This window comes from Pogona vitticeps, chromosome 4 (genome assembly GCF_051106095.1).
Source record: "Pogona vitticeps strain Pit_001003342236 chromosome 4, PviZW2.1, whole genome shotgun sequence".
Lineage (NCBI taxonomy): Eukaryota > Metazoa > Chordata > Lepidosauria > Squamata > Agamidae > Pogona > Pogona vitticeps.
The window spans coordinates 46,312,309-46,384,397 of record NC_135786.1 but is presented as its reverse complement, the minus strand read 5'-3'; the positions used below and the strand labels follow the sequence as shown (position 1 = coordinate 46,384,397).

Below are 72,089 nucleotides of genomic sequence, written 5' to 3'. Positions count from 1 at the left end.
AACTGATCTATCAAGTGAGATGTCCAATGCAAAACCAACTCTGTCTGTCCAGAAGGAGACCACCACCATACATGACCAAACCATACATCAAACACCACCCATTTCATCCTCTCAGCACCTATCTGTTCACACATCACTTTCTGACTTTGTGCGAAACACAACATGTAGGATGGAGTTGTTGTTTCAGCATGCATCTAAGGTCTGGAGAGGCAAGAAGCACTGAGGCCAAAATGGTTTTTCACAGCCTGTCTCATACCGTGTGCTGCAACTCTCCACATCTCCTGTATCAGACCCAGATCAGATTTGATTGCCACCTATGTTTATATAGGGCTGCTGCAGACCTGGATAATCTAGATATCTTAATAAGAATCTCCAGCAGCTAGAGGGTCTCAGAAACTCTCAGAACAAAAAGATCAAGAATAGGCACCTGGAGATGTTTCACCTGGAGTAACTGCTATCTTGTGCTGGAGGGCAAGTCATATATTTGCTGCACATTCTTAAAGGCCTTATTGACTCGGAAGGATGGTAGTTGAAATGCAGTGACATATCTAAAGAGTCACAGGCTCTTCATAAATCAGGTGCAATAATCTGATGCTGTGCAGGAATGCTATTGAGAAGAATGCATCATTTCATTAAATGAGAGAACAACATAATCACATGAAAACCTGTGAATCAAGACCACTCTGCAATTAAACTGTATCGTCTTATAAGAACATAGTGGTAAACTCCGAAGTGGAGGAGCTTGTAACTATTGTTCCTGTAGCAACAGAACCAGAGTCCAAAAATGCAGGCAGCTATGTTGATCCATAGGACCAAATAGTCCTGTTAGTTTCATCTCTGCCAGGAGGAGGTCTTTTGTCAAGCCAATGGGTTTTAATTGACATAAGAGTAAAGTACCCCCAAATACACATGTTCTCAAGCAGTCTTTACTTTTTTAAAAATTAAAAATGAGCTGTAGTTGCACCCCCACTAGCACATTATAGGTGACATCATTATCTTTAAAACTTTACTTCAAACGTCTAAGGAGAGACAAAAGGATCTTTGATACATAATGAGCCCATCTTGTGGAAACGCTGGCAATCAGCTTGTTATTTTCATATGTGAATTCCAGCCAGATTCGATGTTCACACCATCAGAGGGTGGAGTATTTGTAGCCTGCCAGGAATCACAGTACATTAATGTGTTTCAGACTGGAAATAGTTATTAGCAGGCCCTCACAAACATTCAGTTACTGCCAGCTGGGGAAATCCTAACAATCTTCAGTCCTGTCAATAGGAAGGAGCTTTAAGAATTTCCAAAGAACATAGATCTTTAAAAAAAGAGATGTTTGGGTAGGTCCTTTTATTTTGTACTCAACCTAAAACCCTATGTAAATATTGACAATTTATTCCCAAATATTGCCAAATCTAGAGACACTGTCAACTGAATTATCCCAGATATTTCTTTCTAGTACTACAACATTCTAAAGTGGTATTTGATATATTCTGGTTTCTCTTGAGATTGTATACATCTTTCCCAAAGTGGTGTTTGATCAGAGCTTGGAAAAGTTATTTTTTTAGCTACAATTCCCCAGAATCCTCCAGCTAGCACTTGTCATGATGGCTAGGGAATTGTACATACAATTATGTAAAGTAACTTTCTCAAGCTCTGTGCATGATTAACTTGGTGAAGTTTTGGAACAATTAGTAGAAATCTAATCTAGCTGATGTTATCTGGCCAATTCCTGCTGTAGCTAGACAAATAATACTCAATAGATCAATACATCAAGTATGATCAAGTCCAATTACTTTATTTTTTACTCAAGTTATTTGATGAATTTTCACTAAAATAAAGAATAGCATTATTCCGTTTAAAATAAGTTATTGAAACTAACATTCTAAAGACAGCTGATTTACTAACTAGTAGCATGTGATTTATCTGTAAGCCATAGAAACACTTTAGATAGCTGAAACAGGTTGCAGAATATGTTTTTGTCTAGAACTAGTAATCAAGACTGAAAAAAACAGACTTCTATCCCTTGCTATGGAAACCACCAACCAAGGAGGGAAATGGCTGCTCTTGTGGGTTACCAGGTCATCAGCATCCTATTCCCTAAAATTCAGGGCCAAAATCTGAGACTGGGAGATTGGCCCTTGAGATGCCACAAGGTGGGAACCTTGTGATATCATATAGAAAGATCGACAAGTGTTTGGAGGGGTCTATCCTTCTGGGTGAGCTGACTGCAGAAATGGACATGACGAGAGCCTATGTAAAAGGGCACAGAGATTTAAAAAAAAGCTAGAGAGCTCAGATATCATAAGATGGACGTCCAGGCTCTAAAGTCACCTCACACTCGAAAATCTCATCTAGTCCTTCTGCTGTGCTGCTTGCCCCAAGATCTGTCCCCCTGCCAGGAGATCCAGAACAGCAGAGCAATACCTTCAGACTTCAGTCAGTGACCTGGGTCCTAGCAAGCTTACTACACATGTGTATTTGCTCAGCATTGTGAGAAGCTGAATCCTCCAATTAAAATATACTATCAAATGATTGTTTCTCGCAGTACATCCGATATAAGGAGCTCCCTCACAATGAGTCACACAATATTAGCTCATCTAGGCAAATACTAACTCCAGTGATTAGCAGGAATTTGTCAAAACACAGCCAGCCCTACCATGAGTCAACTTGAGGCTGTTGTCTCTGGCAGCAGGTTTTAGGTGTTATGAAAGGGCAGCAAATTGGTGCTCATTTAATTTGCCATTGTGTTTTTATTGCTAGAGATGGGGAACAGGGCTTGTGGGACTTTCCACCTCACATGCCAAAATAACTTGGCTGGCTTAGCAACTATGCACCTTAACTTGACACCTTAAATTGCTGGATTAAAACAATTCCTGGCTTTTCCGTTCTTTCCAAATGTAGGGAGAAACAGAAAGCATAACATTATTCATTTAAATGAGGCCCTGGGCTTTTGTACTTTAGAAGAGGGGTGCCTATAAATCCAAACAAGATAAAGAACAGCATTGCATCTGTTACTTTCTCATAGCAGTAGGTGAATGGTTGTAGAGACTGAACAGAGTTAAATTGTTATCAGCATAATGACTTTTAAGAGCAAGAGATTAAAGAGGAATTTTTGCAAGGAAGAAATGCATGGAGGTTGATAAGGAAGGAGTAATTACGCCTTCAGTGTTGCTCAAACTGAGCCTGACTGTGTTTACACACTAGGGAAAAACTTCCTGCAGCTCCGAGCACAGCCTTTCCGGGACTGAGTTCTCCCATGTTCTGCACCTCTCTTGGCACCATGCACTATCATTTCCTTTGGCTTCAGACACTTTGATAACAGCTTTTGTTTTCTTTCCCTGCTTACAAATCAAGAGATAGATTTCCCTGGATTATAGCTCCAAGCGCCTCATGTTATGAATGTGGCTTTCTTTTGTGCATCATTCAGTATTGTTTCCCTGTTCACAGTGGGGTAGCAAACAGGTGGATGTGCAGCAAAGGAAAGCTGGTGCGGGAAGAATAAGGCCAGAATGTGCCCAGTTCCCTGTCATGGATGAGTATTCCAGAGATGCATAATATGCAAAATAAATAAATAAATAAATAAAAATCCTGCAGTTTTGCAAGGATTCCCCTTCATTCCTGTCATGGAGTGAAGGCAGGAGAGAGCTCTATATACACATTTGCAGGAAAGATGTAAGCTCTTAGCAGGACAGGGTTGAGTTAAAGCAAAGGGAAGGAAGGTGCTGGTAAGTAAACCTAGCCTTCTACTAGCATCATTTAATTGAGAACTATGGGATCTATGGCCCTCTATACTATGGACCTCCCATTCCCATTTGCTTCTTTCATTTTGGCCAATGTGAGCAACAATAAGACTGGTAGTTTATCAGTCTCTGGATGCTTTCCCACTCTTAAACTCTGAAAAATAACATCTTTCAAAGTTTAAAGAACCAGTGTGACTTTAGGTGTGTAAAAGTGTAAACCTTTTCTTCAACCTGCCCATGCCCTTCAAGCTCGCTTTCCCTACACTAGGACCTCCATTCAAAATGGTTACTTCTTGGCTTGAGGAACAAGCAAGGAGACCAAGGGGCAGCTGACACATTGGCTATCTTCAGAACTAGTAGCTGTGTGCATACTTGGCTTCAAAAGTGTCACTCCCGCCCCAGGGAGTCCTACTGCAGGCCTTTTGTCCAAGGTGAGCACTTCATGGATGAACCAGAGGATTGCAACTCTTGAGTTCACAAATGGTTCCATTGAGACATGATTACTATTTGAAACTGAGGAGCTCAGCTGTTGTAGTATTGTACGCATTTCTGATTCATATGTTAGATTTACCATTAAATCTTGTCTTATATGTACTGAGGTTTTGAGAAAGACTGCTTGGTTAAGAAGCTTCATAGTAGCAAGGAAGACTGAGACTTTGACCATGGTTTTTCTGTAATTTGTAGCTGACCTATCTGCATGTCTATCCTCTGCTACAAAACTGAATGCCTACTGCTCTTTGAGCCAGTGTGGTGGAGTGGATGAAATGTTGCAAGACCCAGATTCAAATCCCTGACTGGCCATGGAAATTCACTTTGGCAGTGGATCTCTCTCAAAAGACTTTTAGGGTTGCTGTAAGTTAGAAGCTATTTGATAGCACATGACAGCATGACATCTTTTATCAACCGTGTTCATTTGCTGCTTTGTTTGTCCAGATGGATCTGTTACCTTATATGCTCACACCCAATAGGCACACGGTGTTGCATTTTATTCATACTGACTCCAGCATCCTTGCTCACCCAAACTGGAAGTCTAGTTGCTTTAGGTGAGTCCCTACGGCCACCCACTGCCTACACCCAGAGCTGCTTGCTACCAGAGCAGTGTCACTTTCTATTTTTGGCCACCTCAGGCCTGTTCCCACCTCCCCATTCCAGGCATTTTTGAAGTACTTGCCCCAAAAGTAGCACGGTTTGAATAGCATCATGGAGCAGTAAAGACCCTCCTGAGAAAACAACTGTTCTCCCTCTTCCTCAGCATTACGTGCTTCTGCCATAGTCATTCCTAGCATCACTGCCCTCCTTCTGTGATTTTGAAATTGGGCGTGGCGGTGGATGGCCCTGTACAGTGCCTGTGTGGCTCATCTCTCCTCTTCACATCAAGCTATGGGAAAGTTCACACCACCCCTGGGTGAAGCCAAAGTAATCCAAAACAGCATTGCTAACATCCTTTGCAAGGCTCATCTATTTCCTAGGGAAGCCAGGAAAAGACTTTTCTTAATATTGGACAATGATGTAGCTGTCTCCCCAGGTGCCTGGGTTCCTTTCGACAGTGCAGTTTCTCTTCAAGGAACCCAACTACTGTCTCTGCACATGTGCCTGACCCCCAGCTGATCATCTTGACCAGCCAGGAGATGGGAACATACGCAGAGGCAGCAACTGGCTTTCTTGCACACAGCTCAGGCACTGCCTCTGCTGAGAGCCAGGTGCCGGCACAGAGGCAGCAGCCAGCTTCCCTGCAAGGATCCTGGGCACTGCTTCTGTGCATGGCAGCTGGGGAGGCGAAGGCAGTGGCAGGACCAGGTGGGGAGGAGATGGGAGCAGTGGGAAAGAGGCGAGCAGGCATCCGTTTTGCCAAAGCAAAAAGCACCAAAAGGGAAAAAAAAGTTCAGCACTGTTTTGCTTCAGTAAAAAAGGATCTGTGAACTGGATTGTGAACTGGACCATGAACCAGCCCAATTTATCAGTTTTTCTGTTTTGTGATTCAGTTCATGCCCATCTCTACAGGCAGACTCTGCAGTTTCTCTGTATACGTAGTTGCTTCTTGCTGACACACACAGGAGAGAAATTTCACCATGATCATGGGATGGCATTTTTATTTAAATTGGTTCTTCAAAAACAACAACAAAAACCCTCTGGTTTATGAATGTGGGTTTACTGTGTTTCCGTGATTCAAAACACCAGGAAACTGCCTGATGTTGCTACACAGTATTGTGCTCCCATTGCCAGCAGGAAAAAGGATGCCAAACTTTAGATAGCAAAGGGCAGCCTAAATGTTGACAAGGCAAATGTCAGCCGTCAAGATGGCATGTGCTCACTACCATTCACAAAGAGAGACCAAGCAAGGGAAAATCTCAGAACCTGACTCTTTTTTTCCCCATCTGTTGACCACTTCTCATTCTAACGCAAAACAATAGTCTGGGCTGTTTTTCAAGAGTTTAAAAGTTATAATTTGTTTTCTGGGCTGCTCCCATTTTTCGAAATGCCTTGTAGAATGTTGAATGGCTCTGTTGCACCCTTGTGCAGCAATAATTAGCTGAATTGCACTTTGATTCTAGATTAATTTACCTGGATTTCAGTCATGTTTATTTCCATTGTCAATTCTAGCAGAACATATCTGCTCCCTAGTCCTTGCTTCTGTGGAGTTCTGTATCATCACTAAGACTCATCCTTGTGAAAATGCAATGACATACCTGTAGCCTCAGGTTTTGGCTCTAAAATCTCAGTTGGATAGCAGCTTCTGAACTGGCAACCATAAAAAAGGCACTCCTAAGTAATTGTGTAAATGTTAATGGTGTATTACAGACATACACGTATTAGTCTGAAATATATCTTCAAGGGACACATTGAAGAAGCATAATTGTAGAACTATGCTTCTTCAGTGCCATACTACCTTTTTTTTGGTGCTTGGTAACAAATCTAAGTTTACCAATATTAATCTACTGAATAAGTTTTCATTTCCTCCCCCCATCTTAGCTTTTGGATATCAATATTCAGATAAAGCTCCACATTTTTGCTATATCATGATATGGGAGGCAGAAAATATGATCAGATTCTAGGAGCACTACCATGCAATAGTGGCCTGTCGTGTGTTCTTGTTATATGCTCTAGTTCAAAGATTCCCGAACAGTGATATCATACTATATACAGCTAAGAGCATCTATGGTCTAACAAATTTCTTGAGAGTAAAAGCATTCTTTTCTTTATTTGTATCAGAGTGTGACAGGGTGAGCAAGCCAGGTAGCCAGCTTGCTCATGGTGAGCCCGAGGGCCCCTTTAAGATGGCTGAGAGAGCTCAGCCAGGGGAAAAAGCTAAAGCACAGGAAAGAGGGAGAGAGGACAGCTGGGGAAGGTGCAGCAGCCTAATGAGGAACACCTGCCTGAGGCAGCCAGGAGTCAGCTGAAAAGGAGGGAAGACAGGCCTGTGGGAGGCTGCTGGTCAACAGAAGAAGAGGAAGCAAAAGGGATCTGGGTTGATGCCCAGGAGGAACTGCTACAGCCCAAGAAAGTTGGGAGGACTATGTGATGTTCCTCCACTCAAAGGATCACTGATGACTGACGGGAGATCCTCCCTCCAGTTGTCATCTTGGACAGGCAAGGACCAGGGGAAGGGCTGGACAGCCAGCATCCATATGAAGGACAATACAAACCCTCTTTGAGCTGGGCAAAGTCTCATGTTGAGGGACCTCAACTGTGGGGACCCTCAGTAAAGATAACTGAGGATCCCATTGAGGGTGTGTGTGTCAAGTACTGGTGTATGCTCCTCAACCTGCATCTTTTAAGGCCACAGAGATTCTGCAAAGCTGTAGTACAACTGGAAGTAAAGTGCCGATGCGTATGTTTAAACCCTGAACTTGAGCACATGGAGTTTGTGCCAGGAAACCCAGCTCTTGCTAGCTCTGCAGCACCAGAGGCTGGCTGCACCCACACAGCATTGCACAATTTTAAATTATGGATGTATATAAAATATAGATGAAATTAAAAAATAAATTCAAATGTTAAGATAATTTGACTCTTTTTGACCAGAAGCAGACTACTTCCATAGCATTATCCTGTCCATTTGTTAGATTTTCTTTTGTACACACGGTAAGTCATAAATTGTTTGCATGTAAGTGCTGCCACTAACCTAGCAGTTTGAAAGCATGTAAATGCGAGTAAATAAATAGGTACCAACTTGGTGGGAAGGTAACAGCGTTCCGTGTCTAGTCGCTCTGGCCACGTGATCATGGAAACTGTTGTCATGAATGCTTCCGAAGACCTGGAACCCGAAGTTTTAACTGTGGCTGAAGAGAATGTGGAGAGATCAGAAATACCTGAACTGCCTCCAGATTCTCCTTCCACAGCAGACAGGCTTCGGGGCAGGCTTCGGGAAAGACTTAGGACCAGAAGATCAGAGGATCACTCAAAGACTGTCCACAGAAACCTATGTGCATCTAGTCCTGAGTATTAACAGGATAGAAAGCTTTCCAGCAGCTCAAGGAGCTGTTTTACTATAAAACAGCTCCCAGTGAAGCCAGAAATTCTGTGGAAGCAAGGAGTCAAAACCTTGGCTTGCATCCACATTTCTTGTATTGTGTTCCTGACACTGAACTCTGGACTGTGCCCTTGAACTATGCCGGTATTGGACTTCGGACTCTGACTCTGGACTACGCTGTGTATCGGACTCTGGACTTTGACACTGGACTTCCTTCTGTGAGTTGATTTATGGACATTGGCTTTGCATTCTTGGTATTCTTGACCCTGGACTGGTTTATTGGACTTCGGCTGTTGTAACCCCCGGGAACGTGACAACTGTCTACGGACAAACACTGGCTCTATGGCTTGGAAACCGGGATGAGCACCTCGCCCTGGAGTTGGACATGACCCAACTAAATGTCCAGGGGAACCTTAACCTTTAAGTGCTGCTTTGACCAAATTTCTCCATAATCACAGAAAATTTGTGCTGTATTCAAGTAGCCTACTTTATTTGATTATTCTTTGATCTTCCTTCTTCACTTGGAAGTTTATTTAATGACTCCCAGATGGTCTGGTTAGAGTCTTATCATGGTGGGAAACACTCTTCAGCGTTCATCCATTCGTCAAGGTGCATTGTTTTTGTTCTCCATAGATTTAGCCTAGTCTCCTCTAGTTTAATATTTGGAGTTTGAGATGTGCACAGAAAACATTTCCTTGTTTTTAGCCATCGCCCAGGGCAGTGGTTTCCAACCTCGAGTAACCCAGGTATTCTTGGACTGCAGTTCCAAAAAGCGTTTACAACCAGCTGTGCTGACTGGGGTTTCTGGGAATTGCAGTCTAAGTGGCAATCACTGGTCTGGGGGTTGATGTTCATGAAGTGGATGAGTCTGGTGCTGTATTACCTTATTTTTTCTCCAGAAGAGCTAAAAGTGAATTAAATCCCTTCCAGACCATATTCAAATAGGAAATTATGACAAACTTACTTCAGGATAAAGTTGGAGGCACCATCCATGCTAACACTAACATAATTATCTGTCCACTGGGTCTCACTAAGCCTGAAATAAAACCTCTGCATTTCCTGCTAAACTAATTATTATTATTATTATTTATTGTATTTATACCCCGCCTATCTAGTCATTTCGACCACTCTAGGCGGCTTACAACATAAAACATAACAAGTTCAAGAAAAATTTATAACAATTAATTAATTAAATGATTTTGCAATGGGAAAAATACAAAATAAATTAAATAAAGAGAAAAAAAGGAAAGAGGACAGGAATTAACTGGAAGGGAAGGCCTGCCTATACATCCACATTTTTAGTTGGTTTCTTAAAAGTACCCAGCGAGGGTGAAGCGCGAATCTCTGGAGGTAGGTTATTCCAGAGGTGAGGAGCCACCGCCGAGAAGGCCTGGTTTCTAGTTCTTTCCTTCCAGGCCTCCCTCGGCGTCAGGCTCCTCAGCCTCACCTCCTGGCTCGCGCGGGTGACACGGGTAGAGCTAGTTGGGAGTAAGCGTTCCACCAAGTATCGAGGTCCTAAACCGTTTAGGGCTTTATATGTAAGCATTAACACTTTGAAGTCAATGTGGAAACGGATGGGCAGCCAGTGCAGCATGGCCAGAGTAGGAGAGATATGTTGATATTTTCTCATTCCAGTAAGGAGTCTGGCCGCCGCATTCTGCACCACTTGAAGTTTCCGCATCAGCTTCAAAAGAAGCCCCACGTAGAGCGTGTTACAATAATCTAATCTAGAAATTATGAGCGCATGTACTAAGGTAGTGAGCGCCCCCGTGTCTAGGTAAGGTCACAGCCAGGCAATCCGCCAAAGGTGGAAAAAGGCGGTGCGGACTACCAACACCACTTGCGTTTCCATGATGAGCATCGGGTCCAGGTGTACCCCCAGGCTGCAGACCCCACTCTTTGCGGCCAGGGCCACCCCCCCAAACATGAGGGAGTTTCCCAAGCCACTATCCACAGGGTCACCCACCCTCAGACCTTCGTCTTGTCCGGGTTCAGCTTCAGCCCGTTCTCCTGCATCCATTTCTGTACAGCCCCCAGGCAGTGCTGGAGGGACAGGACGGCATCACCTGCAGTTGGTGAAAAGGAAATGTAGAGCTGGGTGTCATCAGCATATTGATGACACGATGCTCCACATCCCCTGATGACCCCTCCCAGCGGCCTCATATAGATGTTGAACAGCATTGGGGAGATGACCGCTCCCTAATCTTGTTGCTATAGACATAGCTTTAGTTTTTTAAACTGAATTTTAGCTTAATCCTAACAATTACACTATGTATCCAAAAACAATAAGATCACAATTAAGTGGGCATTATATATGACTTTCAAAAGGAATGGAAAGAATCATATAATCACAGAACTGTAGAATTTGCCAGTACCTGAAGAGTCATTGAGTCCAACTCTTTGATGAAGCAGCAAATCTGTAATTAAATAATCTCTGACAGAAGACTATCCAGCCTCTGCTTAACCCCCACCACCCCGCCTTATAAAGAAGAGTTCAGCACCTTCTGAAGGAGTCTATTCCAGATTCAATTAGCTCTCACAGTGAGGAGGTTCTTCCTAATTATTTGTCAATTAATTACAATTTTTCAATCACATTTTTTTTCAGTCAAAAGGACTTTAGGGTTGTTACCTATCGAGCTGGAAAAAATATGTTTCCTTGATCTCCCATGACAACCCTTCAAATATTTAAAGATGGCTGTCACATCATACTTCAGTTTTCTGTTTTCCAAAATAAACATATGTAGCGTTCACCCCTATTATGTTAAGTAGTTATGAATATTCATGTTTCAAGCTAATGTTGCAGAGAGGCGGAGCCGAGAGATATGTAATAAAAGCGGCGGAGTCAGAGAGTCAGTCAGAGTCAGAGTGAGAGAGTGGAGAAGGGGATAGAGTGTGGTATTTGGGAGATCTGAGGTATGATTAGAGTGAAAAGTGAATAAGAACTGTAATGACAAATAGAAGGTTGAGATTGATAATAGAAATTACCTATGATTAATATTCAGATATCTGTAATCAGTAAAAACATTTTATTTAAAAGACAGTGAAGTTTGGACCTGCATCTTCATCCTTCCATAATTAATGTTGATATAGTGATCACCTGGTGGCAGCGGGTGGAAAGGAGTAGTAGTTTGCCTTTGTGTGCTCTGTGTTTGGAGGGTCAGGCAAGGGGCACGAGGGCGAATGCCACAACATACTCATCTCCTTTTCCTGATATTACTAGGGGTCTGGACCATTTACCATGCTGGTTGTCCTCTTCGGGACACATCTCAGCTTGCTGATATTCATCTTATACTGTGGTGCCCAGAAAACACAGTATTTCAGGTGGGTTCTGAGCAAATCAGCTTAGAATGATGCTATTACTTTGCTTGATCAGGACATGCTATTTCTGTTGATGCAGATTAGTACTGCAGCCCCTTTTTTACTGCTGCAACCTGCTGTGAACACGTGTGTAGCTTGTGCTCTACTAAGAACCCTAAATCCTACTTCCAAGCTAGGTGTCACCCATCCTATGTTTTCATGCCTATGTGTAAAACTTTATATTTTTCCCTGCTGAAACAATCTGCTTCTGTTGCCTTGCATCCTGATTCAGTCTGTTGTGATAATAGCACCTCCTCCATCCCAAGTTTGTTGTCATCAGCCCATTTGATGAACATCCCTTCTACACTGTCATCTAAGTGATTTATAAAGATGTTGAACAACAACAGGCCTAAGACCAAATCCTGTGGCATTTCACTTGTCACTTTTCTGCAGGATGACAGAGAGTCATTGAACAGCAGTTTGAGTATGGCCCATTAGTCTGCTACAAGCCCACCTAACTGTAGTGTCACCTAGCCCACATTTTACCAACTTGGCAACAAGAATAGACTTTTTCAAAAGCCTTGATGAAATCAAGATGTATTATATCTACAGCCTTATCATCTAGGAACCTTACATAAGAATATAAGAAGAGCCCTGCTGGATCAGGCCAAGGGCCCATCTAGTCCAGCTTCTTGGATCTCACAGTGGCCCCATCAGATGCCTCTGGGAGCACACGAGACAACTAGATACCTGTCTCCTGGTACCACTCCCCTGCCTTTGGCATTTTGGGGTACCTTCCTTTTAAGCCTGGAGATTATACATCCCAATCATGGCTTGTAGCCTGCAACAGACTTTTCCTACAGAAATCTGTCCAATCCCCTTTTAAAGGCATTGAGGCCAGATGCCATCACCACATTCTGTGGCAAGGAGTTCCACAGACTAACAACACGCTGGTAAGGAAATATTTTCTTTTGTCTGTCTCACTCTCCCAACCCTCAATTTGAGTGGATGGCCCCTGGTTCTGGTATTGCATGAGAAGGGAAAAAAAGGTTCCCTTATCCACTTTATCCACCCCCGGCATAACCTTGCAACTCAATCAATAAGAGAGATAAGATTAGCCTGCTGTCATTTGTTTTTAAGAAACCTATGGTGGATCTTAATATTCACAATACTGTTTTCTATTCCCACAGACCAATGATTTAATCCAGTGGTTCTTAACCTTTGTTACTCAGATGCTTTTGAACTGCAACTCCCAGAAACCCCAGTCAGCACAGCTGGTGGTGAAGGCTTCTGGGAGTTGCAGTCCAAAACTCCTGAGTAACCCAAGGTTAAGAACCAGTGATTTAATCCTTTCCTGGTATTAATGTCAAGGTGATTGGTCTGCAGTTGCCAGAATTCTTTTTTATTATCTTTTTGAAGATAAAGATGACAGTCTTTGAAAACCTCATGTGCTCTCCGAGAATTCTCAAAGATGATAGACCAAGGCTCTGAGATGACATTTGCAAATTCCTTAATTACCCTTGAATTCAGCTTATCTAGTTCAGAAGACCTGAAATCATTTAAATTTGCTAGGTGTTCTCATATCATCTCTTTGGTCAGCAGCTGTCTTACTGCCTCCTTTATTCCACTTGTACTAGTTCAACCAGTGTTTTCCTTTTGGGAGAAAATACAGAATGAGAGACATGGAGGAATTTAGGTGGGCGTCTGAGTAAAATATTTTCTCTTTTTTGTATCTATGGTCAGGATATTCTCCTACAGGAAAACACAAAGGGGAAACTCATCAATGAAATGAGTACAATTTCCTTCTTTCTATAAAGTAGCAGCTTTGTTTCTAAATAGATTTTAAAATGAATTGAAACTATTTTAATTTTCTGTACCACATTTTGAGATAGTGCCCACCTCTCACTAGATGCTTTCCTTCATAAGACGCCCAGATCAGTTTCTGACTCATTCTGTTTTCCACAGTCTGGTACTTCACCTTTGTTGAGGAAAATGAGGCTATTTCATTCATATTAAAAATCTAGTTTTGTTTTTAATAAAATATGCATATATCAGTGTAAAAGGGCAAGGACCATATTGACCAGTGAAAAAGAAGAAAGGCCATTCATTCATAGTCAATAAACCCTAAGCTGGTATTGAACATGGAAGGTAGAAAGGTAAGCAGAAAAAAGAGACAGACTAATGGCTCCCTAGTATTTATGGAACGATAAGGACAGTGAAAACAAGACATTAACTCAGCCTATAGAAACAGAAATACAAGATGTGATTTAAGCCTAGGATTTGGTTTTCCATTTACTTATTCTCAATTGACTTGTTTTAAAATCAGATGCAAAAGCTTCAATCCAAAGATAGTTTATTAAGTTTACAACACAATTCTATACATTTCTGCTTTAAAGTAAGCTTCATTGAGTCCCGGGTAAGTCCCAGGTAAGAGATATAGGACTACAGTCTTGGGAGACTGACATTCTGACATTGACATCATTTGATTAATTTGTCCACTGATTTCATTAAAACTAACTTAAGCACAATCATGGACAAAGTTTCAGTAACTTGCTTTTTGCTTTACAGGCATCAATCAGTTGCTCTGTAACAGTTGCTGTATGCCCTATGCTTCCATTTATTTGTTCTTATGTAAACAATTAAAACAAAATCCCTAAGTAGAAACACAGAACAGAAAAAGCGAATGAGCAATATTTACAACCTTAGGCTACTTGCCTATTGCAGTTTCATGTCGGTTAAGGAACTCTCCATATTTAGCTGACATCTTTCCACCTAGCTTTCTGTGCACATTAAGCCTAATAAAGATTTGAAATCTTTGTTGCTCAGAAATTTTTAAATGGTACTTCCGAATGAATCCTATTCTTCATAAGCCCATCGTCCTGAGGACTTTCATTTTTTTTTTTTTTGGAAGATGTAGCACAAAAAGCAAAGTCTTGAGCAGTTGTGGGACTTACCTGGAGAACCCCAGCAAAATCTGAAGTTTGATACAGATGCCTTTTAAAATCTTTGATCTTTTCTTTGATTTTAATGTGGCGAGCTGCATGATTAATCACAGAATCATAGAAAAGTGAAGTTGGAAGGGGCCTACAAGGCCATCAAGTCCAACCCCCTGCTCAATGCAGGAATACAATCAAAGCATAATAAATGTAGTAGCATGCACCCCAAAGTCGCCCATTTACATCTTGAAAAATTATAGTTTGGACTAGGACGGGAGAAGTGTATGGCCATGTGTTTCAGAATTAACAAAACTGATTCACTTGTACTGATTTTACCATGTAAATTAGTATTTAGAATCATTGGCCTAATCATCCTATTGTTTATTAACATTAAGAATGCTTAGAATAAAGAAATCTTTCTCCTTAAAACGGTTGATCTGGTAATCAACGTCCTAGCAAGGATAATTGATAAATCCACTTTAAATTTCCAGATAACATGCCTTTCTGCATAAATTCATTTGAAGTCCAGTCATCTCACTTTGGTCTGAAAAAGATCCTACTTCCCAAATAGTATCCAATTCCACTGAAGCAGTTTGCTATGTGCACAAAAGTCCTGGGCCTGCTCTTGGAAACAAATGCTTTAGAATTGGATTTTCGAGCTCTCTGTAAAAATTAAAACATTATGATTCCATTTATGACTTCCTTGCATCCTAGCTTTTCTGTGTCTCCATTTTGGTCTTTCAGGAGACTAACAGCACTTTAATCCACAGCCTTTTCACAGCTCAGTGTCAGCAACATGGGGCTTCGCTGAGTGTCCATTTTTTGAGGCTGTCTGGCCAGTTCCATTTTCTCGAGCTCCTCCATTGAGATTTGGCTTATCCTGCAGATCAGACTGTTCATGAGAGGCCACAGAGGCTGCAGGGTTGCCATGACCACCATTTTCTGTGTAATATGGATCTTCTCCCTAAATGGTAAGAGACATGAGAATAACAAAATATAGACTTAGTCAAGAGATCCAGTTACAACAAAATGGTTTAGATTCCGCACAGAAAAGAGAACATTTATCCTTTCAATCAGTCATTTGTCCTATCAGAAAAAGAAGTTGACAATGATGACAACTTATGACAACAAGAATATTTAAAAATCTGCTTTATGCAAGGATGACCTTGCAATGTATTGCCATACTCAGATTGTAAAATGCTAATAAATGAAAAAGTTTTTAGAACAAGAGCAAAGAACCAATATACCATAGACAAGCCCGAAAACTTCAAAAGTTGCCTTATATTGAGTAGATCTATCCTGCCAGCCTAGCAGTTCGAAAGCATGCAAATGCAAATAGATCAATAGGTACCACCTCAGCGGGAAGGTAATGGCGTTCCGTGTCTAGTCGTGCTGGCCACGTGACCACGGAAGCTGTCTTTGGACAAACGCTGGCTCTATGGCTTGGAAACAGGCATGAGCACCACGCCCTAGAGTCGGACACGTCTGGACTAAATGTCAGGGGAACCTTTACCTATTTGTCTATATAGCCCAATAATGTCTACTCTAATTGATAGCAGTTCCTCAACGTCCCAAGCAAAGATTTACAGATCTTCTTTAAACAAATAATGCTGGAACTAAAAGAAAGATGTTTGAAATACTTTACCATAGAGCTTGAGTTGTCTGCCTTTATATCTTGCTACTAGGACATGCTTCATGCACATAACTGCATGCATCTATTTTGCTGTCATCAGGGATTGTTAGCACTGTATTACTTAATGTGCCCTACTGGAAAGCTAAATTTATTGGATTTATTGTGACTGCCAAATTCTGTTAAGAACCTCATAAGGGATCTGCAACATCTGTGCTATGTTTATCTTCCTGTCCATGTAGGAGGCTACGCCTGCATCAAGTGCAAGCTGGTAGCTTTATTGGAAGAAAAGGTGGAGCAGCTTGAAGCCTGCCTCTCCGTGCTTCAGCTCTTCAGGTAAAATGAAATAATTTCTGTATGGAACTGAGAGGAGGTTTATTTTTAGTAAAATATATTTCAACAACTGTATAAATGGAACAGCTTTCCATTCACTAATTATCTTTGTAGTGGCTCTGATTCCAAAGCAGTTAAGTAGTAAAGGGGTTTTATTCATGGATGCGATGTCTCTGTGGAGAAGCAATCTCATGTGAAGTGGGCCTTGTTCATGTAGGATAATTTTGTCCCTCAGTGCCGTAGATCTGAGAATGAGTTCTTGGAAAAATAGACTGATAGAAACTCATAGTGGACCACATTCACAATACTGTTTATCAAGAAAGGGGTCATCTTGCCAGGCCTTTTTTCATCCACAGAATTCACATTCGAAACAGCTCTAATTTCCCCTTGCCACCAAACAATGCAAAAGAAATGATGGAAATTCAATTACTGCCCTATTTCTGTGACAGATCTCTTTGCTAAAAGTACCTGTCCAGCAGACTTTAGTTAAAAGGCAATCATAGCAGGAGTCAAAATAGCCTGGGGAGAGGAGACGAGATGAAAAAGCAGAAGGCTGGAAAAGGATTTAAACATGCCCTCTTTTACTATATCTCTGCTCGATATACTTACTCCTGAAACATTTGTAACTTGGAAGGAAGAGCCTTCTAGGCAATTGTACATGCAAACACATGGATGAGTAATTAAACCCCCAATTTTCTTGGATTCTTGCAGCAATATTTCCATGTATCAGAATATTAAATTATCACAATTTGAGTTTGGATCTGATAAGGTTAAAGTTGAATACTTCAGATGATTGCAAGCCAACAAAAAGAGGGAACAAAGAGAAGTTGATGGGAACAAATCTGTCACAGAAAACAGTTCCCATTCTTCATGTCCTTTATCATTTAATTTGCTAGCTGAATCACAAGCCAGAAGCCTTTGGTACAGCAGAAATATAAAGAGACAATGTAAATTAAAATATAACAGTGTTATAAGAAAATATAGTCTGTTTTGAAAATTGTGCATTTGTGCATTTCTTATACTACAGCATTAGAATTAACATTAGAAATAGAAATTAGTTTAGAAGTATTTGAATTCGAAATAGCAGTGAAATATATTTTCTGTATGTGAACCAACAGCCTTATTATCAGAGGAGGAGAAAGAAAATTATGCCTCGTTCATTCTAAAACCAGAATATAATGTGATGTTCTTTAGAATAACCACAAATTCTGAAACCTTTATCGTTTGATAATTTAGCAAGATAGTTTCACTGTCACAGCCAACGTACCAAAAAGTATCATCATTAGGTCTTTCTCATTTCCACCTGTCTCTTTGAAACCCACCAGCAGACATTGCTACCAGCATTAAGAAGTTTTAGGCTGTAGGTAATTTCTAGAAAGCTTCTGCCATTGCCTCCTTCACATTCCCACTGAACTTAGGGCTCTATTTGTATTGCCATTTATAAGTACTAACCAGTCTCTCTCCACGGGGACTCCAACTCCGTCGTTTCATAAAGTGGTATCCAGCCAATCCAAGAAATGCCATCAGGAGACCAGAGGTGACCAAGGCAATAAGGGTCTTCCGGGAATAGTCCCCATGATTCTCAATGCCCTCTGATTTATGGACATTTTTAATCCCTAGCTGCAAAAAAAGAGAGAAAACATATTACATTCATAGTCTCTTCTGATTACACCCCAAATCCTACATTCAATTTCTAATTTTAAATCTAAGGAAGGATGCAGTGCAGGAAAAATGACAATGGAAAAAATTCCCAGAAGCTTTTATTATCTCACTCTTACTTTGTCATATGTATCCCAGTGGAAGCAGATTTTTAAAAATTGATTTTAGAGATTTTCTATCAGCAGTGCTTTGAAATCAGATATCATATGTGCAACAAGTGATGCCCAAACCACAACAGTAGCACTGTTCAACTATTGTTACAATTGTCATGGGCAGCAAGGACTCCCTTAGCCCTTCCCCTTTTGCTTCTGGTTTTGTCACTTCCTTACGCATGAACAATGAATCTGAAGAGGAAGAACTCCAGTAGCTGTGCACGCTCTCCACGTAAAATGGAGAACCCTTATGGATAGTGGAGGATCTGCTTTTGAAGCTCCCCTCTATGTTCACCAGTCTTATCCTCATAAGTTCCGCTTTTGAAGCACATTTTCATCTACCTGAGGTCTTACTCTTGAAATAAAACCAGCTTGGAGAACAACACTTGAGAAGAACAATTGCAAGCAGGACAATATTCAGCACTCTATCCACTGTATCCCATGTAAACATTAGGGGACTTTGGGCTTAAGCATCAAATTTGAAGACATGTTAAAAGATCTATGTTTGGACAGAGATCACGGTCCATTCCCTATCTGCCATTTTTACCATCAAAATGGTCTCCCTGGTACTGATGTTTCCCTTGTCATGGAAAATTTACTGATCCACCAGTTAGGACAACTTGTGGATGCCTTGTTATTGTTTAGGTGTGTTATTTTTTTATATAATTAAAAAGAAGAGATCTAATTATAGGTCTCTAATGTCTTGTTTAGGAGTACAGACTATCAAAGTCTGAGTGCAATTACAGAGACAGATAATACTGCAGTATGGTATACTTTTCATCTTGGGCCAAATTTCAGCTTTGTGGATGGCAGGGAATATGGTGCATGAGAAATTATGAAATCTACTTTTTCTATATTGTATTTTGATCCTGTCCATATCATTTTAATTTTAAAACAACAACACAGGAAATAGAAATTGTAAATTTCCTGTGCCACATGTATTTTGACACCCATAATGTTGGGAACTGAATAGTCTTAATCAGAATTTTCTGGCAGTCTATTTTTAATTGTCAGGATACTAAATCTCATGAGAGCCATTTCCCCCCCTTTCTAAAATCTGTCATAGTCAGTGCAAAAAATAGAATTTGGATACCATTCAGTGCTTTGTCTTGTATTTTTTTAAATCCATCCATCTCTGTACTGGGTTTTGTAAATACTCCCTGCCCATCTGATGCCCTTGTGCATGAGAGAAACTTGTGGTTCACAATTTATTCTTTCCTGTATCAGACTCAGTTTTGAACTATCTTCTATAGTTAGCCCTGCTTCCCTGACATTTATCACATGACAGCTGCAAGAGTTATGGGCACATTTAGCGTTTCAGTGCTATTTTTACAGGATCCCGGAGTCTAGCTTTACAAGCAAAGACTGAATCATTGGAGAGTAATGATTAACTAATTAATGCATGATCATGCTCTGAAGATGTAAAGCGTGCAAAAATGCTAATTTAGCACTGGGAACCCTCATTAGAATACTGTACAATAGCCCTAAGAACATAATAGTTAAGGCTCCAACATCATACAATTCATACAATTTTAAAATTCTGCCGGACTCAAAAGTGATGACTACACAATGGTATAACATAGCTACTATAAAGTAAGAGACAGAAAAATTGTATAGAGATCCTATTTCAATTTGTATATTAATGCTATTTCACATATGTATATTTTACATACATAAGACCAAATAATATGCAAATATCTGTAGGAGGTGTAGCCTTGGGTGTGTGTGTAAGATTTGTACATGTTTTAAATTTTCAGGATGGCAACTTGGAAACTTCATTTTCAGGGTGTCATGTATGTAAATTTTCTTTTAGTATGTCTTAACTGATCACAACTCCCTGCTAGAAATCTTATACTACTTGTCAGAAGACAGAGAAAAAAGGGGGCGGGAAGAAATCTAGTATCTAAAAATAGTAAATGTGGTGAGCTAGAAATTAATCCGGGATGCTTTTCCCAATGTTAGTCTGGATTTACTATTAAAATGTTTAACTCATATGTTATATTCCTTATCTGCCCTCTTAATTTAAAAAAAAATGCAAAAAACTGTACCTTTACAGGTTATCCATGATAGATAGCGATTAGGATTTAGAGCAATTAATTCAGATTTTAAACTACCTCATTATGGTGTGGTTTCTTGGAATCACAGAATTATAGAAATGCAAGGGACCCAAGGATCTTTGGATCCAGACCTCTGCCAATGTGGGAAATCCATAGCTAAAATATACACAATAAGTAGTCATCCAATCTCAGCTGAAAAATCTTCAGTGAAAGAGAGTCCATCATCTGCTGAGGCAGTTGATTCCATTACCATACCATCCACGTCCCACATGTAAGTATTGCTAGTTTATTACCTCTTGCAAATCATGGGTCTTCTCACTGAGAACTTTACTCAGTGCATCTGCACCTGTAGTTTCCAAAATAATTAAAAGTACAATTAGAAACCAGGGTTCATCTGTTATTTTTCTATGGCATCCATTACTATAACACTGAGAGAGACTATGAAGATATCAAACATTTTCAGGAAAATGCCCACTCTCTTTTGTTTCAGTGGGAGAAGTACAATCCATGATGAATTATCAAGACACGTTAGAAATAACGACTGGAATGGACAATCAAGGGAAGAAACCATCTGCTTAGAATGCTTATATAACCATCAGTCACCAATTGTAGGGCCAAGCCAGATGGGGTGTTCAGCTAATGTCTAGAAGCTGATGGCATGGTTTTCTTCCAGTGTCAGAATTTCTCCAGAGCTGCATTTGTGACTTGCTAATTAGACTGATGTTTATACCCTAACGGTCAGTCACAACACAAAAGAAACTAATTTGTAGATACAAAGGTAAGAAAAACTTGTCCTGAGACAAAACAGATATCTATTACCATTTCAAGGAATGATTAATACAATCTGAGTATCTTGTCTATTTTGAATCTTTGATTAATACTTTCTTAAAAAATAATTTTTTATGAATCTTTGATTAATACTGATGGGCTTGTTGTTATATACTGCAAATGTGATTTAATGACAGGGATAAACTCATGCTTAGAAGAATTTGTCTCATTGTGCAAGATCTTATGTTTCAGGGCACAAATGAAAAAGGAACAGCAGTAACTGGAGAAACTAACATGTTCTGGGATTATTTGTATTTTTTTTTTCATTTATGCAATGGGCCCACTCTAGTTGTGAATTATTATCAGAGTTCAGGCTGTGGTTCCAAATGATTTAAATCCACTTTCAGGGCTGAAACAGAAACCTCCCAAATTTAACAAACCAACTGCTTCTTGGCAGTCACACAAAAAGGCTATGCATATTGGCTCAACTGACCTGCATTGCTAACGTCAACCAACAGTATGCAATTCCGCTTCACACTAGATTCTGATAACTTGATGTGGCATGTTGTGTTTATCACACATAACACCCTTCCTAGGTCCTTTTCTTTCTGCATTTTAAACTGTTCCTGTAGAAGGTAGGAAGGAAAAATGTCAAATTTGTGTCAAATAAATGTTTTCTTCAGTTATATTTTATTATAGCAATGAGAGTTGCTGAAATTCTCTACAAGCTTCTGTACAGCTTTAAATCTTTCTATGGTAAAGCAATGCAATGATATCTCACAATGTTAGTCGCATATCAACTTCTTGGTCAGATGGCTACACTAGGTTGAGGAAGGCATACTGATTTAGAAAACTTCCCCAAGGAACTGATTTGGAAAGTTTTCATATGGAACTAATTAAAAGCAAAAGATGGCAGCTCGATGATCATGTTCCTGCTTATGATTTCCATAATCTGCATAGGGATGTCATACGATAGTTAAGTATCCTGAGATCATAGAAACGAGGAGAGGGATATAAATATACCAAAGAAAACAACAACAATAACACTGAGAAATAATTACAATATGAGGATGAAGTGATGATGGTGCTTTGGGACATGCACATGTGCGTGTTTGCTTAGAGTGTCTTGTTATTAATTACTGGTGCCTGGGATGGCACCAATGTATTGTACTGAACTATGCTCTTCTGCTCACAACCATTCACACATGTTGAAAAAAAAACCCTGACAATTGCTTTGTGTTTGGGTGAGAAGTGGTTAACTGATGAAAAAAGGGGGCAACTTCTAGGGTTTTCCCTTGTTTTCTGTCACTTGGCGAATGGCAGTGAGCACAAAAGTGAAAGAAAGAAAGAAAGAAAGAAAGAAAGAAAGAAAGAAAGAAAGAAAGAAAGAAATAGGTAGACCAGCTTGACTGCTGCTGTTGGCTTTTAGAATCATGGGTACAGAAGCACAATATTCTACATTCATTAACCAGAGGCTTTTTGAAGAATTGCATGTTCATGGCAACTAAGAAGACAAAACACGAATGACTTAAATCTTTTTAGGAAAACCATGCTTTAGACTGGAGTGGGAAACTCTGGCCCTCCAGATGTTTTGGACTGTGCTTTCCAAAATCCTTCACTATGGATGAATTAGGGCTGATTAGGACTAAAGGTCAAAAACTGGTCACTCCTTCTTTAGAACTGGTTTAGCCATGCATGTGTAAGTTTTAATTTGCCTTGTTATCGCTAAAGTGCAAGAACAAGATCAGGCCTGTTAATAAAACACAAATTAACAATAAGGGAATATAAACCAGAACATTTGTTCTCAGATTCATATCTGTGAATACTGAACACAAAAACAGTATAAAAGCAGTTAAGTTGTTAAATGTCTAGTTTTTCATTCTGAAAAGACAAGAGTGGGTGGTACCTTTATTAGACCCCTAAAATATCACAAGCAGAAATTAGCTTTTGACTCTGCAGGAGTCTTGATCAGGCTGGGAGACAGTAATTAGTAATTCCAACAGAATCAAAAGCTAGTTTCTGCATGTGATATTTTAGTGGTCTAATAAAGGTATCACCCACGCTTGTCTTCAGATTGTGTACAACGAATACTTGGCTTCCTCCCCATTTGATATTGCTTATTATAATGAACAAACATTCCATCCATATTTAAAACTGACAGAAGTACATAATAATAGGAGTGGGGTTTTTTTGTAAGAACTGAAAAGCAAAAGAAACCAAAGCAGCTCTTATTGTTTAGGCATTATATAAGCACTATCTCCTTTTTTTTGGTCACCAGGCAGGAGATGAGGGAAGTAGCAAACAAACGCTTGGCCTTCCTGTTTTGGAAATGTTTCACATCTTTCAGATGGTGCTTTCAATTGCACATTTCACAAAGAACAAAACCTTCCCACACAAAGATTGAAGATCACCCCTCTTCTCCAACAATGGTGGGAGGAGATGGAGGAGAAAGCTACAGTGCTGCAGGCTTTTCCTCCTCTTGGTCATTTTGTGCCTCAAAGAATATGATGAAGTTTCTGGAATTCACCGTATACGTGTCCTTTGGATTGGGTTCAGGGCCATCCTTTGGCTTTTAAAAGAGCTAAAAATAAATATTTTAGTCACACAATGTTGTAGCATAGGTAGGTTTGGTGATTTGGAAGACAGAGTTTTAATGCAGTATCAACAACTGATGGATTTTTCCCTTAAATCTTGTACAAATTTAGTCAAGGTAAACATTGAATTGTAATCTGGAGATGTTATAGATGAAGAAATTTAGGAACTCAACTGCAGAACCATTAGGTGAAAAGATCTAGTTCTCCAATGGCATCATTGTACTGCAAAACATTCCTTAGATCTCTTCAGGATGTGATTACAAGTAAACAAGTGTTATATCTTAAATGGCCTGTAATAATCCCCTATTGATAAACATTCTTAGAATAAAGTTTTGGCCAATTTCCATGCAACACGTGTTCCAAAGCAAACTGAGAAATAGAGACAGAGGGAAATAAAAGCGGAATGGTCAGAATTTTGGAAACTTATTTTTTTGAATGACAGCTCTCATAATTCCCCAGATGCAGTTAACAGTTATAGCAGTCTTCTCTTCATTCAATAGTAGGCTACATGCTAAGTGCTCCTGGCTCACCCATTTCAGAAAAGACAGGCAGAACTTTGAAAAATGTATAGAGAAAAGGATAGGTATCTGAAAGTGATGTTGTGCATATTTGACATAAACATCCAGAACTGGTCACTCACCATCTGCAGCAGGCTATTTCGCTAGCCAGACCATTGTTTTGACTGGGAAAGGCCATTCTCTGTATCTTATCTAGACTGTGGGAATTTCCTGCTTGCTGTACTTTCTCTGATTCATTGCTGAACTAATGTGCCACCCAGGTCTTGCAACTTTCCCTTTAAATCCAATCACTGTTAGGGTTTTCCCCCCATTTTCTTCAGGCAACTATCCATCGTTGACTCCTAATATACTTCCCTGTCCATCCTTCATTAAGTTTCAGTCCTGTACCTATTGCAAGCATTTCCTTCTCTGTTTGAGGTAGCTGTTTTTTGCAATGGTGCTACCTATGTGGAATGAAATACTCCACCTATACACAGTTCATGAAAGTTCTTAAGCCCTTTTCACACAATCAGAGATGTGAACAGAGCTTTGCAGGTCAAGAGTTTTCATGGTTGTCAGCCATGATGTGAAAAGTATTTATGTAGACAGAATAGTTAGCATTTATTGGCTGAAACCCTGCTGCTTAGTATAGTAAGTTTCACTAGAGTAGACCCACTGAATCAGTGGGGATGTGGTGAGTCAACTCCTCCATAAGTTCCATTGATTCAAACAGGCCTACTCTAGTTACAACTTAGTTTAACGTAGTGTCACAATTATAGTACAGTAGGCCTCTTTGAATCAATGGAATGTACAGAGGAGTGGGCTTATTAAATCCCTATTGTTTCATTGAGTCTATTCTAGCCTATCCGCTTGACTTTTCCCTCTACCCATTGCCATGAAATAGCTCTGGTTTGGTAAGTTTCGTCTTATTGTGATTTAACTTTCAGTAAAACTTGGAAAATGATTTTAAAAAGCAATTTTTAAATATATTTTGTTACAAAATCCCCAAAATGTCTTATTGCTAACCTGATGTAAATCTTTTAGCAATCTATTATGATGCTCATTGCATTTGCAATTCAGTTTTTATCTAAAAATAGAATGTGTTCTAAAACATTTTAAATGCCCTCAAAATGTTCGAAATTTTTTTTAGTTGTCAAAATTAATGGGGAAAGAAAGTAAAGACTAAACATTAGCCATAATAATTACATGGGGAAATTTTTTAATAATCATAGCTTTTGGGGAAGATTTTGAGAAAAGGATGTCGATCCAATACTTAAGCCATTCCATCTTGCTTATCCAAAAAAGTGACACATTGCAGGTAATATTATTTGTAATACCTTACTTCTGAGCACTGGCTTTCACTATGATATGCACCAAGTGATTCCTGAAACAACAGCAAATGAAGTGCTCCCAAGTGTCGACCAGGAAAGTTTCAGAACTGTTATCTGTTTCTGAAGAGATTAAGTCATAAGTATTCTTCAGTCATTTTTCCAGTCATGTTCAGGGCCCAGATTTTAATTTATTCCCAAAACAGGAGACCATGGAAAGAATGGATATCTGCAATTCTGACAACATTTTCATGAGATAAAGTTGGCTCCTGGGACATCTTTTAGAATATGCTCTTTTAGGTTAATTCTTAACATTAACTGTTAAATACACTTCTGTCAAAAAATTATGTTGGTAGTCAGAAAAAAATGAGGCTACAGTTTCACTAAAATATCTGCTAGGATCTTTGCTGACATGCTTTTTGGCAGCAGAGGGGAATAAAACAGCCTCCCACAATCCTTTGTGAGTTGCTTAAATTTTTAACAGCTTTACGGACAGGGCTCCGTGTCCAGTAATAGAGGTTTCATTTACTTTGTGCTCTCTCCCCCTCTCTCTTAAATGCTTTCTTTCTGTTATTGTGGCAGATAACAGTGTCAGTCCATGGTCATTTCCCTCTCCTGCCTGTCCTCTGTCACAAGTATGTTCTATCACGATGTCACTCTGGAACACTTTCTAGAGCAGTGGTGTCGAACTGTGGCCCTCCAGATGTTCTTGGCCTTCAACTCCCAGAAATCCTGGCCAGCAGAGGTGGTGGTGAAGGCTTCTGGGAGTTGAAGTCCAAGAACATCTGGAGGGCCATAGTTCGACACCACTGTTCTAGAGGTATCCTTGAGGAAAAAAATGGTCACCCCACTCACCTTTACGGGGTGGAGGGAATGGCCCCTGTCCTATCTGTCCAACCTAGAAAGGTTTGGCCTCAGATCCTATCCCTCAGTATGAGCAAATTGTTCCAAGATATGATGGAAGGGGGCTTGGATATCACTTTACTTCTGTATCTGCTTCTGCCATTTCTAGACCTCAGTTCTATTTAGGACTGGTGGAACACAAGGCCATGCTCAAGCAGCTGCATTGGACTACCGATTATAGTAGGTGCCCCTTCATTGAAAGGTGATTAGACTATAATTATTGGGAAAGGAGAAAATAAGGTGTGAGTGAGTGAGTGTAGCATTCAGCCCTGTCCTCGCCTGTCCGTCACAGGTGGGCAGTGGAACATCAGCCAATGAGGGGACGGAAGGTGGTGCAGAAGGGGGAGGAGCTGGAATATATAAAGGGGTGTATGATGTAGGAGAGGGAGATTTTGTGAGAGTGAGTGATGAGTGTGTCTATGGACCTGTGAGCCAAATAGTCAGCGAGGGAAGAGTCTGTGTGTGTCAGTGAGTGAGAGACCTTGATTAACATCTTGTGATTTACTTACTTTATTTTATTTAAACCAATAAACAAGTTTTTGTTTAGAAACAACACTTGGCTTTTTTTTAAAAAAATATTGGATAAAATTGGTGGCAGCAACTGAAGAAGAAGAGTGAGCGCTCCTGGAGGCCTGAGTTGGTAGAGGCTTCAGCATGCTCGCTACAGTGAGTGAGTGAGACAGACAGACACTTAAGAATAACAGGGTAGAAAGTTAACAGTTTTCTAGTCCCTTCTCCTCAGGGTGCTTTGGAACCATGTAGCTTGCCAAAGACCACACAAACTGGCTCTTCTCCTAGGAGGCACACTGGGGAATCAAACTTTTAAGCCCTGGCTCTGCAGCCAGGTGCTTAACCTGATTAGATCTGGTTGCATGTGCTGATGGTTGGTTGCTACATGAAGCTAATCTGTATGAAGGTGGAAAAGTAGCTTCTATAGGTGGGCATTCCTTGCCCACCTATGGAGGTGGGCAAGGAATGCCAGTTTTTAATCTTCCCCATATTATAAAGCAATGATCATCTTTCAAGTGCCAGATGAAGCCTAATACATAAAAACCTAGTACATTAAAGGTCCAGACCACTCCTTGTTTTAGTAATTCCAAGATTTCCAAAAAAACCAAGCAATTTAAAGATATCTTCAGTACAACTGCAAATGGTTTTTGAAAGTGCTTGCCACATGACATCACTGAATAATTAAATAAAAGCAATGCTACAAAAATTCAGAATACAATTCATCACATAACTCTTTAAGCCTTGGAAAATGGAATATTCAAAATAAGAATCTAGTCATACAGTTCCCACAGACATTTGTTTAGCTGTGGGAAAAAAAAACTTTCTTGAGTAGATTTTCCTTTGCTGTGGAAAGACCTGTTGATAGTTGAGTAAGTGTCACAGTTTCCTTTGTACTGACCAGAGGTACAAACCAGTTTACTGGAAAAACCCAACAGGAAAACAAAGAAGGGATACCGTCCATTCTATCTGCTCACAACTCAGATGCAGTTATCAGTTCCTCTAAAGCTAAAGGCTGAGGCAACAGCCCTCTTCAGGCATTACAGTGAGAAGCAGAGAGTTTGTCTTCTCAACATAGAGATTAGTCATGTGATACATTTGGAAACTATTTTGAGCATAAGTTAATTTAGCACCAAAGAGTGGGTACACTATTCCAATTTATGCTCTGGATGAGAAATATCACAGAAATGATGTTTTCATAGGAAACAATGACATGGGACCTCCAAAACATCATGTCCATAAAAATAAAATGAGGTTAGGAGCAAATGTGGAAGCTATATTACAAGTGATGCTTTGGTATACTCCTCCCTGTGAGATTACTACTCTAAACTGAAATTTTTTGTGTATGTTGCTAAGCACAATGAAACTTGCTTGTGTGGTATTCCCCATTGATTTCAATGGGGAAAATGTTGTGTAATTTTGTGCTTTCATAATCTGGATTTAGTGCTGGTGGCATTTTTTTCTTTTCATATTTTACCCGCCCAGCCTGAGGTTTCCAAAGGCTTCCCCAGTGCAAAAGAGATCCCCAGGAAGCTTCAGAACTAAAAATGAGGGTGATAAGAAGCTCTTAATTACTTTAAATTAAATGTTTCCAGTGGCTAATCTGGGTTATGACAGCATAAAATTATGCCAAAAGGATTTTGTCCACTAAATTGAGTATGTTATGTCAGTCTTGCAGGGTTGTAATGCTTATCCTCAGACACCTTTGATTGGAAATTAGAAGAATGATCAAACAAACTCTCCACAGTAATATAATGAAGAACCGGAGGTCAGGAGCAGCTAATGTGAATTTAGTAATGATGAGACAAAATAAATGACTTGTTTCTTTGCTCCTATAATGCCAAGATCAAAAGTATGACTCTTGAACAATGAATTCCAAGCACTATAAAACTCAGAGCACAGTAATCCCAGTGAATGAAGAAGGACTTGTTTAAAAATAAACATTCACTGGATTGCATTCTAAGCCAGCACTAGTTTTGGGGCTACTTTTCTCTGTACTTTTGCTGTGTGCCTCTCAGCCTTTAGCCTGCATTATGCGCCAACCGATGCCCAGCCATTATATTTGTTTTGGTGAAAACTGCCCTCTACATCAGTCTTCCTCAAACTAATGCCCTCCAGATATGCCTCCAGGCAAGTGAGCATGCTGGCAGGGACTGGTGGGAAGTGTAGTCTAACATATGTGAAGAACACAAGGTTGGTGAAGGCCATCTTAGGTTCTACAAAAAAGAGGACTGTAGGGTCATTATTAAGGTGATCCAGAAGCTTCTCAATTGAGGAAGAGCTATTGTCCTGATTCTTAAATGAGGAAGAGCTATTGTCCTTGCAATCACAAGATATTCCTACACGGTGCAAGAGTAGCACTAGAGTTAAAAAAAAAGAAAGGAAAAAGAATGAGCTAAAGAAAGAGAGAGAATAAATGAAGTGGGGAGAGTGGAGGAAGACGGCTTGAGCTGGGGAAGTAGAGGAAAGAGAAGAGATGACACTCAGAGGAAGAGTGAGCGCATCAGATATTCTTAAAGAAATATTATCATGCTGGGTATGCTCTCAAGACAGACACAGGTTGGAATGGTTTATTAATGTGGCTGGGAAAGGAATGCTACCTCACATCATTGTTGAAACAAATGTAAAATAATAATAGCTATAACACTTCATGTTTTTTGAGCACCTTATGAAGAAAGACATACTGAAATTCAATGTTCAGATTCTTAGATCAATTGTAGCCCTATACTTACACATGTGAGGGTCTCAGTGAGCTCCAAACATATCACAGCCGTGCCAGAAGTCACTTCTTTTTTATTCACGCATGTGATACTGGCCTACGGATGAAACGATGGAAAGAGCAATAATCAGTGCACCGAGAGAAGTGGAAACTTCACTACAGCATCTCTAAAGCTATTTATGTGTGCAGAATGTTTGTAAAGCCAGCTATTAACATATGAAGTCTGAGCAGCTCACAGAACTGCTCACAAAGCACATTAATCAAAGCTCAATAACTAAGGCAGTAAATGCATCGGGTAAAGAGTAAGTGGGGAGCATAGCCAAAGAGTTCAGCTGAACTGGAAATTCACTCCTTAGAGATCATACCTGGATATCTGCAGACACACAAATCGAAATGTGCTCCTGAATCATGAAAGTAAGTTTTGAAGGTATGAAAATTGCGCACAGTTCTATCACCTGCCTATTTCTTTTGCACCAATTCAGAATATCTTCATCATCCTGTCTGGTAGCTACTACACCATATCTTTCAAATATAGGCCAGAATCCTACTGTGCAAACTCAGTCATTTAGGCAGAGCCAAGGCTGGGAGATTGATTCCCCACTGTGCCTCCTGCTAGTAGAACCAGCCTGTGTGGTGTTGGGGCAAGCTGCATAGTCCCAGGATGCCACCAGAAGAAGGGAATGGTAAACTATTTTTGCGTATTCTCTACCTGGAAAATTCTGAAAAGAGTCACTGTAAGTAAGAATTGCCTTGATGACACATGATTATTATTGTTATTTAGTTTAACAGCACAAATCACAGATGTGAATTGTTGCTGATTAATGAGTTGCCACTCACATTCCCAGTTGTGTATGAGTTGCACGAGTTGGTGTACAACCAACTACTATACTTAATGCAAATGCTGGCATAAACAGGATTCTAGCCTTTTCTTTTAAAAATGAGTGGCATAGCAGTGGCTTGCTGTGGCTACAAGGACACTCATTCTGGACAACTGTCATCCCTACATCACCCTATGAATGTCAATTACTATGGAAACCTGACTCAGAGACAGGGAAAGTTCCTTTTTTTGGACTAATTGTGGAATTATGGTGTGAGATGCTCTCAGTAGGATTTTAGGTGCTTTAATCCAAGCAAGTAACTGACAATGGAAGGGCATTGTTGAACAAGTGTACCATTGACACTTAAGAGCTACCTGAGAGGAATGTTGTCTTCACAGCCTGGAAATAGGGAACTATGATTTTATGTGTGAGAGACCATAATAAGGTTGATAGAGAAAAACAATATGGCTTGCATTTTGCAGATGCATTCCATAAGAAGCAGAAATAATGGTTTGCTTAGTTAGGAAGAATGGATTCACTGACTGAACACAAATTTAAAACATGGCTTTCACAATTGGAATTGCTTGTTGCATCTAAACCAGTAGTCTGCATTCTTTATACTCCTTACCGTTACAGTGCTGTCAGTAGTTTGGGTTGTATTAGGTAAGCTGGCGAAATTCTGTGTTGTCTGCTTAGTGGAAGAAGCAGTTGAACGGGTTGTTGGAATTATGCTTTGGCTTGTTACATTGTTGGGAGCTTGTGTTGTGATGTTTTCTGTTGCAGATAACTGCACTGTTGTAAATGTTGAACTGAGGGTGGTTGGTAGTACTGCAGTGATGCTGCTCTCATTTGTCCCCTTTTTTGCCTCAGTTTCATTTGCTGGATATACTGAAGATCCTAAAAGTATAAAACATTTTTTTATTTATTGCTTTTCTGCATACCAGGAATCCTAAAGTGAAGAATTCAAACATAAAAGAAAAAAGGTAGAAAGCATGCAGAAACATACAGAGATCTTCCTAAACAAACTTACACTGTTGCATTCAGTGACATGCAATAGGAATTTGTTTTAATAAATGGCATGAGAATTGGACAGCACAGATGTTAGAATTAACATAAATTCCCAGCTATAGTCAGTCCCTGGAGTGAAAGATTTCCAAATTCAGCACCTGGAATCTCCACTTATAAAAGGCTTGCATTGCAGATGTAAGACTTCTCCCTGATCTTATGGACAGCCAGTGGTAGTCAGGGGGTGTAGGGTGAAATGAACAAATGGTCTATTTGATATAAAGATGCTTCCTGAATTCATGTTGCAGAGTTTTGAATTTTTGGTTGAATTCCTTTACCTGTGCAGCAGAAGCACAGGGATTCATAGAGCAAAACAGCTTCAAGTTCCCCTGAGTAGTCCACCTATATACTGTATAGTAGTCCACCTATATATATTCACTAACTGGCACTTACAGTCTCAATAACTCACTCTGAGACATTATTAGTACAAAGAATAAAAAATGTTTCATTTACTTACAAATCAGCAGCAAGCTAAAAACATAATTGCTTTGAAAAACAGGCCTTCAATGGACTTAGGAAAGAGAAAGCTGAAGAGCAGAATTGGGGCTCTCTTTGAATTCAGAGGCAGGAAAGGAATGATTGGCTAACGCTGGATAGATTGATGGTCACCCCAGCCCAGGAAGATCTCTCCCAGCCACACTTACTAAAGGCAGCATGAGAGGTTACAAAACCCTAACAGTTCAGTCAATTAAAACACAGAAAACCATATCAATAGTAAGCATGTTATTAAGAAAGATTACACAATTATATATTCAGAAGGTTATTAGCTTCCAGATCTGCCATATTTGCACTTCTGTAAAGTCTGAGAATTTTTTTGTATACAGTTTCAAATTTATTGGGCAACCTATAAGAGGTGCCTAGAAAGCCACAGTTCGATCTCTATTTTTTTCTCTATTAATACCAGTACCCTGAAGTCCATTTTTATAGTATTTGTGTTCCCATGGGATAAACAGCAGCCCTGGGAGAAAAGGGAATTTACATTCATGAAAAAAAAAGAGGAGTAAAAACTTCTGCTTATTACCATAATATCTTAAATTTTATAATATTTACTTATCACCAGAACAAAAATGGTGGGTCTTATCACAGACTTCTGAGTGTCTCACCTCATTTGATCTTAAGGCTCATGGGTGAAACAACCTGTCTTGGAGATTATGAGATGAGAAAATGCATAAAAAAGGGAGAGATTGAAACTACTTCTGGATAGTTATTACCTCCAAAGGGGGTAAAATATAGGTTACCTATATCAAAGAGTAATGCCTGCATGATGCTGTTTTACTACACATTGTTTACAAATCAGAAACCCCTTGTGTTGGCTGTTGCAGAAATAAAGAAAAATGACATCCCCACGTGAATGCCTGAAAATTTGCACTGTCATCTCCCTCCCACAACCTCTGAAAGTTGTCACTGATACATCCATTGCTGAACACCAGCAGTCCCACATTGTTATCTTGTTTCCAAACCTGTGCCAAAACTTGTGGCAGCTGTGTGATTCCTTCAGAGAGAAAAGTATACTGATTAATATCATGGAGTGCTGAACACATACATTCAAGAGAATAAGAGATAACTATCTGTTATATGAACCAGTTATTCATAAAAATCCTAAAAACCATAGCACTGCTAATTGGGGTTCATGCCCTGGATGCAATTAGTGGAAGTCCAATTGACTTTTCCCCAATTCAGATTATTCTGGCATGTGTGTGTGTTTGTGTTTGGCCAGCTTCCATCTACAGCAGTGGGTGTGATTTAGCTATGGATAAAGAAGGTCCAGTTAAGTTGAGTGGCCACTGAAAGGGAAGAACCCATATGATTCTTTAAGCAAGCAAGCAAGCAAACAAGCAAGCAAGCAAACAAGCAAACAAGCAAACACTTAATTAGCACCTTTAAACATTTTACAGTTAATTGGCTGGCTAATCATACAATTCTAATTCAAAATGTCCAAGAGATTATAAGTATAGATCAGGTCTTTTGGCTGGGGAGAGAGGAAGCAAATCTTGTTAAAATGATGGCAATCAGAAGAAATGTTTGTGCTTTTTTTTTTTTTTAAAGGCAAAATTGGTGCTACTATAGCATTATAATGCAGTTTCAGCACCATTGCATGTATTCACAATTATAGCAAGAAAAGCTTTTTAGCATAATCCATACAGAAAACTCTGGGATGATAAAATAGTGCCCCGCCAAAGAGGTGATAGGTTTATTGCCCTTATCTGTCACTGCCCATATGTCTCTTGGTGAATTTTTAAATAGAGAGTTCCTTACCGTAACAATTAGAAGGCGCTATGCCTTACTGGATTTTGCTTTTTTCACTGGCAAAAGCAGTGAAAAAAAAAGTGTGGGGAGAGTTCCAGGTATCATCATCTGGAGCCCCTATAAAATCCACTAAATGAGCAATGGCATGACAGAATTATCTTCTGGAGAAGGCCTGAATCCTGTTGTACACTTTCACTAGCACAGTGGGAGCGCTGTCCGCAGCAGTAGTTTGCAACTAATAAAAGAGAGTCTGCTTTGATTTTTGCTTATGTACAACTTTGTCTCATTGCTTATGTGCTCAATCAGAAATCAAAACAGTAACTCTTTAATTAACTACACCTGCCACTACTGGTGATGTAATTCTCACAGAGCTATGGAACTGGATACTGGGCACTGAAATATAGAGCTAGGAATTGTCCATCCAGTGAAGAGTGAGGTACTGTTCTGGGGTTTTTCCAAGTAAGGATTTCTATGATCTAGGAAGAAAATGGAAGAAACTATGGAAAAACAGGCAAATGAGGAAGAAGTACTAAATCTCGAATATGGAAGATAATAACAACGCTCTTACCTATTGTTGTTACAGTATTCTTTGTAGAGGATTCCTCTTTCGGTCCCAATGTAGGAACGGTGGGTTTCTGTGTAGCTTGGGTAGTACTCTTAGGTTCCAGTTGTGCTTCATCTTCCCCAGAAACTATATTTTTTAGAAATGAAAGAAAGGAATTTATAACTCTCAATAAGATAATATGACATTTTGCTGAAATCTCCGCTGGGTCTCAGATTAGACAAGCTGAAACAAAATGAACCCTGTTTGAAAATGTATGTGCATTATATGATACAAAAGACAACTTCCACGTGTGGATAAAAAACCATAGGTTAAATATGCTGGATGTACATCAATAGAGTGGCAAGAAAATTAAAGATCAGAAATAAAAAAGAGTGCAACTGTCAAGGTGAAAAAAGGCTAGAACATGGACTAGAGTCTTCACTAATAGAAGGCAGAGGGAGGGCTAAATTCTATAATATTGCAACTGCATGTGGTCCTATAATGCCAAGGGCCATTAACAACAGTGTTGAGGGTGCTTGTGGTCTGCATGCCAGTATAAGCCAAATAGTAAGCCAACCTGGCATACCCAGGTGGTAGGCCTACTGGACTGCACACATTTATTCACACATTTGTACTCTCTCATGCATATACACATGGGATCCTGGTTTTCAGTAGTTCACTTTGTCCAGAGAAAAGGGGCAGATTTCTCATCAGCCCAGAAAGGAGAGATACTCTCAATCTGCCAAGTACAATCTACATGGGGAAGAAAGTATACTTATTCTTCCTGCATGTTAGAGAAAGTTTGTAGACCAAACACATGGTTGCCACATGCCACTTCTTCAAATCTGGATAGGTCGATTTTAAAATATGCAAATTAAGCACACATGTTGTTGCATTGTTTTGCTACCCATATCTTTCAGTTTTGTCATCAGTATTTGGCAATGATCTGAGCGAGCCAGCATAATGTATTGATAGATTCTTGGTTTTGTTAGAGGGAGACTGAAGTTCCTGTCTTAATCATAGGGCCTCCCAGTGAAACCTTCAAGAATGAGACTTTCCTATAGTTGTAACTTTTATCCATGAATTGGGAGAGGTTTTCATTTATTTTTATTTTCATTTTTTAAAGAATTATTGCAAACCATCAGAAAGAAAAAAAAGGGGTGGGAAAAGGAAGGAGGGGAAAACAAAGGAGGAAAAATGGGAGTAAATATAAAATATAATAATGGACTAGGTATATACATTAAAGTAAGCTGAACAATATGATATCCAGTGTGGTGTAGTGAACAGAATGCTGTATTATAACCTAGGAAACTTGGGCTTTCCCCGCTTGGAATTGGGAGAGAGTGGTGGATCTGGTAAAACCATTTCTTAAATGTCCCACTTACCTTAAAAGCCCTATTAGGGTCACGATAAGTCAGTTCTGACTCGATGGTGCACAAGCTGACCCTATATACAGTATATAGAGTACAGTATATATAACATCATTTGCTCTTGGCATCTGTAAGATAGCCATTCATGTGCAGCCAGAATAGAAAGAACTTCTGGCCATTGGATGATGGATGATATATGTTTATCTTTCCATCCTTGAAGTATAAGTCTTTTGGTGATGGTAAGTGCCTGTAAAATCCAACTATACTGACCCCCAGTTAACTTTCAAACTTCAGGAACATTGTTTGTTTGTTTGTTTGTTTGTTTATTTATTTATTTATTTATTTAAACAAACTTATATGCTGCCCGCACTACACAAAGGTCTCTGGGCAGCTTACAAAAATTTGAATTCAATAAAAAGATAAAAAGATAAGAACAATTAAAATACAATTAAAAATGCAATGCTCTAAAAATTGCCATCAGGACCACAGTTATTATATCAATTAAAATGCTTCTGGAACATGAAGGTTTTGACCTGGCGCCAAAACGTCATCAATGTTGACGCCAGACGAATGTCCCTCAGAATGGCATTCCATAGTCTGGGGTCAGCTACTGAAAAGGCTCCTTGTCTACAAGCCATCCCTCTTACCTCCTTGAGGGATGGCTCTTTCAGGAGGGCCCTCTGGCTAGATCTTAATTGGTGGGTAGGTTCATATGGAAGGAGGCGGTCCTTTAGGTATTCAGGGCCCAAGCCGTTTAGGGCTTTATACATCAAAACAAGCACTTTGAATTGGGCCCGGGCAGCGACTGGTAGCCAATGTATTTTGAACAGAAACAGCCTGATGTGTTCCCTAGAGGCCCCACCACTCACCAGCCGTGCAGCTCGATTCTGAACCAGTTGCAGTTGCCGGACTGTCTTCAAAGGCAACCCAACGTACAGCACATTGCAGTAATCTATATGGGTTGTTACTAGTGCATGTGTAACTGTCATGAGACTCTGCTCATCCAGGTAGGGCTGTAGCTGGTATAATTTCCGCAGCTGAAGGAAGGTGCTTCTGGCCACTGAGTCCACCTGGGCTTCCAGAGTTAGACTGGGGTCCAGGAGCACCCCCAGGCTGCTCAGTTCAGAAGTACATTAATAATAATACCACCAAGCTGAATCGGACTCATGGCTATCCCTTCCATGCTTTCCTAGGTACAGAGTACTCAGAAGTGGTTAATTGCTAGGAGCGTTCTGGGACTGGGCAGCTGCTCAAGGCCACACATACTGTTTCTTCTTCCAAGAGGCACAGTAGGGAATCAAATTCTGATATACATAAGTGTAAAGGATTTTTCTAAGACATAATTAATTCACAGTACTACATCATTTTTATGTATAAACCTATTAAATCCTGTCAGACTATACTGTAGATGTCTTTATTCGGGGCATACTGAAAGGTGTTTTTCTTCCAAACTAGCTGGCCAAAACTGACTGTATATTTTATATTGTAGCTCTACTTTTTATAGAGTCTAGGAAATGGCAATCAAGCCAGACCAGTGGATTGAATCAGAGAGCAATGGGCAGCAAACTAGAATCAAAGAAAAAACCCAACTGGCTAATACAGCAACCAAGCAGATGGGCTCAAACAACATCCTGCTCAGGTTGTGAGCTGCCTATGCTGCATGCTGTCCTCACCCTTGTAATTTATCATGAGGAGAGGAGAGATATCAGGACAAAACAATTCAAGAACTAAATGGGAGAAGCAACATGATCTGGTAATGGATGGAATGGGAGGAACAAATGAAAGAGAATAGTGAGAGAGGAAACTGGGGCTTTATATCAGATCAAAGAGGGGGAAAGTGGTGTGGGAACAAGAAGAGGAGAATGTGAAAGGAACGAGTAGCAGTTCATCCAGTTCATCGCTGCTTGTATGGAACCTGAGGCAAAAAAGTACCACCAATGCAGAATTAAGAGTAGTACCTGAAGATAAACACTCTGAGGAGGGAGAGAATGTTCTGCTTTAGAGCATGTGTGTTCTTGAAGAGAAGGAAACCAAGAATGAAAGAAAGAATGATGGTGGCCATGTACAGAGATCTCAGAGACCCCTATGGAGAGGTGGGGAAGCAAAGATAGAACATCCCCCATAGAAACAATTGAAGCATGATTACAGTGATGAGAAGTGAAGGATATAGAAAATATAAAGCACATCAAACAATGCTCTTCCATAACCATGTGGATCACTTACCTTTTATCATGTTATTAAACAAACAAACAAACATTCTAGATAATTTAAAAATGACTTATTTTGACTAATTTTTCTGTTGTACTTTAAAAACAAAACCCTTTTCTTCTCTCCCTAATGTGTTTTATCTAGTACCTATATTGACAAATAGCATCTGGGGGATGCTTTTCGATTGGAAAACTGGCCAAGAGGAGCATGGTTAAACACTTTCTCTAATGCAGTTCTCATCCAGTCAAGTTGACTGCATCCTTGGATACATTTTGTGAAAAAAGAAATGTTAGGTGATGTAGTCTCCCAGAGAATATGTAGTCTGGTCCCTAGATTGTACTTGTAATGCTCAAAGTAGTATCTATGAAGAAATTCATAATTTCAATCATTCACATATTTAGAAGCAGAATTTCCCTTAATGACAGTAGCAACAATCTAACAGAACAGGAATTGATGCAATGCACCACAGTATTTTAAATTAATCTAAAATACACTTAATAGTTATACTTTCAATATATAAATTAAACAGGTTGTTTTGAAAACTAATTTGCTTTTAGAAGATCAGTCTATGCTTTATAAACTACAACAAAGCCTTTGACTATGTGAGATTGTGAGAAACTATGAGTTGTTCTGAAAGAAATGAATGTGTCTTAGAACTTGATAGTCCTGATACACAACTTGTACTGTGGGCAAGAAGCTACTGTTAGCACAGAAGATGGAGGCAAAGGTGTTAGACAAGGGTGCATTTTATCCCCTTATCTGTTCAATCTGCACTCGGAACATGTCATATGAAAATCAAGATTTGATTCAAATGAAGGAGGAGTGAAAATTGGTGGAAGAAACATTCGTAATTTAAGATATGTGAACAACACCATGTTAATAGTACAGCAATTACCTGAAATGAAAGTGTAAGAAGAAAGTGCCAACACAGGACTGCAGTCGAACATGAAAATCATTACTACAAAAGAACTATACAACTATAATGTTTGCTTCATTGGTACTATGTACCATTTTTAATGTTAGGAACCTCGTGGTGCAGTGGTCAAACTATTGTACTGCAGCCCAAACTGTGCTCATGACCTGGGGTTCAATCCCAGATTGCTGGCTCAAGGTTGACTCAGCCTTCTATCCTTCTGAGGTCAGTAAAATGAGTACCCAGCTTGCTCATTCATAGGGTCACCATAAGGAGTCTTATGTTGGCACACAACAATAACGACAACAACAATAACAACAACAATTTCGCTTTCCATTTTATGATGGGTGGGCATCACACAGCCACCAGACTACACTCATGCCCTTGGCCCCTTCTACTAAAGTTTCTACCATTGCTATAAAAATGCCAGCAATTCTACTGAGAAACATGGTGTACAGGGAACACACCCCTTATCCCCAGAAGTAGAGAATCACACTCTGTATCTACCATGTTTTCTAACTGAATCATTAGGTATTTATCATCAATTGTGGCTAAAACATTAGCAGCATAGAGATAGTATGTTTGTGGCAGTGAAAGAAAGGTACAGCTCCTTGTGTGGTCTTGGGGGGAGGAGTGCAATATGCCCCCATCTGGCCACTCCCATTTTAGGAACTTACTAATATTGAGGCTAAAACAAATCCTACTGTTATTAAGAACAACTGTTCTTAAATAAGCCTTCTATATTTTGCTACTGTTTCTTTTAAAGTGGAGATAAATTTCCCTCAGAGGTGGTTACATTAAGATCTTAGGGACCAAGTAAATAATTTTTACATCTTCCATTGCATGCTCTTCCAAAGCTACCCTTGGATTCCTGAGAAACAAAATGACAATTCCAGGAGTAATAATCTGATATATATTATGGCTTTCACTACCATAAATGTAATTTATCTACCTTTACCTTTTTATTTTAAAAGGGAAAGCAGTTTTGGGTGGAATTTTAAATATGAACCTCTCTCCTTCCAGTTCAAAAGGCTAGAAAGAGAATAAGAAATCAATTATTTCCCAGTGTTTGGGCAGCTTGTTTATTGATATCTGTCAGCTTTAGTAAAAGAACATTCTGTCTTGCAAGAGGATATACTCCCTCTGCCAAAAAGCCTGGATTATCTTAAAATTAATCTAGGACAAATATTCAGAGCCAAGTGCCTGAAATGGCATGGTAGGTGTCTCACATGCCACTACCCAGCATGTAACTATTTCATATGGATTCATGTTCAGTACAGTATAGTCCTGAAGACACATTTTTTACTAACACAGCATGAATATACATACACATACACATAGTTATAATGAAAAAAAATCTGCATGCACTCGTGCTTTAAGTGTCCACTTATGAGAAAATGTGAGTGCTCACAGTCTCGTGGTTGCTTGTATGTGCATTCACTGGATCCTTAGTTCACACTGGATCCTTGGCTCTCAAAGGCTCTATGAAATATAGAATGTATGATAAGTACTAATCCATGTACTTTGCTAATCTGATATCTAGTACATTCTGAAAATGTTTTCCAGTCTGCATTCTTCTTTGTGATGCTTGATTGCTGCATATTTAAGGCCCCTTTGGGCATGACCAGATGGGGGAGTTGGAGTGATCTGGTTTGCACTTAAAAGGCTCTTATCTTTAGTGTGATCTACTTTCTCTCTCACTTGAGCGATCCTTCCATTCACATTGGAGACATTTATTCTCGTATCAGAAGGATTCAGACAGCTCATTAGATTGATCCAGTTTGTTCCCCTTTTGAATATTGAGAAACACACACTCAACCCACCTTTTTTCATGGCCTACATTCTTTGGGCCACTTGGACTTCCCTTGCTTTTTCGTTAAATAAAGTTAAGTAGTGCTACAGTAATGCATCGACCTAGTTGGTACTGTTATACCAACCTAGCTGGTGTGTTATACTACAATATGCTGTGCATATTGCACATATTGTTCTGAAAAACACCTCAATTGTATTAGAATTGCACTGCATCACTCAGAGAATCCCTTTTTTAAAAAAAATATATGGAAACCTAGGAGGGTTTTTCCCCCATTCTCACTTTTAATATCACAAACCACTGGACAGATCACAGAGTTGTCACCTCAGATAACCCTACTCTGTCTGGCTGCAAATTAACCAACCATATGGACTACAAAACAAGATAATCAGGAGTACTGCCAATCACACAAATAAATTGCAACCCTAGAGCTGTCCCAGAAAAGAGTGGGACAGTTTGTAAAAGGGGCAGGATGGATCACTCTTATTGAAAACACATCTGGTCACTAGAAAATAGGGCAAACTAAACCGCATCAAAAGTGAACCAAATAGCATGCTATACACCTGTCTGATTGCCCTTTTACTTTCATTGATTCCTACCAATTCTTTTTGTCTATCTCCACAAAGAAGAGGTTAAAAACATAAATGAAAGCATCATACAAGAGTGATTAAATCATCTATATCTTGAGAAATGGGAATATAACTTTTTGTGGTGCACTGTTGTTATGCTGCAGCTATTGAACAAATGGAAATGTATTGTTGGAAAAGCACCACACAAAATTCCAGGACCTTAAGGGCAGATATTCTGGGCCACACTAGATGAAACAGTGGCATGGATTAGGTCTTCTGCAATTGTTTAAAGAGTAAATTAAGTCATGCCAACTTCTCAAGACATAGTAAAGCCAGTGTATTTGGAAATGAAGTCTATTGTTTACTCTTTGAACCATTTCATAGTTCAAATAGCTCCTCTGAAGTGCTAGTTACTCTATAGGATAAATCACATCAATATAAGTAAACATTTCCGCATGGGGCAAACAGAAGTTTAGGAGGTGAAGTGATTCAAATTTGGAAATATACAGAGCACAAAGTATTAACCTTCCCCAGCGTAATGGGCCCAGGTGGAATCAGATCCACCTACAGATGCATTTGTGCTTTTTAAAAGAAGATGAGAGATTAGAACATGGATATCTTGCCATTTTACATAGTTGCACCCTAAAAAATAATATTATCATGTGTTACATGATCAAAGCAAATAAACCTGCACAATAGCCATCATTGCTCATAGGCGGCTGTCCTTCCTCCAGCAAAAATAATACATGTAATTGATCAGAGGACTTGCTTCAAGGACAGCTGCCATGTTTCCTTTAGGGTGCAATTACTGCAGCAGGAGACTGTAAGACTCTGAAAATGGCTAGTCTGATCTTTTTGTTTGTATGAAACCTATGACAACTAGTGTAGTTTTAGATCAGCATAACCTTGTAACTCAGATAGCACAGTTGCAAGAGGAGTATCCAGCCTTCAGTACTAGATATGGGTGTGAATCAGGAAAATGATGATTCATTTTGATTTATGATTTATCAAAGTCAATGAATGAACAAAGTGCCACCCCCCGGAAAGTTTCCCCCGGGCACCTTGGGACACCAAAATCAAAGAAAAATTTCTGCTGACTCTCCTTTACAATCCCTCCAAGTTAGGTGAAGATTAGGTTTCAGACACCTAAGTTATATACTCACCAAGTGGGTAACCTAGGAAAGCGCCCTTTAGCACCTGGCTTGGTATAACCCAGTCTTCACCAAACAGGGAGATATTGTAGAGGAGAGTCATGGGAAACTTCTCTGTCATTTTGGTGTCTCTAGGTGCCTGAAGGGCAGTTTTATAAGCCAATTTATAGGTAAATTGTGTATGTAGTAGGACTTTAAACACAAAGTCTTGTGAGGTAGTGGCTAAAGTAGGATCTGTAGAATGTATTCCTGATTTTGCTAAAAAGGGAAGAGAATCCTTCCCCAGTGGGGATCTGCTTCTTTCAATCAGTAGAGGGTTAATGAACTCACAATCATTCTTAATTCTCCATTTTCTCCATCTATGAATTAAACTACACAATTCAATTTGGTTTTTTTTTTTAAGAAATCAAGCTGCATTTAAAAATTTGACCTTAACTGGAAAAAACACAAGTAATGATGTTTAATCACAACAAATACTGTATGAACGAGAAAAGTTTGTAAATAAATATGGTTTTAAAATGTGTAGTTATATTAAATACAAGTATGAATATAGTCAAAGTGACTCAAAAATTAAAGGAGCAAAATTTTAATAAATTAAGAAGCGATTTTAAGATAAATTCCAGGAGTACTCTAAATTGAATCTTTCATGGTTTGGGAGAATCACTATGGTAAAGATGAAAATATTACCAAGAATAACAGTTCTATTTAGGATGCTCCCGATACAATTAGAAGATGATGATTTTAAGTTTTGGCAGGGACTAATTAATGGGTTTTGTAATAAAGGTAAAACAATCAAGCATAAATAAAAGATATTGGTATAAGATGCAAAAAAGTGGAGGTTTAAGTATTCACAATAAAAAAAATATGTAGCGAATCAACTAAGATTTATTGGAGATATTATATATAACGAAAGAAGATTAATTTTGGTGGGATATGGAATCTTCAGAAATACATGGAAATATTGAAAAATACTTCTTCAATGCAGTAAAAAGAAATATAATAAATCAGAAATATAATAAACCTTTTAAGAAACATGTTAAATGTGTGGAACAGATATAAAAAGAAGCTTTGTCCTTTTACTTCAACACTGAAATTAGTGACTGTAATAGAACATTTCCCAGCAAACTTGAAGGGCTTTGTTGATTTGTTTAAGGATAAAAAGGTTGCCAGACTGAAGGACTGGATGGTTAAAATGAGTTCGAAGGATCAGATTAAAGCTAAATTTCAAACTAATAAATTATCATGGTATTATATCCAATTAGACAGATGGACTAGTGAATGGTTGAGGATTAATGGCAAATGTAGAGAATGTACTAAGTATGAACAATTTCTATCATCACATGAAGACATGCAGAAGAATGTTTTGAAGAAGGGAGTAGTAAGTAAAATTTATAACCTAATTATGGATCAGGAGGAAAATGAGATTGAAATAGAAGGATTAAAATCAATTTGGGAATATGATTTAAAGACAGAAATTAGAACAGAGGATTGGATAAAAATTTGGAAGATGAGAGTTCTAAGATTAATATCGGTAAGAATAAAGGAGAATTTTTTAAAAAATTAGTTTAAGGTGGTACATGACTCCAGTTAAATTAAACATACTAAATTCAGACTATTCTAAGGCCTGTTGGAAATGTGATGAAGAAATTGGCACGTATTATCATATGTGGTGGGAGTGTAAATTGATTCAGAAATTTTGGAAATTGATTTTTAAAGAAATATGTGATATATTTGGAAAAGAAGAATTTAACTCAAAAATTGCTTTGCTGTCTATTTTTGATAAGATAGAACTTGATTATTACTCAAAGGAATTGATTTCTAATTTTATGACAAGTGCTAGATTATTAATACTGAGATACTGGAAAGACAAACATGATATCAAATTCGTAGTTTGGTATAATGAAGTATGGGACATTGCGTCAAATGAACTAAAGATGAAAAGAGGGGAAATAAGTTTGGATATTTTATGGTATTTGGGTAGATCAATACAATCAATACAATTTTGGAAAAGAGGTTTGTAATAAAATAATTACTCCAAAGGGTCCCATGGGTGTGGGGGTGCACTGGGTTTTAGATTGTTAGTCAGTATTTTGTACTGTTTTGTTTTGATGTATTTGTTTTGGAAAATAATTTAAAAAATTGACCTCAATATGAAGTCTTTCAGAATGTTTATTTAAGTAGACTTGTCATTTAATCCATTATCTAATGATATATGCCAAATCAGAAAGAATTCCATTGTTAGACCATTGTCTTGGGTCAGAAAGAATTTTGTTAATCGTTTTGGAGACCTTCTGCCTGGAGATACATAATTATACAATTGTATTTGGTAATCTTCCTATAGCATTTAAGATATTTTTTACTACAGTGGTGCCTCGACTTACGAACGCCCCTATCTATGAACAATTTGCCCTATGAACAGCTCCGGTCACAAAATTTTACTTCGACTTGCAAACGGAGCTTCAACTTACGAACAAAAAACCCCCGCAAAAAAGTGGGAAATGGACTTTGGACTGCCTGGTACTACCTGATAGTGTAATTTTAAAATGCAAAAATTGGTTTAAAAGCTGCTTGGTTTTGTTTAAAGCTGCTTGGTTTTAAAGGTGTTTTGTTTAAAAGGTATTTGTTTCCTCCCTCCTTTCCTGCCCTTTTTTAAACCTTAAGTTTTTTTAAAAAAATTCTCCCCCTAGTGGTAGAGGACGGATTAACCGGGTTTGCATTAGTTCCTATGGGAACAAATGCTTCAACTTAAGAACAGTGCCTCGACATAAGAACAAACAGCCATTAAATGGATTAATCAGTTTTCAAAACATTCCTATGGGAAATGCTGATTCGACTTACGAACACCATTCTGGAACGGATTAACTTCGTACGTCGAGGCACCACTGTATATATAATGAGCCATTGTTTTCCTCATTGGGGTTTAGAGAGTAATTCCGCTACAGAAAAGTAACTACACTGAATGAATCATTTTCTATTTCTTAAGCGTATCACATCCACAATTCAAATATGAAATGAAATGATATTAGAAAATTGAGTACAGTGGTGCCCCACTTGACAATTACCTCATTATACAACAAAATCGCTTGACGATGATGTTTTTGCGATCGCTATTGCGATCGCAAAAGGATGATTCTATGGGCGATTTTCGTTTGACAACGATCGGTTCCCTGCTTCGGGAACTGGTTTTTCGCATTACGACAATCAAAAACAGCTGATCATCGGGTTTTCAAAATGGCCACCTGCTGTGCAAAATGGTTCCCCGCTGTTTTCAGGACTGATTGCTCGCTATACAGGCATCGGAAAATGGCCACCCTATGGACGATCTTCTCAAAACGAGCAGGTATTTCCCCCACTGGAACACATTGAACTGGTTTTCAATGCATTTCAATGGGGTATTTTATTTTGCTTGACGATGATTTTGCTCTACAGCGATTTTGCTGGAACGGATTATCGTCGTCAAGCGGGGCACCACTGTATATGATTTTACTACCATCTATCAGATGAATATAGGGATGTGGTGGTGCTGTGGGCTAAACTGCAGAAGCTTCTGTGCTGCAGAGTCAGAAGAGTCACTTGTCTCAGCTCTTGCCAACCTAGCAGTTCGAAAGGATGTAAATGTGAGTAGATAAATAGGTACCACCTTGGTGGGAAGGTAACAGTGTTCCGCATCTAGTTGTGCTGGCCATGTGACCATGGAAACTGTCTTTGGACAAATGCTGGCTCTATGGCTTGGAAATGAGGATGAGCACCGTGCCCTAGGTCATGACTGGACTAAATGTCAAGGGGAATCTTTACCTTTACCTATCAGATGAATGCAAAGTAACTGCAGTTCTTACAGCTTTCTTGTTTGTTTTACTGCACTGAAAATTTTTTCGATTGAACCTGACCTGCAGCATTGACATTCACAAACCCTATAGCGTTAAGTTGGTCAACTAAAGACTGCAAGTCCTTTTCACAGAGATGTATACATTTCTACATAATACTTGTCACATACTGGTCATCCGTATTACTAATAATGGGAGCAGCTGCTCAATTTGTCATCAGAATTTCTTTCAGGACACAAAGCTCTTTTGTTTATAAAACTGTGAAGAGGACCTTATACAGTGATGGCACTGTATAGTACACGTAATAATTGTCCCGCCACAAATTGGGCTAACATGTTCCAGCTGAATTTACTTTCCAAAGAAGTAGCCATGTTGTCCATTCTTAGTTGTCCATTCTGGACCAACCACTGCCCCCCTGCTCAAATATGTTAAGTTACATCCAGGCTTTCTTTACACAATATACAGTTCCTGGGAAAATTCATTCACCGTTCAACTACTTTACGGATTTGATGAATTTAGAGTTAAAAAGAAGACGTGGCAGATTATGTCATAGTCCCTGGCAGTTCCTGTGAATTAGACCCTGCAAGCACTGTTTCTACTGCATTACTGCCCTTGAACACCGAACATTGACATTATCCTGCACTGTGCTTTTCTTCATCTACATAACTTTCTGAACAGCTCGTTTTCATTTGTTTTGGAACTTCAGCACGAATTTATTAGCACTGGCTTTGCACGATGTCACTGAAGCCAAGTGGAAACAATAAGCATAATGCAGCTGACGTCTGGGGTACTCAGTTCATGGGAGAATGTATTAAAAACACACTTATTCAAATCAATTAGCTGTAGGAGAGAGGAGAGGAATGAGACAATGTGCTGCCAATTTAAATATTATTTGCATTCTTCAAACAATGGCCAAATATCATTCATCTAGAATACTGATTGTTGCTGGCTTTCCAAAGATAAACAATTACCTGACAGAACTATTTGTTCCAAATAAAACCAAATAATCCCCATGTGACATAAGTACATCTTAAAAGTGATTTGTTCTCCCATAACCAAAAGGAAATTCTGCATCATTAGCTGCTTAGACCGATAACTGTCTCCAGAGAAATGGAAAGCCTTTTACCTTCGCTTAGTGAAATTGCAAGCCTTAAGGCTTTGTATATTTAGCTTTTTTGTCCCATAAACCATTAGTTCACTTTTTAAAATATTCCCTTGGAGGATAATATAGAATTCTTAGTGGCCAACGGTACAATCCTATTTATGTCTGTTCAAGTGTAAATCTCATTATGGGCAGTGGTGGGGTTACTCCCTGGTAAACAGAGATAGGTCTCCCTTTTTAAATGATTTTGAAATCTCCATGTGTTAATAAAAATAACAGACAATGCTGAAATATTCTAACGTGCACAGATGTGTGCAGTTTACCTTTACAATCTTCTGCACAAGTACATCATATGGGCACTATGATGGACATCTGAGTAACAGATTACCTTCAGAGGTGCTGCAAGAGACAATGCATGTACAACACCCTGAAGGATGTAAAATGCCACATAAATAATAAGAGCTATTATTGCCTCTTAATAAAGCTGTTTGCTTTTTAAAGCTGTGTACAGTACTTAAATATTTATGTTTTGTAAATAAATAATAATTCGAAATTACCATTGCATCTCATACTAACCATCAGCCTCTTGAGGTAATGATAAGGAGGTGGATATCAATATCTAATGAAACAAACAGATTTAATTATGTGCACCTAAAGAAAAATTAACTTAGACCAGGTGAAATTTTGCATTTTTTTTTTGGTTTCTACAGGGTTGAGTGTCCCATTCTCTACCTATCTGCACCCAAGGAATTGGCTAGTTATTAATGTCACAAATGTTCCCAGATTGCCATGCCCACACTTAAAAATTTCCAATCTTCCTCTTCTAAATATGTCTACAGGAAAAAAAATATTGTAGCTGGGGGAGGTATTCAAGCAGCTCCATTATTTACATGACTAAATGTAAAAGTAGCTAGTTGTAATGTAGTTACTTCTAATTAACTAATTTATATCAAAGATATAATTAAGTTACAATGCAACTTGAACTTAATGAGGGATAGATTCTCTTGTTTTATTGTGTAACAGTAATGTTCAAAATTACCTCTACAGTTACAGACGTGTAGGCACACTAAAAGCTCAAGAAATAATAACACCGTAGTTCAACAGCTCATACTGTTCAAGCATTTTTAAAAGTAACTAAATTTTCCCATTTTGGCTACTTTGAGAAACAGGAAAGGAAAGTTTCTTTTTCAAAATTATTGACCATTGTCGATAATTGAACTACTTTTTGAATCTTGGTATTATAGTTGTAAATAATTACAGTACTTTTCAAAACTAAATTTTCAAGCTCTGTACAATTTCAATTCAGAACACCTATGAAATGGGAAATAATATAGCAGGTGAAACAAGCAGCACCTTTGTGGACTTTGACCTACATTACTCCTGAATCTTTAGCTCTGCTTTTCTGTAGCCATGTGGCAGGAATTCAAAAGGGTGGAGTCCCCTTCCCTCTGGAAATATCTGATAAAACCATGCTCTTTCCCCCTCCCATACCCCTTTTCCTTTTCCACATGGCCCCAGACAGGATAAGGGTGTGGACTTCTGCAGTCACGAAGGATGTGAAGAAAAGGGCGAAGAGAATGTGGGAAGGAGAGAGAATGACAACTTAAAGCATTACATCACACTGTTGAGCAACAAGCACACACACCTAATAGACACTCAAGCCTTCTTGGACACAACTCGTAGAAGAGATTTTTTGCTTTGGCTGTTAGCCTGCTACATCAATAGTTTATCTTTCTGCCAAGATATTACATATATGAAAAAATCTGTTTTTTGTTATATGCAGACTTTTGCAAACTTTGAAACCTGATCCTAGAGGGAGGGATTGAATGTAATTCAAATAATATTAGGACAGTGTTGTTTAAAATTATATTTCATTTAAGATTAGGTAATGTGATGTTGGATTTTATTGACTATGCATAGTTTGTATGCTTTTACTTACACTAGTGTTGTTTCTTTACAGCAGATTTCTTGTGTTGAAGCATCCTTTAGAGGTGCAATGACAAAGATGTATGTTACTAAGCTTACTCTCATCAGCAGGCTGTAGGTAATCATAGCTACTGGGTAAGGGCCATGTACTATATATATTGCACTCATATATTATGTATTTAAAGGTGCATCCAAAGCATGTTTAAATGATACCTGCAGGAATGTTATAATGCAGCAGAGCAAATCTACAAGGCAATTCTAAAAATGGGACAGCCCAAACAAAAAAATTACAAAAAATTATAATCTTGAAATCAGACTAAATTTGCCACAGATGTAGCAGACAGTCTATCCTTCTTCTGTGGAAGTTTGGGCAAAAGTTTTTTGAGTTATGATTTTTTTAAAAGTAAAACTCTTTCTCTACCCTCCTCCTCTAGTGCAGAAGCAAGCAACTTTTTTTCTTGAAATTTAAATCGGATCTAATAAATTAAAAAGTCTAATCTCTGCTTATCTTGAAAGAGAATTATTGGCCCCACCCCTTTCTTATTTAGAAGGGATCCAGGCTGCAGGTGCTAAAACACTGATCTTCAACAAAGGCCTTTCTAAAAGGATAAAACTGTGACTTTCTTATATATGGCCCATGCATGGAACCAGCTTATCAGTAACAGCATTAGCACCAAATTTGTCAGAGACATAGCAGACAGTCTGCTCTTGCTCTGTACCAAATCTCAGGAAGTTTGGGTTTTCAAGTTATGATTTTTTAAAAAAGTAAAATTGTCCCCCCCCCGCAAAAACAAGTGGGGAAGGGAGATGTTTGGAGGGCAATGAAAGGTTGCAGAAGCAGTCAAAAGAGTACAAAAAAAGTTTGCTTTAAAGAAAGTAATAGAGTGAAATTGAGATCCATTTTGCCATGCATCTCCAAGGAATTAGTATACAATTTTGTAAATATATTCAAACACTTTCTGCATTTCAAAAGCACAAAGCAGTTGTGTTTGTCCCAACCATGTATGTTTTCAGTAAATATTTTGTCAGGATTTCTGAGACCAGTCTCCTGATACAAGGCGTCAAGGGGGAAGTTAGCTTCAGGTCTAGAGCAATTGCTGACAACACCAATGGCAGCAGTCAAGATAATCACAGGATGCTTTCATGTGATCATGTATGTAAAACACTGTCCCTTGGTTGCCAGCACACCAGAAGGGCAGCAAGAATTTCATGTGTTTAATATGTTAATCTGCATATGAGCCAGCAAGGATATTTAGCTAATCCATGATGAGACAAGGTTCGCAATTATGATAGCACTATAAGTGTATGTAGTTGAATGCATGAAATGGGCAAAGGTCTGGCTGACTCCTGGCGTGGGAATGCGGCAGATGAGACTTGCATGCACACTCCATCCCCAGCAGCCATTTAGTCCTCCATGATTTCAGGCCTAAGTCAAACATATCTCTTAATTAATCTCTCGGCATTCTAATAATGTTTTATATAGCACATATAGCCTGTTTTATAATGTCATCTTTGAAATTTGCCTGAAATGAAATGCTTTCAATACACCCTTGTTCTTGAAGGCATGCACATGACAACTGGGGGAGTGACACCCATAAAAAAGCTATATTCTCATTCGATTTAGTAGCAGCTTATAATTTTAGTGTCTCACTGTATACTATACATCTTCCAGAATCTAGCAGAATCAGATCAATAGAGCACTTAGTGAATCTGATTGTAGAAGATGAATGCAAATTAAAACCCAGGGGCACAAGTCAGTGAAAAACCAAAAAGGTTCTTCATGAATTTTTAGTTGATATGGTCAACATATATGGTGAATGAACTGTAGACATGCAGATAATATGCTAATACAATGTATGTTAGAGTTGGGAGCAGTTCCCAAATGCATGTCCACTGCACGTGTGGAGAGACACAATTCTTTTTTGTGCTCTGCTTGTTTACCCTACCCAAACTCAAGTATAGCCATGGCATGTGTAATTTTGAGAGCAAATTTTAGACGTTCATACTGGAATTTGGTACAAGTCTAAAAATACTGCCAAGCTGATCACCGTTTCAACAAAATCTCATTTAAAATACTGTACAATGTAAAATGAGTTGTAGTGGTAGAACTTGTGTATCTTGAGGACGTCCACTCCCATAATTTAGTGAGAATACCAAGGTAGCCCCATTGGAACTTGCCTTCCCATGTACCATTGCAAATTACAGGGAATCCACACAAGTCTCACAATGCAACAGGACACTTTTCTTCCCATTCAATGGAGAAGTGCTATGGGAACTGGTCAGAGGGCTGTTCTGTCAAGGTTTAAGGCCTTTCCATTTCATAGTTCAGCCTGTTGAAGTCTCATCTAATTATGGGAGTGGAAGGCCTTACAAAAGGTAAATCCCGTTCCTATTGTGTTTTATCCACAGGGTTACCTCCAGTAGTACAGTCCTAATTCCCCATATGCTTGATTCTGAATTATTAAAAAAAAATACCTAAAAACTAAGGTGCCACCTCTCATTTCTACCTCCAAATGAAATGGGCAGCAAGACACACCAGTTCAGGGTTATAAATGGGGAACATGAGATGTTGCTGGATTGCAGCTGCCATACTCCTTCACTAAGTATTCTAAATAGGCCTGATGGGAGTTTAATATGTGGAGGTCCCCATATTCTCTAACTTTATACAACTGAGCTAACTCTAAACCATCTCTGTTTCTGTTTGCATCTTTCTCAGAAATGCACTCTCCCAGATGGTGGAGATTTTAGGGATGTGGTTAGCTTGCAAGTATATTCTTCTGATAAAACATTCAGTCAGTTATCTAGTTGATTTTTCATTGCTTTAGTTAGGGGAGACCTGGGATGTTCACAGCCCAAGGCTGAGTAATTACTGGCTTTAGTAATCACTCAAAACAACCCACCCTTCAAATATGCATATTTAATCTTATTAATAAGGTTGAAACTAAACACTAAGAATGGAAACATTGTGTGTCTGCATTCCATCACTGCTTCAGCTAAAACATAGTGCTTGTCTTGTCATGCACATATTTTCAGACAACATGTCTAAGAAAGTAAACTATTATTAACATAGTTGGAGAACACAAGACACGGGTGTAAAATAATATTCTTGAAAATGGTTGCCAGGTGTAGACAGGAGGCCAGAACAGAACTCTGTATACATCTTCTAATGATAAAAAATACACCAGTTACAGGGATTCTATGTTGGCCCCAATACCGCTTTATGCTACATGTACTTAGTGACTAGGGATGCATCCTTTCATGCCCATCAGGAGATGCATTCAGCCTTTGAGTACGAATGAAAATTATAATACAGTGCAACTGAATGTCTAGGTGTCCCAGAATCATCTACTTGTAAATCTGTTTCCAAGTCTTACTCCCTCAGGTACGAAGCCTATAAACTGGGGTAATGTTTAGAGAATATAAAAGTTAATTTGCTCTTCGAATAACAGGATACTTTTCAAAAGGGTCCAATATAGTTCAGTACAGCACTTGAGATATTATATAGCAGTAATTCCACACATTGTGGAGAAATAGAAAACAAACCCACAATACTATGTAGTTACAGCATTTTTTGAGAATTAGAATGTCAGCTGCAAAGATTTTTTCACATAATTTAGAAAAAAGTACATTTGATTTTTTTATTTACAGTATTATAGACCAGTTTAAACACAAGCCAGTATAACCCGTCACTGGGATAGTATATGTGCCTTTCCACCTTATGTATTTCCTTTTGGGGTAGCAGAAAGTCAAGTACTGTACTATCTTGAGAGCATAATGCTGCTTATGTTAAAGCAATGGACCTGAATTAGTTTTCATTGCACCTCTGCTCAAATCATAAGTTACTTGATTTATCAACTGATATGCATATACAAGAGGGCAAGTCTCCTTATAGCCATGAAAAAACTCAAGAAAGTTCAACACTGTTCTGGACATTTTTTTTCTTAGAAGAATTGATTGATACTTGTAGATGCTACAGGTGCAATTAGTCACTTGTAAATGTAAAGCATAAAACCTCATCATGAATGTCCAAACAATATGTGTGGATATACACCAGCTTCTCAGATTTCCAATAAGGGTACTATATTTTCCTGAAAAAGTGGAGGTGAACACATATTCTTCTTATGTGATATATAGGTGGCGAATAAAAATGCACTGTGAACTTTGACTTAATTGTAAGGAAGAGTGCAAAATCTTAAGTCTTTAGGACTTAGTACTAAGAGGAGCCAATGCAATGCTACAAAATAAATAAATATGCCATGCCGTATCAGCTTCAGAGAAGTGTAAACATGGTACTATGAGGAGTGCTAAAAAATGCACTCGATATGAAAAGACAGAAACACAACAATGAATTATCTGAAGGAGGTACAATCTCCTGCTCTGTTGCCTATAGAGAAATTCAAGTAGAATGGCTATTTTACAAAGGTTGGATGTTGCTTTCACATGCAACTTAAGACGTACCAACATAACTTTTCATTTCATTATATGTTTCAAAAATAGTTTGTGGAAACGTAACACATAAACAGTGGTTTTAGTAGAGAATTTTTTTCTGAAAACACACACACATTGATTGGGTATTATCATTTGCAAATAAGCCATCTTTTAAAGATAGCAGCAACAATTACCAGTTAGTTGAAACTTGCAATTGTAGGGCTAGTGGTTTTTAAGCAGCAGGTTATATTGCTTAAATGTAAAGCTATCAAATGACTTTGCCTTTAGTTACATGGCCTGAGAATTTCTGCATTATAAAATGAATGCACATGAACCTCTAAGGATTGCTAACAATCCTTTGGGGTCTCTAGTATAGATCATTACAATGCAATTAATAAAATGAATATCTTTGATAAGCTTCTGTACTTCACCACTCCATGAGTGTAATTATATAGCTATAGAAAGCTGCAGAATGCACAGTACTTCTACATACCCCTAGTTGGGGAGGGGGGAAGGGGGGCTGTGCATGTATTTTATGTCCATTAGATCATAAAACTTAGCTTCAGACTCTCTAACAAACATATGCTACAAAAGACAAAACATCTCTCAATATCCCAAGAACTACAGCACTGGGAAGTCTAAATTCACAGCATCTTTCTTTTCTGCCTGTGCGCAAGACATCCAGCAATTTTTATATATTTGTTTCATAGCAAATACTCACCCAGCAGGCTTAGCACACAGAATGCTGTCCAGAAAAGGTGCTTTTTTCCCATGGTTTTAAAAGTCCACCGTAACATCATTCCCAGTTGTGAACTGTGTCTACCCACAAGTAAAAGTTTCTTTTAGTTTCTCTTAAGTTTTAGCTCTTCTGCAGTGCTGGCAGGCTGCAGCGTGGCTTCCTCTTTGCTCAAGCCTTTTGAAGTGAGTACATTATGGGATAGGATTCCCTCCCAAAAGATGTGCTTGTAGCTCAAGATTGTGAGGTGGAGTTTTCTAAAGCCTGACCTCATAGCTTTATATAGTTCTGAGCAATCTCTCAACATCACATTGTTAAACTTCCCCTCACAATATCATATCAGCTTGACGCTTTCCTGGAAATTGTTTTCTCTGGCTTTAAATAGGACATCCCTAGGTTTTAAAATTATGCAAAAATGTGAGAACAACTTCCACCCTTCAGGTAATCTAATATGAAACCTGTATTATGTGCAGAATGTAACTACGTATTTCTGGAATGCAGTGGCAGCATGATCCATGTCAATGTTTCAAAAGCTGAAAACAACCCACAAATCATTAGAGGACTGGGCTAGTAAAAAAAAAAAGTTACACTGTTCCACCAGCATTCCAGTCCTGGCTCCCAGTACAACAGTAACAGCAAGGGAGGGGGAGCAAAGGCATTTCATGTGGAATAATATAAGAATAACCCAGGAGACATGCTGTGACTGTTTGCAGCTGGAAACAACCTGAAATTTAAGACCAGCATTTTAAATCAGTAACCTACAAGAAAAAAAGAAGAGGTATTTATAAGATCAATGAAATGAGTGCTGTTTATTTGTGGTTCAAAGCAGGTAACAGTTTCTTATACAACAGACTGTCCTGTAGTCTTCATAACCTTAAATAAATTAAAGGGCTGGTCAGTTTGGCTTGAGAAGTATTTCTGGATCTGGGTAGGATACAGTTTAACTCTAAACCCATAGGGCTGGCCAACTATACCATAGCTGCAGTGGAGCAGCTGATTTGGGGTGTTAAGAAGCAAGTTATTTGTTATTTCAATCATACCTATGATTTTATTAGGGTCACTAGTCCTCAAGGTTCTGGCTGTTGTGAAAATCGTTATGTTTCTTTAAGGCTTCTGTTAGGACAACAGATATGAAGGTAAATAGGGTTGGAAAAAAATTTTCTTTTGTTGTGTGTGTGGGCTTTAACAGTTGGGAGCCCATCTTTTTCCATCTTGTACTGCAACTCCCTGTTTCAGTGTAAAGGTGTTTTGTACTCATACTGTGCATAGGTTCTGGCTGCAGGAAGGATGTTTCAATGTCCTTGAACTGTAGGACCAGGTTTGCCCTCCTCAGATCCAGAGGACGCGAGGCAAGCTCTGGTCACATGTAAAAGAAGGAGGGGGCAAGGGATTATTTAAAGGAACACGCGCCCCCGACGCGTCCTCTTTCTTCTTTGGACACCCACTCGCCCGTCCTCTTTCTAGTGTGATTTTGGTCGCAGCTGTGGGGCCGGATAGGAACTTTTGACCTCTATCCTGATTGGCTATTAGATGGAGGGATTTTTCGCCTATCCCACACTGGAGAAGGGTTGTTGGCTTTTGTTTGGTGGTTATTTTTGGTCACACTGGCGGGTAGTGCGGGAAAAAACTGGTTGTCTCAGTGTGTCCCTTTGATAATTATGGTAAGCCAACAGCGCATCCAACCTCCCAGCTCTGTGGATTGTGCAATTACAGGGCCGGCAGCGGGAAGATGCGCTGGGCCACTTTCGGACCAACAGTCATCAAATAAAGATGGCTCGAGGTCTGGGGTGTTTATTAGAGGCTGGCCAGGTTCCTGCTGTCGTCAAGACTGCTGGAACCTGGGACCTGGGACTCACCCATTGACTGATAAGGGTATCGTGGATGCCCTGCATTTCTTTCTCCGCACTACTGCAGGCCCCCCTCATTTGATGAGGCCAACTATATCTATAATCAGAACTGATTTAATAAGTGTGGCCCATATTTAATCCATATCACTGTCTCACGTCTTCATTTCGGGTCCTGGGAGGGCAATTATATTTGATTAAAAGGAAGTGCAGGGATACTGTCTGCCTGTCAGTCTGTCTCTCTTGCTTTGATAGACATGGTCACAGAGGTCATTCAATAAAAAAGTTCCATGTGCACATTCCACTGAAGATGCCGACCTAGCCATTCATCAGAATGAGTTAGTTTATGCTTGTTGACTAAGGAAGCTTCCATACCTGCAGGGAATAACTGGGTTGGTAACATGGTAATCTTAAACAAATGAGCAGAGTTTTATAATATATTGGAACGGTGGCCGCAGGTCAAAAAGTCCATAGGTTGAGGATCCATTTCCCATAGGATTGCATTGAAAACCCATTAATCCATTCCGGTCCAAGAAAAAAAAATACCTCCCCAAAATAAAAATAAAACACAGCAAGCCCCTGGGGCTGCAAAAAAACAAAACAAACACAAACATAACCCCACCAGCCCAATCCCACCCTGCGAAAGACAAAAAAAGTTTTTAAAAAAGCAAAAAGCAGCACCTTACCTCCACCGCCGTGCCCGCTGCTGCCAGGAGGCCTCCTGGACTCTAACCTCTGCTACCACCTTTCTCCCCCACCATGCGGCTTCTCCACTGCTGAAAGCACCATTGGGCGCAGCCCCTTGGGAGAAGCCAGGCGGTGGGGGAGAAAGGCCGGATCGGCTCCTGCCTTTCTTCCCCACCACCTGGCTTCTCCCAAAGGGCTGCCCTGATGGTGGTTTCGGCAGTGGAGAAGCCAGGCGGCGGGGGAGAACGCGGCTTCTCCCAAAGGGCTGATGGCGCTGGAAGCCCAGGAGGCTGAGCCCACCCAGGATAGTCTGGCAGCTCGCCTCCTGGCGGTAGTAGCAGCAGCGGTGGAAGCCCAGGAGGCTGAGCCTCCCTTTTCCAAACTGTTGGGGCGAAAGAGCTACAAAGAAGCAGCCTCTTTGCCACCAACGGTTTGAATTTCCCACCCTTTTCCCCTGCCTTTTTCCATCTGTACATTGAACCTCCGGCCAGAAGTCGATGCAGAACCTTGCAGTCAGAGCTGTCCATATGTCGAAAAGTCCATAAGTGGGGACGTTCGTAGGTCGAGGGTCCACTGTAATGATAATATTTTTCAGTGGCTTATATTCTTAGTCATATTTAGGCAACTGACAAATGAAGATTCCATAAATTCGTATTTTTTTAACAAATGAATTCACAGAAAAGCAAATTTTGCCAATAAAAAATATCTGTTTAGATTTTTCTAAAATAATTGGCATGGAAACCTGGAAGATATTTTTCTTACTCATTTTTTCTTACTCATTTTGATGAGAAGGAGGGATACAATCCCCATTGAATGCCAGTCCTTGGCAAAATGTTTAATGTGACACCTGAAGCAGAAGTGAAAAGACTATGATGCTTCACTTCCGCAGCATCTAATCAAAGAGCCTCAGATTGTCTACACAGATGAAGGATGTGATTAGTTCAAGAAAAAAGTATACAGAACAAACTCATCTGATAAAGCAGTCTGTTTCCTGCAAAAGGAACCAGCCATATCCTATTTCAGAGTTCTGTTTGGTTAAGCTGTGAACCATACTTGGAACATATGCATTAGAGTGTGACAATTCATTAGTCTATGTGTACAAAAATGATCAATACACATATAGATTGATTCACTTTATTGTAATGATTAGAAACTCCTGCATCAAGCAGGGACTGGATCAGGTTGTCTGTCTCGAAAGGCTCAAACTCATTGCCAAAAAACACCGTCGTTTGAATTGTGTTGGGCTGAAAACAACCCGGTTTAGAGTACACATGGGGCATGTGCCAGGGGACCATTTTTTTCTGCTTCTCTGGCAGAGGTCTGTTTATTTTGAAGCAGGTGTGCAATTGATTCATTGGGATTGATTCCTCATGTGTGTACTGTACATTGACCACTTCCCCAGGAAGACAGATTGCATTTCAGACCCAGTGACCACGACATCTGTCCAAGCTAACATTTTTTGGGCAGGACTGGAATGATTCCCTGACAGACAGAATAGTTGCTTTTTGGGTGATTACTCACTGCAAGGTGACCCTTTCCAGTGTGTTTGGGTGCAAACTTTTCCCATGATGTAATCTTACCCTGAGGTTCCAATGTCTATATGATGCAAATGCAAGTCTCAAAATCAATTTGTCACTACTACATTGATGATCTATTTCTGGATAAGTACAAATCCAAACATTCAACATTTAATTGGAACTTGGAGATAATTGTTCTTTTAATGTAAATTAATTAAAATAATCGAAATCTCTCATTGGTTTTTAATGATGAAATGAAGAATACATCAATGAAAATGCACTATTTCTACAACAAATGTTTAGCAATATTTTTGTAAAGAGAACCTAAAAAGTATGAACAGAATCACACTTATCGCACTCTCTGTTTTTGATAAACAGCAAGAAAAACTTTATCAATTTCATTGCAACACAGCAAACAATGATATTCCTTAATAGATTTTAAAATTTATATTCATTTACTGGCATAATAGTTCTTATTTTAGTTCAGTACCGGAAACTAGCACTGAAGGGGAAGCATCTGTTGCTATAATGTTTTGTTCCAGCTTTTATATAGAGAGCTATTTGTACTACTTAATATTTTTAAAAAATAGCTGGCCTGGTTCTCAGTCAAGAGGCCAGGGAAATATTTTAAAACAGAAAAGAGAAACCCTTCTCCTCAGGATGGGTTCCAATTCATTGTCTTGTGGTTCTTGAAAATACCAGGTCTTGTCCTGAGCATGTTCTTCTGCTTCCCTTATAAAACACATAAAGTTGTATTCCTTTGCCACAGGTATAAGCTATGCATTCTTGTGGCACTCGGACCATGCTGTTCCTGCCTTCTGAGTCATTGGTGCAAGAGTCAAGGGGGCAGGGGCAGTGCTGAGTATGATATCATGGGCACCATTATCCTACTGCCTCAACTTAAGAGTTAAGAGGAAAATTTTAGTGGTTTCTATTGAAAACACTTTTCAAACAGGTGACATATGAACAGCTGTGACAAAAAAATCAATGGATGAAAGAGATTTGAAATCCACATTGGTCAATGCCTTGCCCTATGGGCCATGCCGACATTATATTAACTAACTCATTAACTTCACTGTATTTCACTCACTACCTGTGTCAGTAGTTGCCCCCACATTCTCACTAAACTTCTTACAAGCATCAAGCCAACCTTTGTGAGTTTGGGAATGGCTAGAGCTGGAAATGTGTCACATAATCGACACTCTTTTCTCTGACCCAGATGGCTACATGCACACAGGCAATGTATTTCCAACATTTGTGTTCACTTGAGCAATGAGGAATGCCCTGTTTCTGGCTCCCCTTCACTAAATTACTGGAACTGTTTGCTTCTTCCTTTTTGGCTTGGCCATTGTTGCTTATCCTTAATGACAACAGATGTGTTTCAAATTATTTAATAAATTACATTCGTTCAACATGACCCAAATGCTAGGCATGGTAAAAAATGCCTCCTCATGTGAAGAAACAAAATACATTTATATTTTGTTCTGAATGGTATAAGTAATCTGACATGTAAGTCTTGTTTCTGATGTAATAATCATGTACTATAAAATTTTCCAGGCTACTTCCTTGTCTCTTTCTCAGCCTTGGGAGGCAATTCCAGTCACAACAAAGAGAAGCACATCTGTCCATGTACAGAGTTTGTTTTTCTAACCTCTGCGGTTTGCAATATGCAGGTTTAGGAACAGTTTCTTTATAGACAAGCTTAGGCCTCTTTCCTTTATGAAATTAAATGCTTCATACAAGTGATACAGGAAGTAATCTGTAGAAGTTGGTATTCTCATGCAACATGGTATTCACGCATGCAAAACCCAATTTGTGCCATTCCATGAAATTATACAAACCATGAGGGGAGAAAAAAAAAGATCTTATGGTGCCCTTATGCCTTCGAGGGAGAAAATGATCTAATGATGGCATCATGTTTCTCCTCAAGAACTAGATTGATGTGCAAATGTCAAGTACACCATCCCTTTGTCTGGCACTCTGCTTTAGTATTTTCCATAAAGCTGTTGCTGGAGCTGCCCATCTACATTTATTTACTTGCATCAAACATGTTGTTATTACGTCGCTGATATTATAAAAGCACCACCATGACTTTAACAGTATAAACTCAAGACAGTGATTTTACTATAAACATTTTATAGTTTTCCTGTTTTTGTACTATAGGAACAAGGAGGGTGAAGGACCAAGTAAGACCATTAGATCTCTTTCCCGCACAGTTTCCCTGCATACACAGTATAAATGCTCATGATTTTTTGTTGAAGGTTTACCCACCACATTATTTAGTGACACCCAGTGACATCAGTTTCCTACTCCATGAAATGACAAGCCTGCTACAGCTCATTAATTTATAGCAGTTTATTAACAAAACATAACAGTCATGGCGGTCAGTCAGCAAGACCTTGTCTGTGGTGAACTGAAAGCCATTTTTGTGTTAATCCATGTGTTTTTCCTGTTTGGCTTTGCAAAGATGATAAACATTTATCCCATGATGACTGATTTTTTGTATTTACAACATACTTTCTTTTACTGCAATCTAGTACAGTTTTGGAGACACATTTTGTTTAGATCTGTGAGGAATTCTGGATGACCTATGAAAATATTTTAGGTCCCTAAAATATCTGCCTAAAAATACGCACACACAAAACAACTCCATCGTAGTGAATGTGGCTGATAGTGAAAGATCACAGCTGCTACAGACCATGAGAAGGCTTTTAACAAGTAACATTTTCTATCACAGCTCCCAGAACGTCTGAATTAGTATTGCCATGATTAAGCTGACTACAAGATTGTGAGAGTAGTAATCAAACAAATAACTTTTCCAATTTTTGCAAACTAGTGCATATGTATTTCTAACTAACTCTGTTGAACAGGACAAGCTATTAGACCCTACTTGTCCATTCCTGAGAGGTAACATGACCACCACTTACATTTTTTAATATCTAGTGTGTCCTGGATACTCTAGGTCAGTGATGGTGAACCTTTTTGAGCCCGAGTGCCCAAACTGCAACACAAAATCAACTTATTTATTTCAAAGTGCCAATACTGCAATTAAAACCTGAATGCTGAGGTTTTAGTTTAGAAAAAACAACTGCTCCTGCACTGCAAGGGTTAAATGCTCCCCCCCCCCCCCATGGGCGGTATTAATACTTACTGGTGGGGCAAATCTGCCTTCCAGTGGGAGAGACTTCCAAAGGCTGGAGGAGTATTTGAAACAGAGCTGCATCTTTGATAGTGCAGGGCTGGTGTTAAAATACTCGTATGTGTTTCAAACACTTAGGTTGTTTTCTTAACGGGCTCCTTATAATATCTTTTTCATGGCAAGGGCAAGAAAGAAATGTCCAAAAAGAGGCAAAAAAGCATCAAAGGCTTCATTGTGTGACTGTGCCCATCCTTATTCATTTATTACTTTTATTCCCCCCCCCCCCCCCCCAGTTTAGGGCTTAGGAACGTTTCTTTTGGTGCAAATGCTGGAAGATAACTTTTTGGAGCACCAGCCTAGAATCCTGTCAGAAGGTCAACATGGGGAGATTTAACAATCAGAGGTATTGGTCACAGGGGGTACATTAATAGGCCACAAATTTAAAACAAGCATACAAAATGCAAGCTTTTGTGGATGAATCACATGATCAGAGGGACTCTTGACATCATCTTCAGGACTCAGCCAATCCCGAGGGTGGTGCTGCTGCTGCCTTGGGAACCCAACCCCACTCTCCTGGGTCTTTGTGACCTCAAAGAGCCCCACCTCTCTGCTGGCAGATAAAAAGAGCTTGCTGGGGAGGGCAGGAGACCAGAAGGGAGGCCAGTGGCCAGAGGTCAGTCCGGCAGAGAGAGCAGCTGCAGGGGACCCAGCCCTTTTGCCCAAGGCAAGTTCTCTCGCAAAAGCAGATGAATTTGCTAAGTGGGTTTGCGAGTTAACAGCTCGAGGCTGGCGGAGATCTGTGGCTTGAAGCTGGTTGATGTTGGCAATGGACCGGGGGGGGGGAAGTCAGTGGACGTTGGCAAACAGAAGCTGGTGGAATCTCCCTGCAGAAGCTGGCTGAGGCCACAAGGCGGAGGCCAGCAGAGGTTGATGGATGAAGCTGGGGGACGTTAGCCTCCTGAAACCAGCTGGTGGAAGCTTGGTGGATATCCATGGATGGAAGCCCGGGCGTGTGTGTGAATGGCTGGTGGAGTGAAGATGTGTGTGTGTCGGGGTGGCTGGTGTGTGTGTGTGAATGTGTGTGTGAATGGGCTGGCTGGCATTCTGTGGGGATGCTGCTGGAGCGTGTTTGTCACCCAAGCATTTGGGAGCTGGGGGAGGCTGGATTCAGAAGCAGAGTGGAAGAGATGAACGGGTGGATATTCCTGGTGGAAGCCAGTGGATGTTGGCAGACAGAACTTCGGGATGAAGTTGCCAGAACAAACTACTAAGGGCCCGAAGCATCCTCTTCCCCAGGGGTATGCGAGGGACCAGAAGGCAGGCGTCCTGCTGGAGCTGAACCAGGCCGTTGTCTCCGCTGAGGATACCCGTTTAGCCTCTTTTCCAAAACCAATAAAAGAATTTTCCAGAATAGCTTTGAAGTGCTGTCTTGTTTGTCAGGGGTTGTCGCAGGATTATCTTCCCCATCCCCTCATTATATCTGGGGCCCAATGGCTGGGGTGGGTCTTTGTGAAGTCATGGTGTGGGGCCTTGTGATGTCACAGGAATTGAGAAAATATTTCTCCATGCATGTGTGAGGGAGTGAGCTAGGCATTGTGGGTTCCCTGTCTGAGCTCCTAAGGAAGTACATTATGTGTTGTGTTGGACAGACACAGGAAGCCAGTGAGCCCTGGTGCCATTCAGAGAGGGTTGGAGTTGGGTACTCAAACACTATGGCCACCCCGTACCAATAAACGAGACTCACTCCTTCCCTTCCACCACTGCTCCTCACATTTGTTTGCCTGGCCTGGAGATTCAGGGGAGCCCAACCATTTCCTGGCACAGTAGCTCATTCTCTGAGACCTGGCAAGCCTCATCTTCATCATCAACACCATGAGCACTCCATGGACTTGCAGAGTACAAGTGGGGAGAAAATATGCCATTTCAAAGAAGCTTCCAGTCCAACCTCTCACGCCAGTGCCACACCCAAGGAAATGGAGATGGGCAATGATTTGGAGATGAGCGTATATTAAAATTCATGTGGATCCATGCCATGGATAGATGGCAAAAATACACTGGTACTGTAAAATCTGCTGCTTGAGGGCAGTGGCTGCCTCTGAGTGCCTAGTGCAGTGATGGTGAACCTTTTTTGAGCCCGAGTGCCCAAACGGCAACACAAAATCAACTTATTTATTTCAAAGTGCCAATACAGCAATTAAAACCCGAATGCTGAAATTTTAGTTTAGAAAAAAACAACTGTTCCTGTACTGCAATGGTTAAATGCTTGTTCCCTCCCCCATGGGCGGTATTAACAAATAAATACTTACTAGTCCTCCAATCCTCCATTGGGCTAGACTGGTAATGGTCGCCATTGCACCCCTCTGCTGGACCACTGCACCAGCAGAGGGGAGTGCCAAAATCCAGGATCGGAGGACGGATAAGTATTTCTCTGTGGCGACTTAGGCTTGTGTACCCACAGAGGGCTCTGTGTGCCAGCTGTGGCACATGTGCCATAGGTTCGCCATCCCTGCTCTAGGTTTACACACTGCGAGGGAAGAAAATATTCATCTGAGTTTCACTTAAACTCCTTACCAACTGGGTTAATACGATTAGCATGTTAATAAACATAAGACCCAGATCCAGTATGATAAACAAATTTATCCCAATCAGTACATTTCCATATCAGTACAGAAGCAAACAGATAGATGTTTATAAATAATCACTAGTCAGTTGTTAAAATAAAATGAAGATCTACAAATATTCTGGGAATAACTGCAACTGCAACAGCTTTTCCCACTGTTTTGCTGACTATGAGAGCTATCCCTTTCTTCTACAGGATTCTTGCCCACAATAGATATGGTAATCGTCTGAATTGAATTCACCCGTTCCTATCCATTTTAGTTCACCGACACCCAGGATGTCAATGTTTATTCTTGCCATCTCCTGTTTGACCACATCCAGCTTACCAAAGTTCATAGATCTTACATTCCAGGTTCCTGTGCAGTATTTTTCTTTGCAGCATCGGACTTTCTTTTCACTTCCATGCATGTCCGCGGCTGAGCGTCCTTTGGCTTTGGCCCAAACACTTTATTAGCTCTGGAACTACTTGTCCTTGTCCTCCGCTCTTCCTCAGTAGCACATTGGACGTCTTCCGACGTGAGGGGCTCATCTTCCAGCCTCATATCTTTTAGCCTTTTGTTTCTGTCCACAGAGTTTTTTTGGCAAAGATACTAGAGTGGCTTGCCAGTTCCTGCTCCAGGTGGATCGCGTTTAGTGAGAACTCTCCACTATGACCTGTCCGTCTTGGGTGGCCCTGCATGGTATAGCCCATAGCTTCTCTGAATTACTCAAGCCCCTTCGCCATGACAAGGCTGCAATCCATGAAGGGGCATTTTATATACATCTGTGTATTTATTACATATCCATGTCAGAAACTGCAAGTCAGTGACCCTATCTAAAATCAACTGGTGCCCCTTGTCAGATGTTTCCATTCAATAAATTTTAAGGCTGAATGATTTTCCCAACAAAAACAAAAAATGCTATTCAAGCCGAGACACTAGAAACAACAAAATGCTATCAGATATATTGGCTGCAGACTAAAACACCCCATGCTCTGGCATCACAATATGTAATAGGTTGATAAGTGCTCAATATTATTTCAAACTGTAATTTGCTGCTTAGTTTTAAATGTAAACAGCCGTGTCAAATGGTTGTTGAATGAATTTCACTGCAATTAAACTCCATTGTGTGTGTGTGTGTTTTTAACGTTTGTTCTGTTTCATCAATCTTAGATTTATCTGTTGAACATAAAAAAGATGACTTGAGCTGTTTGACTGACTGGCTGACTGACTTTATCAATTGATGGCAAAGTATCATGATCATTCTGAACTTTTCCACAAAGGAGAAACATGAGGTTTGAGTCACATGTAATCTGACATCTTGATTATAAGAAGAATCTGAAAAGATAAATTTTTATACCATTCTTCCTTCTAGAGAAAAAGTGAATTTTCCAGTATTTTTTTTCTGGTAACTAGAGTGCTGAAACGAGTAAAAATGAGGAAGGCAAACTGAAGGTCTCAAAACCATTTTGTGCCCCCCGGCATGGATAAATATAACAACCACAAACCAGGAAATGTTGGTTTTACAGAGTATTTTATTTTAGTTTTTGTTTTGTTTTCCATTTTGTCGCTGAAATTTAGTAACAAATTACAAAATATGCCCTTTAAAAAAGGATGTCCTATTTGTTTTAAATGAATGTTTTGGGTTTGCTGCTGAAATATAATAGTGACATTTGCTACCAGTTTTCAGCATTGGCAAGTCACGAAAGGTTTTGGGGCAGGTCAGAAAATTGGCCATTGGACCTGCTGAAGTTGCCAACACCTCCTAAAAGGCAAAAACAACAACAGGTTTTGTTGCATTAAAAAAGCCAAACAGTATAAGGTTTTGTAGATTACAACCCACTTCATCAGATGTATGAATTTCGTTATGTCAACTGTAGTCCATGAAAGCTTTGGCCAAATGAAATATATTAGCCTTTATGGTGCCACCAAACTGCTGTTGATTTTGCTGCAGGAGATTAACAAATCCCCCATCACAGAACTTGTAAAATCTACTTTCAGTGTTTTAGACAGAGACCTAAAGTCCTATTACCTCATTACAGTATTTATATTACCAGTGCATAGCATTTCACAACAGCATACTATGTAAATGGATTTTTATCATGATAATATAAGCAAAGATGGACATGGGACTAACTGCTAACCTTTGGGAACTCTGTTGATCTGCTTCCTTCATACACTCAGGTTTGGCTTAGATTATGAGAAGAAGGTTTATCAGTGTCAGCTTCCAGGAATTTCTATGAGAACATCATCTGAATTTACTGTCCTGTGTTGTATCTGTCAACTTCCAGACCACTTAATGTCTCTGGTGGAAGAATGATAATTGGGCTGCAGAACTATCTGATGAAGAGCAAATGAACTGATGATCTTCAGTAAGAAAATCTTCAGAGATTTTGAGAGGATTTGGAATAATGTTCTTGATCTAAATGTTGCTTGATTAGGATAATTGCTCCTGAAGATACTCTCTAATTGAATGTCTGGTTTATGAATCAATTCTGCCCTTTTAGGGCACAGCAGAACATCAGCTGATGAAGCCACTCAGGGTCAACCTAACAAGGATTTTAAATTTGTAGAGTTAGCTAATGGATATTTAAATGGAGTTCCAATGCTCCAAGGCAGTGGTCCCCAACCTTTTTAATGCCAGGGACCAGTTTTGTTGAAGACCATTCTTCCAAGGACCGGGGGGGAGGATGCCACTGCCGCCGGCATCCATGAATGGGGGGGGGCGTACATGCATGGATTGTTGCAGTCTAAAATATTAACTGCCCCAAATTTTGCTCCCCCTCTCTCTCCCTCCTTCTCTCTATCACTCTCTCCCTCTCCCTCTCCCTCCCTCCCTCCCTCTCTGTTTATCTCTCTCTTTCTCCCTCCCTCCCTCCCTCTCTTTCTCTCCCTTCCTCCCCCTCTATCTCTCTCTCTCTTTCTCTCTCCTTCCCTCTCTCTCTCTCTCTCTCTCCCTAACTCTCTCTTTCTCTATCTCCCTCCCTCTATCTCTCTGTCTATGTCTCTCTCCCTTCCTCCCCCTCTATCTCGATCTCTCTTTCCCTCCCTCCCTCTCTATCTCTCCCTCTCTATCTCTTGATCTCTCTCTCCCTCCCTCCCTCCCTCCCTCTCTCTGTCTGTCTATCTCTGTCTTTCTCTCTCTCACTCCCTGTCTCTCTCTGTCTCTTTCTCTCTCCCTCTCTCTTTCTCACTCACTCTCTCTCTTTCCCTCCCTCCATCCCTCTCTATCTCCCTCCCTCTCTCTTTCCCTCCCTCCCTCTCTATCTATCTCTCCCTCCCTCTCTCTCCAACTCTCCCTCCCTCCCTCCCTCCCTCCCTCTTTCTTTCTCTCTCTCTCTCTGTCTATCTCTATCTTTCTCTATCTTTCTCTCTCTCACTCCCTGTCTCTCTCTGTCTCTCTTTCTCTCTCCCTCTCTCTCACTCCCTCGCTCTCTCTCTCTCTCTCTCCCCCTCCCTCTCTCTCTTTCCCTCCCTCCCTATCTCTCCCTCCCTCTCTATCTCTCTGTCTATCTCTCCCTCCCTCCCTACCTCTTTCTCTCTCTCAATCCCTGTCTCTATCTGTCTCTCTGTCTCTCCCTCCCCCCTCTCTCTATCTTTGTCTCTCTCTCTCTCTACTCTTTCTACCCCCCCCCTCTTACTCTGTCTATCTCTCTGTCTCTCTCTCTCTCTCTGCATGCCTCACCCATCTAGTTATTTGGCTGTAAGGTAAGGCAAATGGCAGACAGAAAGATCTGTCAGAGAAACAAGCCCCTAGCCCCACAGGTGCAGAGCTGCAGTTATTCAACTACAGCTCCCAGAATCCCCCAAGCAGAATTCTGGAAGTTGTAGTCTGCACCCACAAATCTGCCCTGTTGTGGCAGGATCCTGGCAGCCCCTTCTGATAATTCTAAACTGTCCTTTGAAAACAAGCAGACTTCCTCGTCTCTCCCTTTAATGTTCTTTATCTGCCAGCCAACTTCCACCTTGGGGGCGGGGGTGGTGGTGGAAAAAATGTCATTTTTGCATTTTGTGTTTGAAACCTGGCTTGTCCAACCAGCCCAAGGAAGGCAACAAAGACCCCTGGGGTGTCTGTTAAAGCTTTGGATGAAAGAGGAAGGGGGAGCCGATCCCTGCTCTCCTCGCTCCTCTTCAGCAACTGAGAAGCTTTCGAAAAACAGTAGCTTGGAAGCAGGGAAGGGATTCTGCTGGGCGGGGTGGTGGTGGTGGTGTCGGGTTTCTGCTTCAGGAAAGCCATGCTTCTCAGAGAGTACCAAGAGGAACAAGGTGACACTTGGAGGTGGCGAAGGAGGGCCGACAGAGCCCACCCCAAGACAAAAGAAAGCAATGATACTTGAAGTTTTTGCGCATGGCAAAGACACACATCCGATCTTCACCTAGGCTGAAGATCGGCTGCGCGAGCCAAGGCACTTCCCTTCCCTCCGGGCTCCTTGGGACAGAGGGGTGAGAAATCGGGAGGGGAAGAAAAAGACAAATCTTCCGCCCAGTCTTCTTCCTCGAGTTGGGGATGGAGGTGGAGGAGGAAGCTTGCAAGTCTTTTATTTTTTTTTAACCCGGCTCTTGCCAACCGCCACCTCTGTTGCCGCCGCTGCTGCCAGGAGGAGAGCAGCCAGAGCACCTGGCTCTTGCCCTGCCTCCCCGCTCTCCCCCACCCCATTGCCGCCGCTCTCCCCCACCCCGTTGCCGCCGCCGGGCCGCAAAGACAGACCTCCCCCTCCACGCAGTCCCCTCTCTACACCTGCTTTGTGTGCGCTGGGGCTTGCGGAAATGGGTGAGGGAGGACTCACGCCGGCTCCGGCACACGCGCACACAAAGCTGTGGGGAGGGGAGTGCATGTGTGTGTGGGGGGGAAGGTCTGTCTTCACGGCCTGGTCGGGCTTGACCCAGGGACCACTAATGGGCCGCAGACCGGTCGTTGACGACCTCTGCTCCAAGGGGAGGGGTAGAATTAGTATTAATGAGAAAGGTTTTCAATTTGTTAGGCACTTTTGAAGCATACAGAAGAACATGTCTTGCCGAAGAATAACTAACAGGGCTTCTGCAAAGGTAGGTTCTTTCCCACTGACTTTTTCATGAGTGCCCAGAAGGGGGATCCAGGAAATTAGAGGCTGATTAGCTTAATATCAGTTTTGGGTAAATTGGTACAAATCTTCATTAAAGGTAAACTTTTAAAGTTACTTCCAAATGTTAGTAAACAAGTAGGCATGAATACCTGAGAAACAGTGGGCAAAATCTTAAGTTGACTTACCATGCTGCCATTGATTTAATGGGATACTCTAGTGCAATTCCCTACACTAAGCAACAGGAATTTGGCCATTGACTTTCAAAAAGAGTTTAACACAATTCTTCACTAAACATTTCTGAGCAAGCCTAGGAATCATAGGGTAAAAGAAGCTATCCCCTGTTGATTAGTCAACAGGATCTGAACAAAGAATAGGAAGCAGGGATTAAAGCTAAAAAATGGACATTCTCACAGTAGAAAAAGTGGGTTCCCCAACTGACTCTTATGGGATCTAGGACTTGTAGAGCAAGAAAGGAAAGAAGTGTTGTTCTTTTGTATTGAAAAATCAAATGAAAGAATCTTCTATTCTCAATATCTTAAGAAATCTTATGCAGAAAAATTACCTGCGTAATGAAGAAACATTATGCAAGATTGGCCAAAATCCAAGGTTAAATCCCCATTTAAAGGGCCTACTCTAGTGCGATTTAACACACTATGCAACAGTAGTTTGGCCAATAAAATTGTTACTCTTTAAGGTGTTCCAATACATAATATATACACATATGTGCCACATTTAATTGTCAGTCTTAAGTGAGTATTAGCAATGTCTGTATTTAGATATTATTGCTAGAATTACTTTACTTAACTCTCTCTCTCTCTCTGAGTGTGTGTGTGTGTGATTGCCATTCTTCTCAGCTGACATGTCAGATAGAAAGCAGCCCTGGCTAAATATTTCATTTCTGTGAAATCCCAGAATATCAATATCTACTGGTATGCCTAAGTTTTTGCTAAGATTATTACTTGAACTATTTTATCAGACAATTTCCCACCTAGCTAGTTGACTGTGGTTATTAACCTGCAGATAGAGATGAAATGCCAAGGAATTATCATCTGATTGCTGTTGTGTTTTTGGAGCTGCTACTCAAAGATAGCGTATTTTGTTTTTCCTTGAGAAATCATTAAATGTTCGTGTTCGGAGAAAATCAATCAATTTGCAGAAGAACAGGCAGGTTCTTAGGAAAAACCTATACAAATAGGATTTAGGATGATTATTGTTTCACCTCTTCACATCTAATTGCTAAACACTATTTACTCAGAAAGATTCACAAACACAATTTGATTAGAGGGAACAGTTGTGCCCCCAAAGAGCAGATCATATCTGGAAGAAATGGTCGTACATTGGTATTGATCTTTGGATTACAGTTGTTGTCACAGATTGAGAGGTAGAATAAAGATGAAGCATCCAGTCCTTGTGACAAAAAGGAAACAATAAAAAGAAAATCAAGGAAATCCTCAACCTCCTCTAGAGGTTTCTTCCAGGGTCTTCAAACACTTTTCTAAAATGCCTTGCTAGGGAGTTTTCATCCACACTGAACACTGGTCATTGCATTTTAATTTGTCTCGAAACTCAAGGTGAAGATGACCTATAGAAGCAGTGCTACTCTAGTAGCATTATGGAGAAGGTTAATGTCATGAGTGCAGCCAAAGATCCGGAGCCTGAGGAGTTAACTAGCTGAGGAGAATGCTGAGCGATTAGAAACCAAACAGCTGAATCGCCTCCAGATTCTCCTCCCCCAGTAGATAGGCTGAGGACCAGGCTTCGGAAAAGACTTATGATGAAAAGGTCAGAGGATCGCTTGAAGGCTGCCCGCAGAAACATCCTATCAACTAGCCCTGAGTTCTGACAGGATGAAAAGGCTTCCAGTAGTTCAAGGACTGTTTTTACTATATAAGCAGCTCTCAGACAGCTGAAAGTCTGTGGAAGCAACGTCAAACCTCTGGCTTGCATCCATGCTCCTGACTATCTTGAACCTTGTTCTCTGGACCCTTGGCTTTGGACTCTGACCCTGGACTACATTGTGCATTTTGGCTTTGGACTCTGACCCTGGACTACGTTGTGTGAGTTGGCTTTGGTATTTGGATATTGGCTCTGCATTCTCTGAATTTCTGACACAGGAGTGGCTTATTGGACTCTGCTGTTGTAACCCCCAGTAACGTGACAGCCTCTCTTTTAAAAAAGAGGAGCACATGAAGATATATATATATTATCATTGAAAAAGTCAATGAAAAGGTTTTCTTCCACAAGAAGCCTTTGTTGGGAAACATAATTTAGAGCCAGTGACCTAAATTCACCATGATGTTAACAGGGGACAGCAATAATTAGAGGAATTATATTCATTTTTCTAATTGCAGAAGTGGTCAATATAGATTTCTGGTCTGTAGGTATGCTAGTAAAAGTGCAAAAGATTTTCTAACTCATTGCATAATGTGTTGTGCAACCATCGGTACATTCAGTTGCACAAGCAGAAACTGATGGATCCCTCATGTTGCTCCTAATATAGTCCAGGTATCCAGGAATGCAAGATCATTTGTGCTAGCAGAAGGAGACTATAGGATACTGGCCAGTATGGTCAAATAGTGGACACTCAGGTTGAGTGTAAGAAGCTTGTTTTTGTCTGTACTGTTGGTAATTGTTCCTCCACCCTCTTTTGTGCCTTTGACAGGATATATAGCAGCTCTGCTAGCCATATTGGTCTCCTCTGCCTTTAAATTGTCTGCTGTGGCTGAACTGATTTCTGTATGGTAGCTTGCCACCCAGTCTGTCTCTCCAGTCTTTTATTAAAGGGGGTGGATCTGCAAGCAACATTCTTCTTCTTCTGATATAAATTGATGTGCAAACTTTCAGGTAAAATGAATAAAATGTTGAACTCAGACTAAATTTGAATTATATCTCCAATCAGCTATAGAGATTACTCTGAGGGGAAAAAGCTATCAATTTCACTAATTTGGG

At 40.0% G+C, this 72,089-nt stretch overlaps 1 protein-coding gene across 1 annotated transcript; it reads right to left on the bottom strand.

The window, feature by feature from the left end:
• Window positions 1–13,835: 13,835 nt before the first annotated feature.
• CD34 (CD34 molecule) lies at window positions 13,836–56,824 on the bottom strand. Its single transcript, XM_020807558.3, has 8 exons — window positions 54,279–56,824; window positions 34,281–34,403; window positions 31,029–31,297; window positions 29,596–29,679; window positions 21,528–21,660; window positions 20,560–20,612; window positions 17,851–18,018; window positions 13,836–15,399 (listed from the first exon to the last, which is right to left on the bottom strand). Exons 1-8 carry the CDS (start codon window positions 54,355–54,357, stop codon window positions 15,211–15,213), a joined length of 1,098 nt encoding a protein of 365 aa, XP_020663217.3. The 5' UTR covers window positions 54,358–56,824; the 3' UTR covers window positions 13,836–15,210.
• Between the last annotated feature and the right edge of the window lie 15,265 nt (window positions 56,825–72,089).

Excerpts from the sequence above, each read along its gene's own strand:
- CD34 (XM_020807558.3), bottom strand. The coding sequence starts at position 54,357 with ATGATGTTACGGTGGACTTTTAAAACCATGGGAAAAAAGCACCTTTTC. Across the intron at positions 21,661-29,595 it reads TCACTGAGACCCTCACATGT|GAACAGTTTAAAATGCAGAA; the intron begins GTAAGTATAGGG and ends TACCTTCTACAG. Across the intron at positions 18,019-20,559 it reads AGACCCATGATTTGCAAGAG|CTAGGGATTAAAAATGTCCA; the intron begins GTAATAAACTAG and ends CTTTTTTTGCAG.